The 72,089-nt window shown below is 34.6% G+C and overlaps 1 protein-coding gene across 1 annotated transcript; it reads left to right on the top strand.

Moving 5' to 3' along the window:
• Positions 1–23,593: 23,593 nt before the first annotated feature.
• On the top strand, positions 23,594–61,839 carry LOC129802569 (protein suppressor 2 of zeste). The gene is made up of 5 exons (XM_055848497.1): positions 23,594–23,779; positions 53,369–53,540; positions 53,615–53,963; positions 57,585–57,825; positions 58,206–61,839. Exons 1-5 carry the CDS (start codon positions 23,777–23,779, stop codon positions 61,305–61,307), a joined length of 3,867 nt encoding a protein of 1,288 aa, XP_055704472.1. The 5' UTR covers positions 23,594–23,776; the 3' UTR covers positions 61,308–61,839.
• Positions 61,840–72,089: the final 10,250 nt, after the last annotated feature.

The raw sequence follows: 72,089 nt of genomic DNA, 5'->3' as shown, positions 1-72,089 counted from the left end.
ATCGACTATGTCGGTGGAGAGTCAAGACCCAGGCCGAAAGTCTCATCCACCACTCAATGGGGCAAATGCTTCATCCAAGGGTGGTTGGGGAGATCGGCATCCTGACTTACCTCACACCATTATCGAAATCTTCCACGGGGCATGAGAGTGACTGCTCTGGCACAGCGGATGAAAACAAATGCACGGATCACCGAATGTTCAGTGAATCGCAGACGAAAAGAAGAACCTTTGAGATTTACATCACTCACTTCTTAGTCCTTATCACCCCACACTCCGTTGACAGAACAAATCGGTTTTATCCAGAGAAAGGGCGGCACTTCTTAGGGTTGCGGAATGTGGACAAGCCAATTGAGTTTTCTGAGAAAACTAGTGGCTGTCTGGTCATCCCAATTTGTGTCGCTAGAGTCTCAGAGGGCCTCCAGACATGTTTAGGGGTGGAAAGCCTTGAGACTCTCATGATCCATCAGCTTGAATTATCCAGGGTTGCATGAGAAGGTTCCTAATGTCGCCCGGGAACATCCCAGCATCTCACACCCTCTAGAAGCCTCATGGTAGATTACCACAGCAGGGATGACGATGTAATTCTCGGAGTTGACAGAAGTTCTCTTAAGCTGTGGAAGAACATTCCAGGAAGCAGACAAGGGGAGTCAATTGACATCTGCATCAGTGTCCTCCCCTGGACATTCAGCAGCTTCTCGGTCGCCAGCACTGGGTGCTTTAATCCTGCCGGCTGCGCCAATTGTTACGAATATGGGTAGAGGAGCCCCCACCCTTGTAACAAATGCACCCTGGCGGACCGACTACCCCCTAGGGGGTAAAGAAACCCATCCGTGGCCTCCATGGAGTAAAAAGATCGTGGCTTTCCTTAGTGATAATTTATTTCCCAACTTATAATCTTATAATCCGTGAATTCCCATCTTGGGGCCGCTGTAGACGTAGTTAGGGGTTGATGTGGCTTCAGGGTGGTTGATGGAAAGCCTCACAGGCGACTCGCCCGAATCGATATCCCAAACTCCGACGATTCCACTGCCGTGTAGAACTCTCTCTATTGCTGCCGGCGGTCATTGGGGCATCTTCAGTGTCCTCAGTGTTTAAGGGGTGGTCCTCAGGTTACATCCCCTTATGGAAGAGGGTCTGCATCTCAACTTCTGCTGATCCCCAAGGCGACTCGCCTGGCTAAATTCTCTCACGGCAGGCGGATTCAACCTGAACCGTGGAATCGTCGAGACTCCATTCACAGGAACAAGGGGATGCGCGTGTCTGGTAAGGGTTGACACGGCTATTGCAACCCCAGGAGCTTCCCCATTCACACAGCCGGCGACTCACCACGCTGTGATTGATACCACAGGCAAATTGCCTGGGTCATAAAGGGGTAATTTAAAACTCCCTCCTTCTCTGTCTTCTCCACAGACATTGCTTTCAATGTCTTGCAAAGACATGAACGTTGCCCTCCCGAAGTATAGGCTTAAGTGTAAAAATCGTACTTAAGCAGATATACTGGAATTTTCGCCCCAAAACGGATGTTTGGGGCTGTGAGGGACCCAAAGGCGTATTGTGGAGATAGGGGGGGGGGTTGTCTTGAATATTTCACAACCCCTAGCCATTTTAAAGGCAAATTCGTCACAATACTTTGCCTAGGAACTGTTAACACTTGGAGACTCGACTATAATTTCAAGTGGTATTGATCTCCATATGAAACAAAACTATGTGCGGTGCATTTTCATCGTTTACCATTCAGTGTTAAAATTGTAATTCAAATCTTTGCGCGCATGATGAGTAGAATTGTCTGTTGTGAGTGAATCGCACATTCAACACTTTACTTCATCTGTGAAATTTTTTACTGTCTAGACCTGAAGAAGAAATTAGAGCAGATTTTGCAGAGGGGTTTTGCATTGATTATGACGTCGATGATCATACGGAACAATCAGAATGAAAACGTAAGTATGAGTATAAACCACATACTCCCACACGTCATCGATTGTATCTCTCCTCGACCTGGAGAAATGTTGGAGAACACCACTTTGGAGGATCAATTGTAATTTTGCTCGAACTAGACAGATGTTGAAAAAATTTCTTTGTCCGAGCCTTCAAAATGTTAATAGTTGTAAAATCCACTATACTCTTTAATCTATATCAACAACATTATAAAATAAAATTATAGAATGACTCTTTTTCCTCATTTCCCATATAGTGGTAAATTGGTAATTTAAATGTTTGTGTGCACGATGTGTAGAATTGTTTGGTGTGAGTATGTCTCATAGCCCAACATTTTTTCTCCCTGTGAAATATTTTCTTGATGGGTGAGAGTGAAGAAATTAGAGCCAACATTGCAGTGGAATATTGCACTGAATATGACGTCAGTGATCATATGGAATCCCTTGAATGAAAACATGAGTATAAGTACAAATCTCATACTCCCACAAGGCGTCGATTGTATCTCTCCACGATATGGAGAAATGTTTGGTGAACACCACTTTACGTCATCGATTGTAGATCTGATCGAGCTAAACATGTGTTAGTAAATTTAATTTTTCGACTCAATAAACTATTTAAAAGACTAATATAAAATCATATCGATCATTAAAATATGCATGCAGATTCTTTCATCAAAATTATGCGAAGAGAAGAATTTATGTGAAATGAAATAACATTTTTGCTTTTAATTCTCTCGAGGGATCGTGAGGACGACCGAAGAATATCACTTTTCCCACCTGATCTTCCTTGAATTCAACAGGCAGAATGAATAATGCCACAGCGCATAAAAATTGCACTCGTTGACAAATTCTCCCAACTCCACCTTAAACTCTCTCACTCTTTTCCACACTTACACGTCCCTCATTAGAGGCAAACATTTTTACGATAAGTAGTCAGGAGTATTCATATTAGGCACTATCAGTCAAGTATACCCCCACCCTTCTAATATCTCCGGCCAAGCATGATTGATCATCAAACATAAGCAACAGGGATTCATACCAACTACACGGAAAATCTTTATGCATACATTATAAGAAAAATGACTTCAGAGAAAGAGAAGCATGCAAATTAAAATAGATAGAACATTCGCGAAAATCTTTTACATTTTACATTTTACATAATAGGTGATAGTCGGTCATTAAAAACGGCCATAGGAATTTCAATTCAGAAATCTACACACAAACACACACATCAGCATTAAATTATTGCATCAACAATAATGTCGCTTCATGTTTCAAGAGGGATGGAGGTGACAACATATTTAATATATCGTCAATCTAAGGTTATGGACCCCACGGTAATGACGTCATGATAAGAACCTGCTCGTCAGTTTGTATTAGTTCCATGCACACACCATAATACGTCACCGATTGTAAATTTTCGGAGCCGTGACGCCAGAGCAGGGTTTATGTGTGTGAGTGCCTCACTAACACTACTACACACACTTATTGTATTCAACCTCGATTTACACTACTAACGAGCTCTACACTCCTCAAAATCACAGAAAGCTAATTCCCAACCCTCACTCCCTCTACCAGAACTTCAGTCACTCCCTCTTCACGAATATATCTCGACTGCTCTCTCCGTTTCCAAAATGTAAAAAATGACAGCTGATTTTCAAATCCTGACTATTGCTTTTTTGGGATTGCTCAAAAACACGTTGTGAGATTTTTTTCATTTTTGGGTATGTTTTAGACCCAAACGGACATTTCGTCCAAAGGATTTTTTTTTTCATTTTTGGATGTGTTTTAAGTATTACACAAGGCGGACATTTCGTCCTTATATGAAAATACCGTTGAATCATTTCACGGTTTTCAATATCTAAAAAAAAAGGCTCGGCAGAACCCATTTATCAACCGATTGGTATAATGTTTGGAATTGTAAATCGATCCATAACCGATAAGTAATTTTTATCCGAAACTCAATTGTATTATTTTGTGCGATACTTCAAGTGATTCAATTTGTTCAATAAATTGATTATAAATCGGTAAACGGTAAATAATGCGAAAGTACTTTTAAAGTATATCGTCTATGTCACGAGTTCGAATATTGTGCAAAGCCTGGAATGCAATCAACACAATTTCAATTAATCTGAAACATGGATTTTTTCGAAACTGTCTACGAGAACGAGCCATATGACTAGATGTAGACTTCATTCACTCTTATTAAATTAAAAAAAAAAAACATTTTTAGAAGCAAAAATTATTGTGTACTGCATAATAAATATTTCTTTTTAGAAAAATTGTAAAAAAAAATTCATCTGTTCTTTATTTAGAAATTTTATGAGCAAGGAAAACCGTGAATATGTTTTGACAAACAGAAAATAAAGTGCATTTCTTTTCCACTTATTTTACTTACTAAAAAATAAAAAATAAGTGGATTATTTATGTTTTTCTAATAAGTTCTTGTATTTTACTTATCAAAACTTATTCTTTCTAATCAAGTTTAGTATTTCAGTGAAAAACTTTGAATATGTATTGAACTTTTTCGTCCTTATACGAAAACCCCGTTGAAATTTAAATGATCCTTATAACGGGTTTTCAAAGTAAAATGTTTATAAGGCTCCAGAGAGCCCATCTCTCAACCAAATAGTATCATGTTTGGGCTCGTTGGAAAGGTCTTGGAATTGGCTAATTCCATAACTGATTGGAATTGGTTTGCGCCAGTTCCAATCAGTTGTGAACTGGTGTTGAACCGGTTCATATAATTGAAATTTAATTTTTATCCAAAATTCAATTATATTATTTCTAATGTATTTTAAGCAATTTTTGTCCGAAAATCAGTTTTATTACTTTTAATATTTTAGGGATCTTTTGAGTAATTTATGAATCGGTTCAAATTGGTTCAAATCGGTCGAAAATCGGTAAACGGTAAATGATGCGAAAATATATTTGAGGTATAGCATCTAATTTTATTTTACAAGTTTCTTAATTTTACTTTGCAAATTTTATATTTTATTTACCTATATAATTCTGCAAAAGTTACCATACCTTTAAAATGTATTTCGTTCCTTTTTTATTTACCGCACAAAATAATGCTTTAAAAGAATTAAAGAAAAATAGGTATATTTTCATAAAATTTGCCTTTTATATGAATGCTTTTTCCTATTGACGCTTCAAAATTTTACAAAAGTGAAAACCGCTTGATTATTCTGTATACCTTCGTCATATCCAGTAATCCTTTTGCTATTTTAACTCTGTATGTTGTTATATCTAATTTAATTGTGATTCTGAAATTTTATAAAAATGATTCATTGTATTGAACAAAATGATTTTGGGGTATTTGGTATATGAAATAGAGTCGAGGGAACATTTGTTCGCCAGGGAACACTTATTGGCAATATCGTCAATAAATTTAAATTTATATAGGGGAGACCGGGGCAGACTTGCCACGTATAGTATTAGATAGTGGTATCTTATAGTTTGCGAAGGAATATTAGGGAAATCACTCTTTATTCTAAATACACACTTCCCTAATACGGGCTTCAGACCTAAGACTTAGCCATCTGGCTTAACTCTTCTAACTCCTTATCAGGCACGGTTATTTTAGGAAAGTGTTCTTTAGAATTGGATATTAAGGGCGAATGATCTTTTGGATTTTGAAAAATGAATAGAATTGCTTGTTATTTAGATTTTTGAGACCTTCGGGAACTGGGCTAAACCTCCAGTCTGAAGCCGGCATTACTATTCATTGAAATATTTATCAGCCTCGTACATACATTTTTTGTACTAATTCTACGCAACTGCAAATCGCATTTGGTGGCTAATTCTACCCCGGTCTCCCCTAATGTATCTAAATAAAATGCAAGTAATATGACGCTTTTTCTTTATGTTTTCTTAAGTCGTGATTCGATTTCTTAAAATGTCAATAGGTGTGCTGTCGACTCTACGGAACTTAAACATTTAGTTTAATCTTTACGCTTTTATTTACAGTTGGGCTTATAGAGCACTTTTCGATTTATTAGTAAAGTAAAATATAGAGGGAAGATTTAGTAAAATCAATTTGATATATGGATAACTTTTAGCTAACTTTTGTAGTAATAAAATCTCCTTTCACCGCTTTTACCCAAAATATTACCCAGGATTTTTACTTATAAACGACCATAAATTTTATCATTTACTTTATATTCAAAGAAGATATCTTGTGTTTGTATCAATGCTTTTCTGGAATATTTATTCAATTTTCACGTAATATCCGTAATATCCCATAAATATGCGGTTTGATTTATTTTATTATGTAAATGTTTCTTTCGTGCAAGACATCGCGAGGGTAACTTTTCACCCTGTTTTAGCAACAATACCACGTATGAGAGCGAATGTGAATAATTGCCACTCGCTTTTGTAGTTTTTGGGTGCAAATTGAGAGGGTGATGTGTTGTTCGGCAGTAGGTGGAGCAATGTTCTTTTTTCCCCTTTTATTCTCAAAACTAAACCCATAGCATTGAAATATGCTGAAGAGGTTCTTGCAAAATTCACCAACAAGAATTTCCTTTCAAATTGGGGGGAGATAGTCCAGGGAAAAAGTTTATTCCCGGATGGAATTGTAAATTTATGTAATTGTGCCCGAAAGGGAAACTTTTTTCCTGGGTGGCTCATTACAAAATCAGAAAGAGCTATGGGGTGGCACTCTGGGTGGCCCCTGTGAAGTTTTTTAATTAACAACCGAGAGAGATGAATTAAAATGTTGTACAAGAGAAAAACGAATTAATCAACTAATTGATGGGGATCACAGGGGCTTTCGTTCACTCTGGGAAATTCTTTCCAACTTTTGCTACTTAATTAAAAAATCTTCTATGCAAAATTGCTGCTTGGAAAAAAAATCAATACAATCACGGTACAATTCTCGAATTTTCAATATATTCTGGGTTGATTAATATCCTGCCTCTGTGAATTTGATGCCATCCCTCGGTACACTCCCTGAGGACTCTGTCAGGCAAATCCATTTCGTCTCATCCCATCTACTTCGCCCCTTTCAATGGTGTTGCGTGGGTGAAAGAAATTTTTACTGAATTCCACAGAGTCGGAAAATTTCCTAGAATTTTGTTCCATTCACCTGAAATACATAAAAAAAATCTAGATAAATAGAAGAAAATCCCATCTTCAAACTAAATCCATTTACCCTGAATATAAAATCAATTTTCCACGTCAAGCTTTTATGCCAAAATCTTATTAAATATTTCCAACACACTTATAGCTGCATTAAAATTCATTCTCATGATCGTAATTACACACTATGGCATGTCAGTGAATCACTCCCTTCAATTATTATGATTCTGAATGTGCGAGATTTATGTTTAAAATCATATTTTGTCTCGTCGCATCATCCTTATTTGGCGAAAGAGACGAGAACATAACGAAGTTATACAGCACAGCATGATGTTGGAAGAATGGGGGAACTTGGGAGTGAATTTTATGCTCAACAACCTGTTACCATGCCCCTTTTTCCACCAACGTCAATGCAGCTCGGTTGTATCTATTATTTAGCATCTCATTTACATACACCACGAAAATTCCATTCAATTCCCCAAGGGATCCCAAAAGTCCGAATGAGCCGGAACATTTGGGGAACGTGCCGTGAAAGCATAACAATGATGTGCCCTTTTACAGACTGTTTCTCCCCTTTGTTATCACATTGAAAGGTAAACAATATCGAAAAGTGTAGACAAAGTTTTCGGAAAACCAAGAAATATTTACCATACTATGACAGGCTGTTTGGTGGTTTTGTAGTACAAAATTTTCGAAAATACTTTGTGTATGCAGAGTCACGGTACAGTTCACTAAAATATGCCCTTATTTTTGACAACATAAATAAATTTTGATTAATGAATTTCTTAATCCTTTCTTACTGTTGAAAAAGTTGTTTTGGGTACAATTTTAGTTTTGTGTGTAAGAATTTTTGCTATTTAAAAATCTAATATCAGTATAATGGCATAACGTAGTTGTAAACGTTATACAATTAAACGTTATAAAGTTGTTGAGGATAGGGGAGACCGAGGTAGAATTAGTCAGAGGTAAAATTAGTCAGTGGGGTGTTATACTTTGCCTTAAAATCAATATTGAGCAATCAATATTTATTCAGAGTAATGCTCAACGCACAATAACTTTTGTTTGTAAACATGTTTTTGACATTTCAATGAGAGTGAATGATACAGAGATCTAGTTATCTCGTTTTCTGAACGAAAGAAATGGGCTAGAATCCCTAGCTCTTTCAAGTTAAGAGATCGGGAACTTAAGTTCAGCATTAGCTGGAAAATGAGAAATGTCTATAAATTTGCAAATTGCAACTAAAACTAAATGATCAAGGATTTTGAATTAGGGCATTGGCATTCATTGGATGAGATTTGAAATTAAATTCCTAGGTGTTTCTGTTTGAGAATTTTCTATTTTTCTGTGTGTACCACTTGACCCGTTGTTTGCCCGTACTTGAGGCTCATAGTACGCTAAAATGAAAAATTGTGTGAATTAGGAAAGGTAGTTACTAATGTAGCCGGTAGGATATTTTTTCGTTCTAAGATAAATACTCATCGTACTCGTAGCTTGGTAAGCTCGTAATTTGGGACACTTTGAGACCAAAATTGAACAAATGCAAATAAATTGATTAAAAATTTCCCGTGGGTCCGCAAGAAAATTTTTGGGTATTGAGCTTTGCAGTGCTTAATTACACAGGGCATGACATTGAACAACCTTATCCCTATGTTACAAAACTAAATAATAAATACATTTAGAAACCTATAAAAGTCTACTTATTCTACGGGAAGCTGTGCTATCATTATTATTATTATTTTTCTCTGTACCATGCATCCTTTACCAGCTTATCGTCAGTAATTAGTTTCTGAAGGTTATTTTTTAGTAGGTTAGGTATGTTTTGTAAACTTTGCAAATATTTTCACAGTTCGGTTAAGTGTTTGGTAGATCACTCCATAAGATGTTTTATTCAGTTTCCACATCATTATCGGATTCTCGTCCAATGAATAAGGAAATGTTCGTGCATGCAGTAGGTCTAATTGAATAGGATGTTTGAGGCTGGTAATGTGAAAAATCTTATACATAACTAATGCATTTGTTAAACATATGCAGTCCTTACTTAATGGATATTAGACTTCCATTCCTTTCATTTCATACTCCATTCTTGTTTCAGTTCTTGTTCTCTCTTGTTCTTTGTTTTTATTTTTATTTACTACAGTTTTCCGTGTAGACTTTGTGGCAGAATGTTACAAAATCGGCTCATCACTGCGGAACAAATTGGAGTGAGGGGAGATATTGTTCCCCAAGGAAGTATTTTCCATTTGGAGGAGTTTCCCACATTCAGGTGCATTTATGCATATTTGGACGAATCAATTTCACTTGAAAAAAACTTTATGAGGCATCAACTTTGAAACCTGAAACGGTAGCTTGATGACTTTCTAATGTTTTCGCGTGCGTTCATCTGCCTAGTTTTTCTCTAAAACTTGCGTTCAATCACTCTATGAAATTGTTGTAATTTTATCTCCAATTTATGAGCTATGAAAAGATTTTTACATTTTATTGCAAAGTGCTTCTCATCGTCTTCCCTCTCATTTGCACGACTCACCTTGGTCACCTTTCCCACTTGTATTGCAGAGTCTTTCGGGGAGAAGAGCCAAATTGTGAAAATTACAAGTCTGTGGTATAGGAAAGAAGAAAAAAATTAATGGTGTATTTCGTATGGGGAGATGTTGAGGAGAAGAAACAAAATTGTGTACTTACTTTTTAGTGTATGGCATTTGCCCATTTGGATTTCTTGTTCCCCTTGAAACTGGTTGTTCTGTTTCTTTTTCCTCCGTGACGACGATATATATTGTGTTTTGTCACTCTGTCCAGATATACGCAGAGTGTACAGAAAACGCGCCAAGAAACTACTGGACGACGCAAAGATCGAAAGAAATTATCATAATTGCTCCGGACCATTGAGAGTGGAGAGCACTTTGGAAGTTTTGGCGGGAAACGCATACCCGAAAATTAATCCTCCTACGCTTATACTTAAGTGACTTTTCTTCCTCTGCAATTAATGGGCAATTTTATCCTTGAGCAATTTATCAATGTGGCTTTTAACATGCCTCATTATTCACTCAAATTACACCACTTAAATACCTCTCAAATGACACTCCACGAGCCAAAATAAAATAACCCACAATTTCAGCCTCAAAACTGTCGTCAAAACCTAAACCCCAAATTAAGTACGAAAACCCAGGGAAGAAAACGAGTTCAAATTGTAAGAAGTGTTTTATTTGCAGATTAACCTCAAAACTTACGCATAAAGTCAATTTATTCGACAAAAAAAAGTCATGTAACGAATCAATTTTATCGATGGATACTGTAGACACTATATCGTTTTTATGGACATTTTGCTGAATCCATTTTTTTTTTGCTTAAGCATAATACGAAAATCATATACTTTGAGCTTATGAAATATTTCTGCCATACACTGAAAGCGCATTTAAAAAAAAAAGCGAAGTAAATTTATGCTCGAAAGATTTTGCTGCAGATACGGATGCATTTTAAGCCGATAATTTAAGCCAATTTCTTTTGCAATATTTCTTCTGTCGAACTCAGTAAAGTGCTTCATGTTTTACAAACTCATTCATTCTGGGCTTCAAAATTTTGTAATGCTAAAGATAACAAATAGCATTTCTATTCCACGAACTGCGATAAAGTTGTAAATTTAATTTTACTTGAGAATTTCTTAATGGAAATGTTTTGCCACCGTAAAGAACATTAATCTAAGGATTACTGTGTTTATTTTATTACTTTTCTAGATAACACATTATAAATAGAAGAACATTTCGTGCTAAAATGGTTGATGATTCGTAAAAGTTCCAGTTGTTAACATTGAATCGGTGAGCTTGGAGAGAATTGAGAGATGTATCGCGGTGGAATATTTTAAGAAAGGATTTGTAACATGGACAAATATCGATCTCTCAGAATAAGAAACGAATAACTCGCAGTAAGCAAGGTTTTTGAGATTTAAAATCTCTATAACTTTGAAAATAATTAACTTTCAAGTCTAATATTATCAGGGGACGTAGAGGGTATAAAGAAGTATTCAAAAAGCGAATAAAACGATTTTCGTAAAAATCGAGTTGTTCGACTTATATTCTGAATCGTCGAAATACACTCGTCTAGCTATAAAGTGTCAAAATCTTCAAAGCCGATATAGGGTCAAGGGAACACCTACTGACATTTTGAGAAATTGTATAATGATCTATCGGCACCTTACTCTGTACCATTTCGGATATGAAATTTGAATATCTATCCTTATAGTAAATTTTAGAATAATTAAAAAACATCATATTATTTGTTTTTTATCAGATACATTAAGTAAATTTAAATATTTTGTCTAAATTAACAATATGTATTCCCTGCCGAACTGGTGATCCTTTGACCATAAATCGCCTTCATGTTAACTCTTTCTAAATTTACTTGAAAAGAAGTTCACTCCCGATGAAACTGATATTTTTTTTTAATTTTTAGTTTTGTTTAAGGTAACTGAAGAGGTTAATTTTTAACTTTTAAGCTAATCACAATTTTAAATATTTTTAATGGAAAAATTTACAAAAGAAATCTATTGGATTACATCTTAAATTTGTTTTTCTTTTTTTTTTTTAAGAATCTGGGGAAAACATGTTACAGGTGTGAAGATTTCTTATTTCGAAATACGAAAAAGTTCGATACAACTTCTTAAGTCTTGCATGCTTAATAGCTAATCTTTAGTGCTTAAAAAATAACAATATAAATTTTAACTCCTCGAGAATCACTGTTCAATTGTATTAGAATTTAACAGAAAATGAATTTACCTTTAAAACGTTTTACCAAAAATTTATTTTCAAAAAACTCTGAGACATTTTAAAGATAGTGTGCAAAAAAAATTGTATTCGAAGTATTCGAGTCATTTGAGGCTTAGAAGTTTTAATAAATTTTAATGTAAACAGATGATAAAGCGTCTCAGCTTTGCGGAGTGTTCGAACTTGCATGCTTTTTGGGTGTATACTGATTTGCTACCGGTTACATTGATTAATAAATTCAAAAACAAACTATTCCAAAATAATACAATAAATTGCACAAGAAAAGCACATTTTAGAATATTTTAGCATGACGGACATATTTTATCATAAGGACAAATAGAAATGTAAATCTGAGAAAGATATGTCATTTACAGATGGTTTACAGATTAAGTTCAATGCAGACAGACGAGTTGAAAATTTCAAAATATTAAAAAAAATCCAAATTTAAGCAAATCAGTTGAAAAATAAGTCCTCGAAAGTGGTAAAACTTTGACCTTCGAAAATTCGTTATCTAAACATATTTGAACATAGGTGCCTAAAGCTTTTAAAACTAAGGCTACTTTCAAAACATATTCGAAAATGAAAAAAAATGCTATGAGCCGACTTCGAAATATACAAAAAAAAACATGGTTTCGGAGGGGGAGGAGGGGGGATTAGGAAAAAAAGGAAAAAGTCTATCCTAGATATGTTGACTTATGGGGGGGGGGGGGGGGTCGTCGAAAAACGGAAGTCAATAGCTCTTACCTTTTGGCTTCTAGTGGATTATTGGATTATTGGATTAGTGGATTTGAGTTTGAGCAGTAATATGAAAGAAATCCATGGCTTTAAAGAAGTATCGTTTTAATTTTCTAAAGAAAGAGTTTTATTGAAACTTATATATAGGTATTTAACAATTCTTTTTTTAATTTGCCAAATTTTAGAGAGTAAAGTTAGTCCTCTCTGTATGATCCTTTTTCTCAACCGATTTGAACATTTCGGTAATAAATCGGTAAATTAACCGTAATTGATTTATTTTTCTCAAATTCATGCTATGGGAAGGTTTTGCAGGTTCGTAATGTTGTAGCTGAGTAGAAGTTGAATTTTTTCCAAGTTACTTAATAAATTTCGTCCATGGTCATACATTCTAATAGGTAGTCCAACATCTTACATTTCCTGACAAACTTGGGAATCTAGGCCTTTTTCCCTGGGTCACAAAAAGCAAAAAAGAAATGGGCCTTAACCCTTTACGGTCGATTGGGTCCCCCGTGATCCAAAAATGACATTTTTCCTACGGCCTTCTCAAGCTGTATTTTGCTATTAAAAGTTAGGAAAAATGTTTTTTTCTGACCCTCGATTTTTGACCTTCTCGTCCTTAAAGGGTTAAATTACAATTTTGATGTGTAATATGTTATGCATTTTGTCATACATCAAGTGTCTTTTGGAAAAAACAACTACTACAAGATTATAGAGGGTATATCAGGGTTAATATTTACCCTGAAAATCTTTAGGTCGAAATAAGTCGTTTTTGTTGAAGGAAGAAAATTCACAGAGATTAGCACCTTGGCAGAATAGGAAAATTGAACTTAGCACCATTGCGAAAACATCAATCAAAATTATTGGCCACCGATTTTAAGATTTCCTTTCTGTTTTGGGTCACACTGCGCACGCCGTTCTGGAATATTTAACCCATTCAGGGATTCCATTGAATAAGTTCAAAAGAAAATTGGATATTAAAAAATTCTCATGAAAATCTCGAAGAAAAACATGCATCCCCATTAAAATCTCATGTTTTAGTTTTACTTCTGTCAAATCAAACATTAAGCCTTAATCTGCTTATGGTAGGTGTGATTCCTTAATTGCCACTTCGGTGTATTTTGAGGATTTCTCATTAAATTTTCCTTGTTTTAAAGTGGAACTTTCCACATTTCATTTTAAAAATTGATCATTGGTTATTTTCGAAATCATAGATGTCCGTAATATGTTGTGTAAGACAGTCCGTATGTGTTTCAGAAATTCTCAGGATTACAATATGATTACGAGAGCATAACACTTAAATTGACTTTTTGAATGCAGAGAAAAAATGGTTTCCAAATGTTACAAAAAATGTGTTAGAAAAATAACATAAAATTGATTTTAAAACGGATGATACGTCCTGCAAACAATTAAAGCAAGTAGATGAGAGTTCCATCTAAACAGTGATGTGCAAAATTTTGTGTCCAGTTCAAAGTTTCCGGGGAAAATCAAGCCTACATGGATGGACAAAATTTTGTACGCAGCTAAGCAAACCATCGATCCATCCATCTAACAGATGCAAATACATCGATACTATCGAATCGATAGTATCGATAAATTTGTATCTGTTAGATTAAATATATGACGACATTTCACGCATTGTTAGGTCATTTATTGTAACATTCTGATTAATACTTTTATTAGCTGCAAAAAGTACAGCTATCGTTTCAATTTTTTAGAATCAACAGTCGATACTGTCGAAAAAGAATTATCTATGTCACCCCAGGGCAACTTCGTAAAATTTTCATTTTCCTCTAGAGGAAAATCCAAGGATTTCTAGGAATTTTGTTAGGTGGAATTATGAACTTAATAAGAGGAGATTATTGACATAGTGGTATTAGGTGAGATTCTTAACAATCTTACATTTTATATTTGGCTTTTAATAGAGAGAGGTGGGGCTATATTGAGTAGAAGCTACATCGACAACACTATTTCGTAAAGAAGCTGGGCTTTACCGTAATGTAATTTAGATAGACAAAACAATTAGGGATCTAAATTAAATTATGGTTACGTTCAACTTCCTTTGGAAATATGTTAGAAAAGATCGTTTTCATTGCAGCCCCACCTCTTCCTACAATTTTCTAATAAGATTCGTTCTTAGACAACTCCAGTACAGTAGAGCCCCGCTACAGGCTATATTTGGTTCCATATTTGACACTTGAGGCGCACTATAGTCCATGTCATTTTTTTAAAATTATCAACGACTTTTAGTATTGAAATTGCTCGATCGTTTCCTCTTTCTTTGCGATTGTGGTACTTGTCCTCGCTCTCTTCATTATGGATCACAATTATTACAACTAAATAAAATTTGCCAAAAATATTAAAATAATTATGACAACAGTTCATGCCGCGTACTAAAAAGCATAACCTAACTTAAAATCAGTGTTTTGAAATCAACGGTCGATAAATTGTGGACTGTAGTATAAACGTTCTTTACGTTTTTGAGAGTCACACTGTATAGCAATTTTTAAAAATTCCACCATTCGATCTTATTGGTTAGTCGTCTTAAATACCATTCTTAAAAATGCTTCTCATTTCACCAGGGCAATAATATTTGCATATAAATTGGCGATTAAACTATCCATTGCCATTAATTTAGGATTCTGGCCAATTTATGGAATTTGCTGTGAGCTTAAACCCAAAAAATCGAGTAAACGGCTCTTTCCATAAACGAAAAGTAATTTATAGAGTTGGTTTCATGGATTTACCTAAGAATAGACGTTTGCGTGGTATGGTGAGAAGATTCAAATATTGATGTCATATTTGGGACTCTTGAAGCCCCAACACACAATGGGTGACCATCGGGTTAAACGACAGAGATGCTGCCGGATTAGACACAGTATTTTTCAATATATACATATATACCCATAAACATTCCCACATATCCTTGGGTGGGCATTTGTTTGCCATCCAAAAGGCAGCTGACGAATAATGGGCACAGACTGGGGCAAGAAAGAAGATTTCTGTTTGAGATACAGCATCCAGAGAATTATTCTCATTCGCCGACCGTGTTCTTTTGAAAAGATGCTATAGAGATGTTTGGGTGTCGGGAAAATCTGTTGCGTGTTTTCCTCAGGGCTGCGGTTTTTGTGAAGTAAGTTGTGGTTTGAGGCTTGCGGAATGTGGAGGTTGTTTGAAAATTTTCGCCGAGTTTCCCCGATGTCTCCTTATCTCACAAGTCTTGTTCTCAAATTCCATGGCAAAAAGCCTTGTGTATTCCATATAAATAGCGACTGTATATCTTGTTAGTAGCTTCACTTTGAGCTGGACTTTTCAGTAGATGTTGGTGTTGTTGCTTTGTCGATTTGTTCAGTCTGTTCTGTCCCGCGCGCATGACAAGCACCTACGGTTGTGTTTGTGACTGATTATATGTTTCGCCTTTGGTAGCATTACCCCCTATGTTTGTAGTGGTTCAGTACACATCTTCCCAGTACAGTGAACGTAAATAGGCAGTGAATTGATCAGAGGGTGTCTATGATAGTTTTGAGGTTTATTTCAAATATGTAGTTTTATTCTGATAGGTTTAGGGATCTAGGTTCGCTGCTAGGAAGCTTACGTTAACTAGTAGGAAGCGTAGGTTAAGTAATTCGTATTGGCGAATTTTTGAATTTAAACAGTTTTCAAGACTGCTGAACCATCCTATGCTATCCACTTTAATGTTTTCCACTCCACTTTCATAAATTTGCTTTGCTTGGCATCATACCAATACCAACATAGGTGGTAGCGACGTTGCAGAGGGAGAGACAGAATTAGAGACTGAATGTATACATCGGATACCCGATTATATTTTGGTTGAATGCACACACACCATCGTCAAAGTCAAATACAGACACAGTTTTCGACGTGTCCAGATAGGAATTGTACACCCAATTGAATGAGATATTATACTTAAATCCAGGGGATTGCGTTGTTGGCCGCGATACGAAATGAGGAGATGTATAAGAATTATGCTATGAATTATACATCATCCAAGGGTAACCATACCATCATACAGTTCCCTTTTACCATGCCTTTTAATTCTCCTCCACTATTCCCATCATTTATTACTTGGGTGTAAATTTTTACTCTTCACTTTTACAAGTCTTAAATGCTTTTGTTTTTTTTTCGTATCGTTTATACTAGATTTTTTCATGTGGCAGTTGATGTACGAGAAAAACGCAAAATCAGTGTCTATTTTCCCATATTTCTGTGATCTCCGTCTCTCTCTCTAATATGCGAAAGTTTGCCTGTACAATGTGAAAATATTTCACCGTCTAGTTTTTAGTTCCATTGTTTGCACGTCCAACACAGCAATTTTTCGTGTACTAGAGACGAGAGAGAGAGATCTACTTAATTAAGTGCGGGAAAGTGTACGGTACAGCAAAGTCTCATATATTCTAAACTTTCCAAGCCAACAAATCACATAATAATAGAGAACCTCATACACTGAATTTACTCGAGCAAATCTCTCTTATTCAAAAACATTAGAATTTTCTATGTTGTAAGCAGATTTTGCAAGAGTTGAAGCTGAAATATTAAAACTGGAAATATTAAGGGTACAGGTTTACCCCCTATTCATTTCTGCCGTAATCCAAAATTATTTAGACATTGCGACACAAGGGGTGCATGAGGGATTCACTTGTGCCGGATGAAATTTTCAAGTTGGAAAACTTTGTTCTGTATTGGGAACATTTTGTCGAATTTCCATAGCAAGCCGCTATAGTTCCCACTGCATTCCTCATCCTTAATTCATTCCTGTTCACTGAATCTTTCAAATTCGATTTTGTGCAAATGAGGCCTTTTGGGAAGTAGTGCTTCTTCCAGATCTGAGAGTCAGCCTAGGAAAGGTTTAATATCTAAGTACTAATCCTCTCGTTCAGTAATAACCGTACAGATTTAAGGGCTCTCTCCGGTCTAGGTTGTATCTTTACCGATTCGAAAATATATCAGAGAGAGTTTACCTAAAAACCCGTTGGAAGTTCGATCGTTTAAATCGACGAGATACACAAAACCGAGCAAGTGCATAAGAAGGACATTTATTTTAATGAAATTTCAAGTTAAACATTTTGCCATCCTGAATTTTTACAAAACTACACAAAAATTCACTTTTTGCAGCAAACGTTTACACACTGTTGTTGATATTGTTGACAATTGAGGGATCAAGAATACCGAAATTCTAAATGACAGAACAATCAGCGCTAAAGCGGAGCACATGAGCTTGAACTTTAGGCTACCGGTAGATTTTCGAATAGGTTTGGCTTGGCTTTGGAGCGGCTTTGTCTCTGGTGTCTATACATTGGAGCTGATTTCATCAAAAATTATTTCAAGAATTGTCGAAAGAAAAATTCCTATTTTTGAAGGAATTTTAGAAGAAAACTGCCTCCACATTTGGTTTTATTTTCCATCAAAAATTCTTGACAGATTGCTATCATTCCCAAGTCTCTTGCTCTTGTAATTGCTTTTCATGAAAATTTGTTATTTATCTTTTGAAAAAAAGCGAGAAAAATGTTTATGGAAGTTCCTTGGGATAGTATTTAGTGAATTAATGTGGAAAATTTCCCAAAAATGCGGAGGAGGAGTGTTTTTGTGGAAATGTCGATCCCGGTGGAATCCAACCCAGCCTTTGAAGGAACATTTCCTCTGATTTTTCTCTAGATATTGACGGAAATCATTGCAACTGTGTATTCCTGAGGTGTTCTTCGGTACAGTGCAGTGGCTTTGTACACTGATGCATTAACTTCTGGCAATTTTGTAGAGAAATATTAGAGGAAATGTTCCTTCAAATCGGATTCCACTCGGAACAACATCTCCAAAAAAAAAAAACACTCTTCTTTTGCATTTTTGGAAAATTTGCCATACAAATTCACTAAATACTATCCCAAGGAACTTCACCACACGCTTTTCTCACTATTCCGTCAGAAAACAACAAATTTTCATGAGAAACAGTCTTGAATTGTAATGGTTTCCTTAAAGAATTCTGTCAAAAATGACTTTGATGAAATTAGTTTCAATGTGTAGAGGGTAATTTCCTTCAAAAATTTTTGTTGGAAATTACTTTGAATTGGATATGATTTTTGAAAGAAATTGCCTACACGTTAGACAAATTTTCTTCAAAAACTCATCTTTTTGTCAAACATTCATACCAATATGTAGGCAAATTTTTTGATGCACGCTTCTTGAAGTTCTTTTTTGACAGAAATTTCTCATAATGTGTAGACACCTTTAGAAAGGTTATTGTAAGGTGGGGTAACTGGATCGTTTTCCGTAGAGTGCTACTTAAACGCTTGTTTTTGGACTGATGAAATTCTTTTTTACTTCTTCTAAATCCACAGAATTATTCACCCTTTCATTCAGAAACATAATAAAAAAAAATATCAAAAATACTAAAAGGAAATTTATAAAATAATGATAATACTGAAATAAGTCAGCATGCACTAACTGGGTCGCCTTTTCGCTAATTCACTTTTAATTAAACCTCTGCATTTAAAATACTTTTTTTTCACAAGGAAAAAACAATAAATATTTTCAATCAACCAGTTGTCATTAGCGAAAATATCACTGACTAGAAAATTTTTAGTGAAGAACCCAGCTGGTACAAGATTGAAATGAGTCGATTACACTCACTTATTTAATGGATAAAAATATTATTTTTGCTTTTTCTCAAACTTGAATAGTTATATTATGTTGCTGTAGTGAATATATTACGGAAATAAAAATAAAAATATTTTTTAAGTGGATTAGTCATAAACGATCCAGATAGCGAAGCGCCCGGATTAGCACACTTGACTATGTTACTGAACGGAGCCAATATTGTAAATAGATTTAGCTATCAGTACGTTTATTACTGCTTTTAAACGGTCTTTAGTCTCAGAATAGAAAAAATGGAGTGTAGCAGAAACTATTTTTAACGACTAAATTTTAGTAGTTCCGACTAATTGACTTTAGTATAGAATACGTCACTCTTTCTACTTTCCATTTACAACCGAAGTTATAAAAGATCTCTCCAACGATACCGATTTTAAGCACAATAAAATATTGGCAATGTTGGCAATGTGTAGCTTGGCAAGCCAAAAATACATAATTTTTCAATCTTGCCAAAATAATGTGGAGAAAGGAGCGTAGGTGTAAGTGGGACACCTTAGTATTGGGGTACCTTTCGAATTGGACTTTTTTCTCCTATTTATAAAAGGAATTGAGGCTTATAATGTAATGTAGCTTAAAAAATGGCTTATGAGGCTAAAACTAATGTTCAGTTCTATTTCAAAATAGAAGAAAAATTTCCAATTTTGAAGCTGTCCCAATTCAAAGGTGCCTCACTTCCCCGTATCTTGAACAAAAAAACCTTTGTTGGCAGTTCCGTCAAAATATTGAAATTTTTTTAATGTTTCTTATAAAATACAAATAATGTGACGTGATTTCTACAATCTACCCCTTCATTATAAGGAGAAGGAGAGATGTTCAAATTTCAGATACTAAATGGTACTGAAACTGTCAATTGGTATGTCATTTATGGTAAGAGAAACACATATCGACCGTGCAACTCGGATCACCCGATTTGCAATACGGATTTTTTTTTTATTACTAACTACGTATACCAATTATCTTGTACAAAATGTGCTGCATTTATTCATATTCAATCTATAGAATTAATTTTCTCGTCGGCTTTTTACAGATATTGTAACTATTCATTTAATTTATTGAACTTCTATTTATTATTTATTCACTCCCGGACGATCCGTTCTTTATTTCATTTAATATAGACTTTTCTTAACTGAGCGATTCCTCTTTCCTTACGCCCAAAATAAACACAGGGATCGGCTTAAGGATCAATAAAAATCATGGTTTGAAAAATGAAGATTGGTGTTAATACACTAAAAGGGATCAGCACAAAATTTTTGTGATCAGGCTGAGTTTCTAAATTCATGAGGTGTAGTGAAATTTACGAGGATTAACGTCATCAGTGCCAGTGGCAAAAATATAAAACTTCACTTTGGGTGTTTTGGGTACTTTTCGAAATGTCAACTTGGTGTAAAACCATGGAGAGTAAAGCGGTCTTCAGAGGTTTAGTACACTTCCCGAAAGTCTCAAAATTTTAAATAGCGAGAAATTTTATTGCTTTTTGAGAACACTTTCTTTCAATTAGAACAGTTAAGCTATACGGCTAAGTCTTAGGTCTGAAGCAAGTATAGGGGAAACTAAGGGCCTTGACAGACCTGAGGATTAGCCGAGAGACGGCTTAGCGTAATTATATTGGAAATAATGGTTAAACTACATTTCCATCATTTTCCACTAAGTCGTCTCTCGGCTTAAGTCGTAAGTGTGTCTAAGGCATAAGGCACCACCAAACACGTGGTAGCACCAAACACTATTTTTTATCTCTAAACTACTTAGACTATCTCGATCATTTCTTCAATGGACAAGCATCCCTGTAATGCCTATAAATTTCTATAAGTCTTGTGCTCTAAAGTCAAATATGTGATTAAAAAATCGCAGTGTTTGGTGCTACCCCGTGTTTGGTGGTGCCCTAGTTTCCCCTAATGGGACGCAATGTCGCAAAATCTTAAAATGCATTAAGATTCAAGTAATGGGAAGGTCGGTCAGAGTGCTCCTATCTGTACGAAAAATCCATTGATATTGCACTGAAAAAGTCTCTCAGCAAACAAAGTGAGCACGTTTAATAGAAATTTGCGCTGAGACTCTAATCCTTGATCCTAAATCCTCAGTGTAGGATAGTTTGAGCTGATCTTTTACCGCCAAATTTTTCGAGCTGAGTATTCTGAAGAATCAGCCTGTGTCTATTTTCGGTATCAAATTGCAAATATTGTCAATACTTCTCCTGATGCGCAAATCCATTGAATTATATTCTACTTGAAAAGTGTTGAAAATTCAAATTCGAGTTTGAATTTATCGAATATCAACAATATTTTGTAAAAATAGACACCCATTTACCTTTTCCTAAGACATTATTGGAGAAACAGACTCCAACTGTGAATGGGCAGATTAAAGTATTTACAAGTGGTTAAAGTCACCGTGTTTAAAGAGATTTCGACTTAAGGCTGCAGAATTAAAGCAATTATTTCGTGAATTATGTCGTAATTGTTATACCATTACATTTTTAATTCTTAATACCAAATTACGTATTTCGGAAATTAAACTACAAAACTGTAAAAATCTGGAAGAAGAAAATATCTGTTATTATAGGGGACGGTGGGGCAATTTAACGCAGCTGAGAGCTTTTTCAGGGCTCATTTGTTAAAAGAATATAAACCCTATCCAAAATAACTATGTTCCGTAAGATTCTCTTGAATATTGACTATCTGAAAATATACAGGACAACTCCTAAATAATTATTTTTCATCCTAAAAATCTTATTTATTGCGAAAATAATACATGTGAATCTACTCCACCCTCTCCTACATTTATTACGTATTTCATGCCACTAAACCTAAATCCCTAAAATGTAGAACCTCCGGATGATTTCTGTCAAGGGAGCAGATGCAAAGAAAATTGATAATGCGGTAATGATTTTTGCAGGGGCCCATCAAGCCTAATAAAAAGTGAAGATATTTTTCACTTTTCCTTGTAAAAATTTTGCAGATATTGCATCGCGGCTTAAACAAATTTGCTCGTAGTTCTTGTATTATTTCGGCGAACATAATGAAATATCTATTTTTAGATAGCTTTTAATGCACGATTTCGAAATATATCAGACTGATAAGTCAATTCTCTTTAGGAAAAAATTTGCCAATAGTCTTCAGTGCCTCTATGCAAAAATGTATGAAAAGTGAAATGTCGAGAGGCTCCTGGATTTTTACCTTTTTGCATTATCTCATAACGAATTGTATTTCGAAAGAGTTTTCCTACTTCCTCTGGCATGAATTTTTCTGGATTAACCATCCGGTATGTAGACGGTTTTATCTTATGATTTATGAGAGGCATAGCACACAAATAGTACATCATCTAGAATTTCCCGTGGTGATACTCAGTGTTATGTGGCCGAGAGAATGTACAAACAATCTCTAAGATGGATTGTGTTTGCCAAAATTTAATTGACGCCATCAATCAGTTAATTGCTTAAGCCATATTGAGAGAAAGGCGCATTACTCAATCCGATTCTACGTTTCCTTTCGCCGATAACTGAAGCGTCTAATAAATTGGAACTGGATGATGCAATGGAATCTGCTGGTGATAATTAATATCTCTGTTTAAAAGGGGAACTGCATTCCTGCTGATCTTGATGCCTATTATAGCAAATTGGATTCTCGTAGCTTGATTCATCCGAATTGGGTAGATGATTTCTTTAGTACTTTGTTAGTTGTACTTGGGTCTTTTACCAAGATTGGGGTTAATGAATCCAGCAGTTAACATGTGTCGACTTTAGAATGCGGCCTCTGAAGGTTAGTACGAGACTATGTGGAACGAATTCCATTTAGGGCATCCCCTATTGACACCTTTGATTGCTGAAGCTTATCCCTTAGCAACGGCCTGGTTCGAGTCAAGTGCACGGCTATAAATCGAGACTAAACAAAGGATTAAAATTAGATCATCGCGGGATATTTCACGAGATGTTGCAACGTGATATCACACGTTTTTGCCATGTATCTGACATTGACATCTATCTGGTTGGGAAAAAGACCCCCTTTGTCGTTACGTATGTAGTAAATGTGTACCAGCAATTTGTTTTAGGGGGGGATATGTGGTGAAAAATAGATGAAAGTCCCCAAAGAAAAGACACAGATGAATTGGTTGGCACGATGCAATATCCGACGGACAGGAGGGTATGGGAAGAGAGCTTGTTGGATGCTGGGACAGAAAAGAAAGAAGAGAAAAAAAGTGGATGGAATAAAATGAGAGTTGGGAGCAGCGTTTTGAATGAAGAGTGGAATAAATGCGGGGAATACTTACTCTCTATCGGAACAAAATGGTTAGCGTCGGGGTATTCGGTAGCTATCGGGCTGTTTCGGGTGTGACGTCAGTGCGAAATGGAATACGGATTGGCGCACGAGAATGGAGGCGCGGTTACTTAGGCGGGGTCGATAATTCGCTTTTCACTCACAAACTACACGAACAGTCGAGTGCTGGATTCCGAAGAAAGCGGTGGTGCTGTGTACACAGTGTTTGTACACGAAATTTTTGACAAGTTCATTTGTCAGTCAATTTTATCTACCGACATAGTGTTACTATTCATTGCAATCTATCTCATTCAGTGAAGTATTGTTGTCATTTTGAGGCTGTCTTTCCTGAAGCATTTCGATGGTGAGTTGTCATAGAATATATTTTCCCAATTTTCATATATTACGGAAAATTTTTTCCCATCCTGCCACGAAAGTTTTTTCCCTTCTAACCACAACATTGTGGAACAAGAAGAGAAATTGAGAATCTGCTGCGACATAGCATTTCACATATCAATACTAAAGCTATGTAGTGTACATGCGAAGACACTCGGTTCAGCCGAAGCATAGCCGAACGGGGTGTTCGGCACTTGCGATGATTTCGGTAAATTGACACACAACACCAACACACCCTTACCGTGCAGAGAGTAGAGTACGTGGGCCAGGATGGGTGTATGGGTATTTTTCATAAAGTCACTTCTCTCTCTACATGGGATTTACGGCGTGTGTTGGTTTCATCGGCGTTCAACGCGGCTCATGATAATAATAAATTGATGTTTAATGAAAATCTAAATCATCGTGCACCATTCGGGTCATCTTCGTTCCACTTCGGTCGCGATTTTACTATTTGCTGCTACTTCGCCTCGAATCGAACGCGATATATCTGAAGACGTGCCACAAGTCGTGGCGAGTGAAATAATAACAAATATTTATTATTATTGCTATTGCTCTCGCTATTGCCCATTTGGGACTTACATTATGCTTGAATTACCAATTTAATCTTCTCCAATATTTTTTTTTACAATTTCCATTATATATTTGGCGCTCTTTTACCACTCGACTGCTCTCACTTTGACGCAATGAAAGGGATATACATATGTATGGAAAATATGTAACACCAAAATTGTAGAGATAATGCAAATAATTAAATGTTTATGGCTGTGTATTATGCCCTAAAGTCCTACCCCCGCATTCATTAATTCACAAACAACACGATGAATATCATTTTAGGGGGAGGTGAATTCATGTGACAAATAATTTACCATTCCAATCACATGTAGCTGTTGTTTACCCCCAAAATACTCCCCATTTCATTGCAAAACATCAGAGTGGATAATTTGACTGAACTCCAGAAATAGCCAAAAGAGTTAAAAGTTCAAATGTTGAATAACACATTTTTTTTCTCTGGCCAATGTTGTATTTGGAAAAGACAGAATATTCAAATTAATGTCACTGTTTTTTTTTTACACCATTTGTATGCATATGAATGACGATTTTATTGGATATTTGAGAGAGTGAGATTATGGTAGATTGACACACAGACGAATTGTTTATTTCACAGAATGATTGAAGAGATGAGGGAATGGAAGGTCTGTTAAAATAAGATCAGGAGAGAAAAAAAAAAACGGAAAAACGAAATCAATTGATGATTGACAAAGTTGACATTCTCAGCTGGAACTCATTTATCGAGGTTGTTTGAGATGGAATTGATTAAAAACAGAATTTCGTGTTAATTGTAAAGATTAGGTTCACATTTCTCAGTCTTTGATCTTATTTGGTGCCCAGTGCGTAGTCTTCGGATTCGGATTCATTGATCAATGACATTATAATAGGTCTTAAAAATTTGTAGTATTGAAAATAAAATACTAAACGATAAAAACAAGTAATTTGGTCGAATTCTGAAATTTTCAAATTTAAAAAAAGTCAGATTGCTTTCACATAAGACAATAGAGATTAAAAGATATTAAATAAAGGCTTCCTATCGTCGATGACCCCTGGTAGATATTCTCTTGAATTGTTTTTTTTTCCTTTTAAGAAAAATTCCTTGCATTTAATTTTGCCTGACTCATTTATTAAGAACAGTGCTTGTACTTATGGTCACGTATGATGTAATTCTCTTTGGGATAATATGACATCAATAATAAATTTACTTTTCAAAAACATCCGTTGTCAATAAAAATTCAGGAAGAAATTGAAAAATTAGTTTTTAGAATTCTCAATTAAAAACAATTTTTCAAAATATTATTTTTTAAAATCGAAAAGTTTAACCCTTTAACGACGAGACAGTTTTCGCTGACCGAAAATCAGCAATAAAAATGAAACCAAATGTGAAACTTCTTACATCTAACCTTCTAAAAGCCAACAGAGTCTGATTTGGTATATTTTTTTGTCTCTATGAACGATAGGGACGAAAATAGCTCAAAAATTTAAGTATTTTTTCTGACGATACCAATAACAGATAATTTTCACTCTAATAAAAAATATGTTTGAGTATTGTAGTTTTTATTCCCAAGACGGGTTTGCTTAAAAAAATTGAAAGTTTAAAAAAGAATTAAAATCAATTTTCAATATAAGAATTAGAAAATTCCTTATTTTTTAGCTTAAAAATTTAGCTTTTAAATTTTTTTAAAAATACTCATAACTGCTCGAGGAAATAATATAAGAATTACGAGCAAATTTGTTTAAGTCGTGGTGAAATATCTGCAAAATTCTTACAAGGAAAACTGAAAAATAGCTTCACTTTTAATTAAGCTTGATGGGCCCCTGGTTTTAAGTATCTTTAGGGAAATTTGAAGACAAAACTTTTTCCAGTAATTTAGTAATATATTCTACTTTGTGAGATTAAAATAACAAATTATGAAACATATTATGTTTTTTAACTTGTCAAAAATTTCAAAATCCTAATTTTTAGCTTTTAAAGGATGTTTTTTGGTAAGGAAAGGCCCATAATTTCGACTTTTATATTCCATATTCTTTATTCTGATTCATTGTAGGGTGTAGTGTACACTTATGGATGTTGTATCCTTGTGGACAGCTTGGAAAAATCTTAAGTTATTGCATAAAACTGATTTCGAAAATCACAAAAATTTGTTAATCACATCATAAAGTAATATTTTTATGACTTTTCGAAATCTGTTTTAGGCAAGAACTTAAGATTTTTGCACGTTTTTCATAAGTGTATAACATTCATAAATGTGGACTCCGTCCTCTGCTTAAGGTCATATAAGTTTTAAGCATTGATTCTCTTTTAATCTTCGAGAATATAAAATTTTGACATTTTCAAGATTCAATATTTCGCTCCAGGCTTCACCTACTGTATTTGGAATATTAAAAGCAGTAAAAGAAAAACATTAGTTCCAAATAAATAAAAAAAATATTATTACAGTAGTTAATAAGAGAGAAGGCAAAGCGTCCCAGCTCTGCGGAATGCTTGAACTCACGAGATAGAGCTCTCCGTGAATTAGTTTTTCGGATGATCTTTTGATGTTTACTGGTCTACAAGAGATCCAATTGATTCATAAATCACAAAACTATTTGGAAATCAAAAAAATGGTACTTAACCGATTTATTATCAATGAAGAGCGATGTAGCCAGGTTCGAAATTTCAATACTTATCCAAAAAATCCAAATTTAACCAAATCGGTTGAAAAATGGGCCCTCCAAAGTGATTGACCTTTGACTTGCAATAATTCATAATGGGGAATTTTCCGGTCATAGGTATGTTTGGACGAAATGTTCTTCTGGACTATCTTTAAAACATATCCGAAAATCATTGGAAAAGCTTGGATCAATTTTCAGAAAAACTATAAAAAAAACAGTTTTGTTGAGGATGGAAGGGGGTGGGGTTAGGGATTGGAAAAAGACGTCAAGAGATATTGTTTTTTTTTTATTGGGGGCCATCGAACACCGCAAGTCGATGTCTCTTACCGTTTAAGTTCTAGGACGGTGACACGTTAAAAAAGAACGATTTATATAAATGCTCTCTCGTTCAGTTCGAGCAGTAAAAATTAGACAAATTTAGATTAAAAGATCAAAATTATAACAAAATATATTTTTTATGGGTTAAGATTTTTTTTTAAATTACCAAATTTTATGTTTTTTGCATATTGGTGGAATGTATCTTCAAACATTTTTATTAAATATTTAAAAATTGAGAATGTAAACGGTTAGTAGCATAATAACCGTCTAGTATGATTTTTTATTTCTGGGCTTAAAGTCTGTGTTAAAAACGTTTTTTAAAAAACATTGCACTAAGCTAAATTTCGTAAATGTTGATACGTTTAAGAGCTTTACTTTTCTTTTTTACCTCCATAAAATATGAATTTGTATAAAGGAATTCCAATAATATTTGAGAAAACTCTCTCTAAATATTTTTGCAGTCTTTGTTCTTCTCTAAAAATGCCTATCTAAAGTAGAAAATGAAAAAAATATTTGCTCTACATTGTAGGCTGAATACATGGTCAAAAGATTAAAATTTCACCAAAAGTGCTCTGTTTTGTCAGATTAAATTTGCATTTTACCAATGATTGAACTCAATAAAAGTCTCATATGTTAGAGTTTTATCAATTTGTGCGGATAAATTTTGGGACGACGCACATTTTAATATGTATAATGGTTGTTTGGTTGATGACCTCAAAAGCCATGCCAAATGACTTCCAATAAACAAACTTTTCACGCAGCTATTTGGACACTATTCTCGAAAAGATACGCATGTGAGGATATCTTTCACGGTGGCCGAATATTTCACGAATTTAGCAAGAGCCAAGTGCAAATTGGTGAGCAAATAGACGCTTGGCCTTAAGTTCCCGCGCTTTTTCTCTGCCGCCAAAAAAAATCACTTGACGCTGCTAGTGAGATGCGAATGAAAGGCGATCAATGTGCGATGAATTGAGAAATTGCAGAAATGTTGCATGATGGTCAATGTTGGCATGAAGTAAACGGAGCATTAAAAAGTTTACTAAATTGGTAATTATTTAATTAGCTGATAAAGCAGGAGATTAGATGTATCTCAGGGTGTATTTACCATCGTGAAATTCATCCGACAATGAGAACTGAAGCGATTTACTCTAAACATGCGGTCTTCTCACATCGCAGAATAAACTAATAACTGGTGTTGACGGCAATAATCTAAATAATAGTTGGCATTTAAGTTCTTTGAACGAGAGTTTGAGATGTGAAAATTGGTGCTAAATGACGTCGTCACTGACTTATGCTGCGCCGCAATTTTTGTCATGATGCCAATTTTCAACCACATAAATCGCGTAGAGAAGTTCAATCATTTTGTGTACATTTACTTAGATTATAAAGTGCACTAACTCTCGTCACTTCATTAAAACACAGATAAATACATAAGTTTACAATGTCATCTAACTCATAATCTGTTAAAAGTTATTCAGTCAACAAAATTCTTTTTGAACTATATCACTCGCCAAATTTTATTTATGAAATATTAATTTATCGTAGAACTTAATTTATGGTCCAATATTCGTGAAGCAGAAATTATTACACAAAAAATAAAAATATTTTCAACTATTTCTTTGGTAAATTGTATTTTTAACATAAGGTATGTATTTCAATTCAACTTTTCATGCTGATTGATTTATATTAGTTCTGCCAGTACAATGAAACTTTTTCACAGAAACCTGTGCGAGAAGTAGGCACAATAAAGAAATGTCTTGTGCTTAGAAAAGTAGTTCATGTCGATAACCTGATATTTTAAACTTCAACAATAAGTTTGTCAACCCAGGATATGAGCCATATTGTATTCCTTTACTCAAATACTAAGAATTATGTAATAATAGTTTGTTAGAAATATCTAAAATATGAGACTTATTTTTTTTAAATTAAGGAATTAGGGTAGAGTCAGCCTATTTTGCCATGTAAGCACTTTTGAGCCATTTAAGATAAAACGATCAATTTAAGGCATTTAAGAGTAAGTAATACTTCAAAATTCATATAGTAAGGTGGGGTAACTGGATCGCTTTCCGTAGAGTGCTACTTAAACGCTGGTTTTTGGACTGATGAAATTCTTTTTTACTTCTTCAAAATCCATAGAATTATTCACTGCTTCATTCAGAAACATAATAAAAAAATAATTATCAAAAATATAAAAGAAAACTTATAAAATAATGATAATACTGAAATAAGTCAGCGTGCACTAAGTGGATCACGTTTTCGCTAATTCACTTTTAATTAAACCTTTGCATTTAAAATACTTTTTAAAGAACCCAGCTGGCACAAGATTGAAATGAGTCGATTACACTCACTTATTTAATGGATCAAAATATTATTTTTGCTTTTTCTCAAACTTGAATAGTTATATAATGTTACTGTAGTGACTATATTACGGAAATAAAAATAAAAATATTATTTTTTTAGTGGATTATCTAGTTAGCTTAGTCACAAACGATCTAGGCGATCCAGATAGCGAAGCGCCCGGAATAGCACACTTGACTATAATATATTTTATTCTAATATTCTAACGTGTTATTACACCGAGAAAAATTTGGATGGTATTTTCTACAAATCGTGTCTTTAAATTCTACTGCCTCAAAAGATAGTAGAAAATACCATCCTCCATAGAAACTTTCCTTTAGAATCTACCATCTTGACATTTTAAAATTTACTATCCTATGGATAGTAAATTCTAACAGCCGGATGGTAAAATCTACTATCCTCATTTAGATTTTACCTTGACCTCTCTTAGATTCTAATTTCCGGGTAGTAAATTTTACTGGCCGCATATTAGATGCTAGAATTTTACTGGAAGACAGTAAATTTTAACGGAGGATAGTAATTTGGATTGAAATTACTATCCAAGCCAGTAAAATTTGCCATCCTGCTGTTAGAATGTCATTTTGGAATATCGTGGGTGCCGATGCAACGGTTCCCGATATGCTTTGAATACATTATAGCAATTCGTGGCGCAGCTGGAAGATGCTGGACTGTCATCACAAAGGTCGCGTGTTCAAATCTCGGCGCAGTCGTCAATTTTCACGCATCAAAATGGCTTGAAATACAGAGAATGTCATCCAAGAAGGGCCCCAAGCCTTCAAACAATGGCCAAAAATCAATTAAAATAAGGAAAAATAAATTTTTCCGACATTTTTCGTTCTAATATCCGGCTAGTAAAATTTACTATCCTACCAGTAAAATTTACCATCCTGCTAGTAAAATCTAATATCCGGGGATATTAGAATTTACCATCCGGCTATTAGAATTTACTATCCATGCAATAGATTCTACAATTTTTGACAGTCCAATTTAATATCGCGTTTGCTGGGTGACTTTTTTACTATCCGGCCATTAGAATTTTGTATGGAGGATGGTAAATTTTACCATCCACATTTTTCTCGGTGTACGCATATTAATTATTTAAAATTCATTTTAAAACAAGTGGCGAAAAGTACTGAAATGTGTATAATTGGGTAAAATGTACATTTTCAATGAGATTTACTAAAGTCCTTGAGACGTGTCTTACATATATAGATAAATATTGCTTCAAGTTATTTTTATACAGTAGAGCCTCGCTGTAGTCCATATATGGTTCCAGATTTGACATTTGGGTCGCACTATAGTCCATGTCATTTTTTAAAATTACAAACGATTTTTAGTATTGAAATTGCTCGATGGCTCCCACTTTCTTTGCGATTGTGGTACTTGTCCTCGCTCTCTTCATTATGGATCATAATTATCACAACTACTCAATTAAGTTTGCCAAAAATATTAAAATAATTATGATAATTGCATATCGCGTACTAAAAAACATAACCTAACTTAAAATCAGTGTTTTGAAATCAACGGTCGATAAATTGTGGACTATAGAGCGATGGATTATAGCGGGGCTCTACTGTAAAACAATTAATTTTAGTCTGACAAAAAATTTAACACCCTACGAGGACATTAAAGCTTAAGGGTGGCCAAAAGTTTTTACTCTACCCTAACAATAAAAAATGTAATTTAACAATAAATTAGAAAGTCAATCAATAAAAAGACATTGGTCAATAAAAAACTTCAAATACTCAGTAGAACATTTATTAATGTAATGTAGTAATCTATCAATATTTCTTGCTACCCTATGTTTACTACTGTCCCAGTCTCCCCCTATAGCTAGTAGTGAGACTAGAGATACTAGTTACGACTAGAAGCACTTTAGAATGGCATTCACAAATTTATTAAAATCAAAGTTAGTTGAAATTGTTCATAATTTCTTAACTATTTCTTTGACGAGAAAATTTTATAATTTTTAAGCAATTAAATTTTATGAATTCTGTTTTAATTATCTACTCAGTACTCTTTTTTTTTACTAAAACATCGCTCTATATGCTTTAGCTTTTAATCATCTCTGATTGTAAAAACTTTTATTAATATCTTTATTACTTTTGTTATTAGTTATTACGTTAATTTGTTTAGGAGTTTTTCACATTTATCAAATTTATATTGCAAGATTAAAAAAAAATAAAAAGCTTTCTAAAATGACTTCCAGCCTGCTTCTAGTCTCATTTTATTATCCCACGGTTGTTTTCGGTTTAACAAACTATAGGACTGAGACCCTTATAACTTTCTCAAACTGTGTTTTAATTACAATTTATTGATGTACAGTGTAAATCTTAAAAATGAGTTTTAGTTATTCCAATCAAAAACTGTCTGATACCGCGAAATCAAATTTGTAATGAAAGGATCACACTTACCTTTTGTGCTGAACAGGCCTACCGCTTAAGCCGAGACTACGCACTAAGCCGTTACCTACTTAAGTGGCTCTTACGTCCCTTTAAGGGACCGTGCCTCTCGCACTAACCTCCTTCAGTCCTGGTGACTCTCCGACATCTCCCTCCAGCACCTTAGCACCCCCGGCTGTTTAAAGACATTGTCCACTATACTTCCTTTCATCGTATTTTGGGGCGTGAAACCGTCTATCGGCTTAAGCTATAAGTTTGTCTAGAGTTTAGGGCATTAAGCTCTCGCAAGCTTGTCACTACTCGCTTTTCTGTTACTTTTCATTGAGTACTAACTTCATAACTTTCGAAAACTGAAAATTACATTAATGTTGTTTTGTATTACAAACAATATGTAATAATGATAAAGGGGTAGCAAAGCGTCCCAGGCTTATATCTTAATTTATATATCTTAAGTAAAAAGTATATATCCTATATATCTTAAAAGTAATAAAATTGATTTTCGGACAAAAAACAGTTATTGGTTTCTAACTGGTTTACAACCAATTTGAACCGATAAAAAAACGTAAAAAATCCTTGCCCAAAATACATTAGGAGTAATATAAATGAAATTCGGATAGAAAATGAGGAGCCTGTTAAAGTCCCAGGCTCGATTTCTGGAATGGCCCCCGAAGGTACCAAGTCTCTATCTCTAACCGTTTGGCCTTTAGGCGTGGTAACGGCCGAACAGACATATGATCGGACAGACAGGCAAAAAGCGTGACTTCAAAAAACTCAAAACTTAATATTTCAAAATTTTATTAACATACGACCCCAAGTGGTAAAGAGTTGAAGTAGATATCGTCGGTTGCGGCTACCTCTGTCGTATCTGCATTTGTTTTGTATTTGCATTCGGAGCAACTACAATACAGACGTTCCCTCTTGCGTGAAATGCTGACACAAAAGAAATGCAGATATGACAATATAGGTTTATGGGGGCGGGGGTCGTCGGAGACATCAAGTTGGTATCTCTTGTCAATAGGGTTGTTTAGAGAGAATCTCAGTTCGGATGCTTCAACACAATTGGTGAACTTTGCAATCGAAAATCAAAAATTGAACTCTTCTCCAGAGCTTTCTTCACAGTAATTGGGGAAGAAGTTTTTATTTAAAATCATGTTTTTTGAGAATTTTTTTTAATAATCTTTTAATAATTTTTTAATGTTATGACTGTATTCGTATTAACAAGACTACATTCCTTGATTAAACTAAACTGTGTACATCTGGGGCATACTCAATCAAGAATTAAATTTAGTGGTAAAATCGATACTATGGCAATATCATAAGGCTGTCTCTGTTCTAAATTCAATGCAAAACTGATAATAATAAATCTAAGTTCTAATGGCAATCGTTATTTACTGAACTACAATTTTGTATTGCATTTGTATTTATTTTGTGCAGTTTACTTTATAGAAAGATAAAAAAAAAATCAAAACATTTATTTTCTTTAAATTGTCTTAATCACCGAGGCTTTAAATATATTCCAAGATTCGTAGCATTCTTATCGAATTTTTTAAAATGTTTTAATTGTGAAGTCATTCGGTATTTGAATTATTTTTATTATCCCTTCAAAATTTTTGTCAATGGAAAAATTGCCTTGGGAGTAAATTGTTTGCTTTAGAATAAATTAAAGTATTAACATAAATACACAATGTTTGAAGGAATATTCTTATTCAAGCAGAGACAAACACTTTAATCGTCTTTTTGACGATTTTCGAGCGTGATCGAGTGTTGTCTTGTTTGTCTTGCAAGACGATTGAAGCATTTTAAAGATCCTATATAAGCCATTATATCAGCTCACAGCTAATTATACGATCTGTTGGTCTGGTGGAACATTTCTGGTGCCGGCCGATTGTTTATCCTGATGGTTGTTTTGCACCAAATGTCTCCAATAGTGCAAAAATGGAGAGATAAATGGTTTATTTGCAGTTAAGTCACGTAGTCGTTATAGGCTAGAATGGTTCGCTTTTTTTTCCTCATTTTCTTTTGCCTTCATTTTCAAACATTTATCGCACATGAACAAGCACTCCCGATAATGATAATGAATGATAAAGAGAAAAACGCGAAAACAATTGCTGAGGTGCCGGCGAAACTGAAAGAAAAAGAATCTGTTGAGCGCAACTTGCAGTTTGTCTCTATCTCAATATGGTCAAGACAGTCTCACTTCGCAAAATGATCAAGTTGGTGGATTATTTACTGACAATTGACTGTCTTTTTCTTTAGCAATTTTGCCTCATTTGCACTCACACTCTCCATTCTCCTTAATGCTTAATTATCAATTTTTCTTGCGACTGAAAGCAAAATCGAGAGATCGACTGACTTGTTGAAGCATCATATTTGCTTCAGCATGGAGATTATTTTAAAATCAAAGGTCATCAAAATATTAGCATTTGCATAAGACCTCGCTTGATTTGCCATCAATTTTTCCTCGCGATATTTTTGCAAAAGTGAGCAAACTCTCAGAGGAGTGTGTGTTGGAAGATTTTGATTGAATCGCAAGCTGGGGAGTTCAATTTAGGGGAAATTTGCTGTACGCTTCAGGCAATTTTCCACTCTTGATTAACTCAATTTCTTTTGCGTCTTATTCTGCCGGAGTGTGTCCTTAACTGACAAGCACTCTGCAGCTATTTCAACCCCTTTCAGCACGAATATCCTGACAGGCAGGCACTTTTGTTGACCTAAAAGACATCGTCCTTAGATGTATGATTCATGGAAAGGCAATGTTGAATTCGTTACATTCTAATTTTGAAATTTGTGGGCCAGAGCCTCTAGCGGCAAACACATGAAATAATATTCCTAATACGAAAACACGTATTTCTATTTTATTCTTGTCAAATAGAACATATACAGTATCTCATGAAGGAACCAGGCCTTCTCGCAAGCGACACTTTTAAATTTCTTTTACAAGGATTATGCATACTTTTTACATAATTTTTACAGAATAAAATACAGGCAAGTAGTGGTTTCCTCTATATTCCTTCTAAGGCAGGCATTATAACATCCTACTATCTAATGCCATGCGTGGCTAATTCTACCCCGGTCTCCCCTATAGTTTAAGATTCAAGCGACGATATGTAAAATCCTGAGAATTGCTGAAAATTTTAATTTTTTTTGAAAATACCGAATTTTTGAATATTTTTTTTAATAGGATTTGATGACTTTAGTAACCATTAGTTACAAAGATACACACGCAAGTAAGCATATTCAGACAATTAGTATAATATATTTAATGTCAAGACAAATCTTTAATGCACATATCCGAATGATCACAATGATTTCAAAATCATGGAAAAATAAATTAAAAAATAAATATGTTGAAAAAAATTGTTTTGTAAAATATTAAATTTAGTTCAGTAAAATATTATATCTCTACAAGAAATTAGTCTGATTTATAATTATATAGTATAAAAATGTTTGCAAATTTTCTTTTCCCTTTAAGGAGGCAGACTGAATTAGAATGTCAAAACTTAGAAGTTTTTCGTTTTCTTTTTCTTTTTTTTTTGAAAGAGAAGGAAAAGACCAAGTTTAATTAAATTTTCGGCATAACTTTGTACATATTTCAAGTCTTTAAATTATTTTTTTCAGAAGAAAAATCTTAGGTACAGTAGACTCTCTCTCAATCGGGAATATGGGGCGAAATGTCATCCGGTTTAACGATAGAATTGGGGGTCAAAGCCTTTGTAAATTCCACAAAATGCGCTCAATTATAGAGAATCACGATAAAATAGGAAGAACTACAGCGAATTTAAGCGAATTAGCTTTATAATTAAGCGTGAAAATTGTAAACAAAATTTTTCGCCCGATTGAAAAAGAGCCGATTGAGTGAGAGTCTACTGTACATCAATATTTTAGTGATTTTTATGCTTTTTGCACCCTTTTTAGGTCTAGCAAATTTTATGAAATCTAAATTTACATCCTTTTCCTTCTTAAACGTTTTCAAGATATTTAAGAAATGGATTGAACTAAATTTAGTTTGGTATGACGCTGAAAAGATAGAAAGAGTTTGATTGTTATATGCAGAACTTTTATGAATGGAAATTATGTGAATTTTGAGTTTATGAAATTTTCTTGATTTGTTGTGATTCGGTCAACAACTTTTTTTTCTATGTTTTTAATAGATTTTCCCAACGGTTTTTTTTTTGGGAAATTTGAGGCATTGGACAATAGCTATTGAAGTATTATTATCAAATTGGTCAAATTGATTAAAAACATAGTGGAAAAATGAATTGTTCGAAGCTTAATTTATCCGTACTTTTCTCTGTCATAACCATTTATATTTTTCAAATTTAGTACCGTAGTCCGTAGATGCAGGTGACTTTACTTACACCACTGCTTTTTGTAAGCTTTTCTTTGATTTTAGCACTTAAGGCTGATTTTGAACTTTGAAGTAAATTAAAGTAAATTCCTTGAATTTACTTGAATTAAAGAAAAGCAGAGGTGCAAAAGCACCTCCGGAGTGCAAAGTCTATCAAAGTTTAAAACAAAAATGCTAAAATTATTATATAACTTAATCAACATTGTTACTTAACAGTAAAAGTAAATTTAAAAAGTATTATTTTGTAAAAATCGTCTTAACTTCCTCAGGGTGACGCGAGGATATCGTGACATGTGACTGCACAAATATACGAAGAAGGTTACATCTGATGTCATATTCTCTAACACTACCAATCACAACAGGTTACTGCCTATTTCGTTTGTCGATTGACTGAGTAATCGAAAATTTAGCTATGGCCGAAACCAATTATCTCGTACAACACTCTATTTTGTAGTTATCCGAGACACTTTTCCTTCCTTAAAGCAGTAAAACAAAAATATCTTTATAAAATATAGTTATTGAGTCAAAAACTTATGTGGTTTGTGCTTCCGAATTTGTAAAATCTTTTAAATTTTGAAATCTTCGTCTTTTGATAACCACTTGTATCGATTTCGACTTTGCAACCCTACATTCGTAATTTTCATAAAACAAAAACAGAAGATACATAACGAATAAAAATTTCGACTCTATTGAGATAAACCTCCTTGATACCACCCATTGTGAGCCTTAAGCACTAAAAATGTTCAGAACGACCGATGAACGAGGAAATTGTGCCAAATTCTCCAGAATTTATCAATTTAGCCATGTTACATTTATTGCTTCCAGTAATGCTCTCTGAAATAAATTGCGCGATACTTCTTTTTCAGCTTTGCTCCATCTTTCTCAGGCGTTTTGCCTTAAAAAAATGCCTCAAGTGCGAATGTATTTGTTATTACGTTTGATCGCGAACACGTTTTGTATTTCGATTAAACACGACAGATATTTTTTATTCACTTCTTCGCTCCAACATTTAATTCATTCGCGACATCACTTTTTATTTTCCTGCCTTGTTCTTTTTTTTTGCTCTTCTTCACCTCTTTTCATCTCCTTGTGCGCGACTCTTGTGGCCGCATTGAGGAAATATTGCGCTGGTTTGCCTTCGTTTTTCGGCACAAAAGAGAGGGATGTGGACTGTGGTGGTAGTTGATGTTGAGTGTACAGGAAAAGGTTGCCAACATACTAATATATCACGTAGACCACAATAGAAGAAAATTGAGGTTGATGGGAAAATTACAAAGTTAGCAGTGTTCTAGAAAACACTGATTTTCATTGGGACAACTCACTGTTGATTGTTTTTAGAAGTTATGTGGTTTGAGGAACAATTCTTCTTGTATTCACATTAATTATTCTATAAAAGAATCAATTGAAAACATGACATTTTAGCAACATAAGGGATTTGAAGTGATTGCACAAATATAATATGCTTTTTTTTTGTAAACGAAAGTACAGGAGTACAGGAGATCAACTCAATCTTAGTAATTTATCAGGGAACAGCATCAAAGAATTAATTTGTTATGAATAATCATTATGTGGTTCTTACCTTTAAAAAATGTGATTTTTCTGAAAAACCTAAAAAATTGATCTTATAAGAAGCGCAAATCTAAATAAGATTGACAGAGGAGATCAACTTGTATCTCTTATTTAGTAAAAATACTAACAGTTAAATATTTCGTGCTCCTTTACCCTAAACCTACAATATACAAAGTGCACCATATTTATATGATTAAAATAAATGTATTTCAAGAATTAAAAGTCAGTTAATCTATTTAAAATTTTTTTCTAATGTAATTTTGATGAATTTTCTTAAATTTTGCAAATTGAAATATTAAGTTCAAAAAAATGTGAACTTATGATAAAAAAGATAATTTCTGTTTTAAATATATGGACTGATACAGCTAATTACACTGATTTCGATTACAATGATCTAAAATTTATAGCGTGAGCGTTTTATTTATTTTATTTACCGTAGATACGAGTAACTTTGCCCCCTGTTGTTCGTAAAATTTTCTTTAATTTGATTTACGATCTTCACTGATCTGATGTTCTCCTATTGGCCAAGACAGAATGATCTGATTAGAAATCTCTAAGGTTTTCTGGGAGCTTGTGAACAATAGAAAATATCCGTTTTATCACATTTTCTTCCATGTTTCTCTTAGATTGATAAAATAAGTGCATTTGATATTTTGTTATTGAACATTAATAATGTGAAGGTAAACATATTTAGGAGACTAGAGCCAATTTTAGTTCTATAGGGAAAGGCTTTAAGGCTTCGCATAGACTATCGCTTCGTACACTTCATATTTTTCCCATATTCCTTTAATGAATTTGAACTGTTCTTTTTTAATGAAACGTGTAACATAAGACTATTGAAAAATATTGTCATGGGTCTAATTCATAAAAAGATTATGAAGAAAATATGAATTATCCGAAGGCAGAGTCTGTGCGAATCTTGAAAACCTTCCCTATAAAGTTTTTAATTTAAAGGAAGTAAAGTAGAAATTGTTTTTAATTTTAGCTTTTAAAGGTCAAAGTGTCCACCCCTTATGGTCTGACAAAACGTTGTGAATTCAATATAGTTAACGTAAAGTTAGTTTCATCTGTTTCCCAAATTTATTGCACTTTTAATGATATGTATTACCCAGAGGAAAGGGATTTATGAACATAATTGGGTACACAACAGCCGTTAATCAGCCTTTATAAATTGCAGCCTAAAGCTCGAAAATTTAGCAACTAAATAAAATATAATAATTGCATGTGAGGAATAAAGTATTACGAAAGTATTCGATAAGTTATTAGGGCATTTAATTTTTCTTATGAAATGACCTATCGAATATTCGATACGATATCAATTCATTAATCCCTTGTGAAGAGTTTAACTGAAAATCGAGTGATAAGGTACTTCATGTGGTGAAATTAAGTGGAAAAATTTATTCTATCTCATTTACCCTCTACCTCTATAGAAGATAACAATATTAAATGACAAAATTTTATTTGATAATTCGTAAAATATTGATTCGTGTATAGTAATAAAGCATACTAGAACGGTAAAAGCACTTAAATATTACAAATTTATAAACAATTTTAAATTTTTTCAGTCAAAATTTTATAAATACCATTAGGGAATTTTTAATAGGCAATAAAATTCTAAGATATATACATAAATCAATTCAATCCAAGCTTTAATAGTAATTGCTAATCACTGCTAATGAATCTTAATTGCTACCAGAAGTAATCACGCAGATTAAATGTCCATAATTAACCTTATTATATTACTAACTATTCTACTGTAAAATATCTTGATGATTCTTTTTTATTTTGTTAAAGACTTGTCATATTTGATTTATTATTTCATACATGAGCAAATTTAAGGAGAATATAAAGTAGAAAATATTTTTCCAACTACTTTAATGACCATGTCACATATAAGATTAATACTTTCTAAACTGCGAGAATGGCAAAAAAGATAGCAAGTGTCTTATCTTGCCTCTCTCTCGCGTTTTGCTCGAAAACTGACCGAATCACAGTTGGCACGCATGGAAAATTGCTCGAATTGCCTGTAATACGATTCAGAAAACAATTAACCCATTCCTTACCATTGTATTATACATCATACGCAAACGGAGTGATTTTTGATGATTTATTTCTGGGAAATTTTTATCTTAATTGCTGTCGGGAATGGATTTTTAGTAACTTTAGTTCTTTAATTACTTGAGAAAAATAATCCGACAGAGATGAAAATACATTTTGATATTATTTTCTTGCTTCGAGGATGGTCATGCAAAATTTTTGCTCAAAATGGCGGACGGAAAATACGACATCCCGTCGAATTTGTTAAAATTGGCCTCTTTCCTCTTTCCTGATTTGAATTCTAGTTGCCAATTTTTATGTTCTTGGATAGTTACTATATTTAAATCAATAGAGTTTGTAATGAATTAATGCACAGAATTTAAATTCAGTGACCGTTAAGACGTGTGTTTGACAGAGGCTGCCCGCGCCCCCATATAAGATAAAAAAAATTTCTTTTCAAAAAATTCATCTACTAATCTGTAGGAAACTAATCCCAAAAATATGAACATTCTATCTCAAGTATTTCTGATACATTGACTGAATGGGTTAAATACGAATAATATTATCTTACTTATCGTGTTACTTCACTAGAGTGTACTCTTTCTTACCCACGTTATTTTCCACTTGAAATTTTATATAATATACACCTCTCTTACCAACTTTTGTTACTATTAGTATTAATCTTATATGTGACACCACGGTAAGACTTTCCAATTCCAATTTCAGGGAAAACTGGGGCACCACCGAACATAAGGTAGCACTGAACACTGCGATTTTTAATTAGATATTAAACTTCAGTGGATAAAACCTGTATGAATTCATAAATAATATAGGACTGCTTGTCCACTGAAGAAGTGTTCGTCATAGTCAAAGTAAAATTAGAAATAAAAATCAGTGTTCGGTGCTACCCCATGTTTGGTGCGGCTCCAGTTTCTTGCAAGTAAATTTGGCTCATTTCTTTTGTGCATATAGAGTGTACTAACAAAAAATTAATATTCTAATGGAAATTTAAAAAAATTACAATCTTCATTGCATATTAAGTTAAGTTCATATCCTTGGAGTCATTAAATCAACTGACTACTTTTCTGAATCACAAAAGGAATATTTAATAAAGAATGACCCGTTCTTAAATAATACAAAATAGTGTTTTTAGAGAAAGACGTTTAAAGTAAATGTCCCCGATTAACTATAGCTCTGTATTGAAGTGGAATTTTCAAAGATTCTATCTCCCAAAATCTTATACCGATGGACTTGAAATTTTGCAAGAGTACTCTCTAAATTTAATTTAATACAATTAAAAGCAATAGGATTTTTAAAATTTTGACACCTACTTAATTTTGCAACCTTTCAAGGAGCAGTGGATCCCGGTGACCCTACATAGAAAAAAGTATTCGTAAAATTATTTGTAGGGTAAGTGTACCAAATTCCGGCCAGTTTGCAATTTCGACTACTTTTTTGTTCCTCGAATTTCCATGATTTTTTCTCTCTTTGCATACTCAGAAATGATGTGGAAAAGATTTTGAAAAATTCCGTAAGGGCAAGGAAATAAGAATGAAGGTGACCGAAATAGGCACCAAAGCTATGTCTACATTTTTACTCATTTGAAAATGTATTGAGAATAATTTTAGAGAAAATAAATACAATAAATTGTCTACAAGGTTCCAAGCAACACTCCTTATAAAGAAGTAACAAAAAAAAAAATCAATTTGTATTAAAAATATTACATTTCAAACTTGGGACTTTGGCGCTTGCATGCAACTATGTCAAAATTTGGCACATTTACCCCAATTGTTTGTGAATTCCCATTGGGGACTTACGAAATGTTTGTAAATTGTATAACCCAATAAAAAGTTTGTAAATATTGTGCTTTTTTCACAAACATTGTTCATAACATGATTATTTGACGAGCATTCTTTGTTATTTTACAAATATTTGTTTGTAAATGTTCGTAAAAACACAAAAACTGTTCGTAAAATTTTGTCATTTGTTGGTAAAGTTTTGCCAGACAAACAAAAATATAGGAACAAATGTTTGGAAAAGAACAAACACACAACAAATAGGGTAAAGGCTCATAATTTTGTCCAGTCTGCTTGTAAGCATCGATGTTCCAAGTTTGAAGTGCGATATTTTCAATACTAATTGTCTTTTTATAATATTTTTCTTTTCAGAATGGTTGTTTAGAAACTTGGCAAGGGTTTATTGTCTTTGTTTTACTAAAAAATTAGTCTTAATACGTTAAAAAATGAATTGATGTGTAGAGGTGAATTTGACTCTTATTTTGGACAACTTGGTTATTAATTTGGACAACTTGGCTGTAAATTTGGACAGCTAATCCGCCTCAAAAGGATGCCCATTGTTCTTCATTTCATGAACCAATCTTACCAAGTCCTCTTCCTGTTCATGTAAGGGAAATGTAGAATGTCGCAAGAAGCCCGGAAACTTTCCATATCATTCACTAAGTGAGTTGACTTCGGTAATTCAAGTACGTGCGGATTCGCTCATACCCTGGCCTTTCCGGGGGCCTTGCAAGGCATTTCTCGCTACATCTCTTTCGTAGAGATGATGCTCCTTTGTTTCTCCAGGCATTTGTCCAAACCTAGTCATCACAAAAGCTAAAACTTCACGAAATTTCGTGAGAAAAACACCTGTTCAAAATAAGGAGTATCAGCTCACTGGTGAATGTCTTAGAAAATTTCCCATTTTTCACATGAAAAATCTAATTCACAGGGCAAATCTCACTTCAGATCAAATGTACAAATCACCACTAACGTGAATCAATACAATATTCAATGAATATTTAATAATATCACTCAAAAAAGGGAATAAACATTGTTAGTACTTCACCACAGCTAAATAAGACTGCAGTAAATACGAAGATCTGTCATATTTCTCGTAAGCAAGCGCCTGGCAAGTTGGCCTTATTATATAGAGCTAGTTGAAGCCAATTCCTAAATTGATCTCGGACTCAGCTTACAGTGTACCGAGGAAAAAATGTATTTAAACAAAAAATTAGTATATTTATCCCTCTATACGGAAAGGTATCTTATAATACGGAAAAATTTCTCACCTTTTAGATATTTAGCGTAACGGTCGCGAGTGCAAAAAAATTCCTATATAAATTTAAATCGAAATATGAGAAAGGGGCTTCAAATTTCAGACAACTTACCAGGGGGTTGCTCGTAAGCAATTGCTCACACTGAATTTTCAACAAAGCAATTGTAACTCAAATCATATTCAAAATTTAACGTATTTAGTGTTAAAATCATCCAAAAAGACCAAATATTTAGATAGAATTCATTATTCATCAAATATTGGAATAAAAATCCATAATTTTAATCAATTTATTTTTAGTGTCCAATTTTATTCTCAAAGTGTCCAAAATAAGAAATTGGACAAAATTATGAGCTTTTCCCCTATTTGTGAAAAAGTACAAACTTTTGCAAATGTTTTTACGAGCGGCGTATTTACGAGCATTTCGTAAGTCCCTAATATGAACTCGCAAACATTTGCGAACGATTTTATGATTTTTTTTCTGTGTATAGTCCTTAAAGGACTAAGTGAATTATCCAGTAGAATTTTCCTATGCATTTTGTGTTACCTTTCGGTATTTTATAATTTTGATTAGTGAGACGTTTCGTAGGAGAATCGAACCCAAAACGTTTGCGTCATAGAATCAGTGCCTTGTTCATCTGCATGAAGATCGTATAAAAAGTAAAATGTGTATTTCAATCCAAATACCAGAAAAATCGCTTAGGGAAACTTTTACAATGCCTTTTAAAAAGAATTACTGCAAATGAGTTGTGAAATTTCCCACGGTGCAAAGTGTCCTGATTTTGATATCCTTCTGGTGTATGTGCAAAAAGTGCTATTGCTCTGTTGCTGGGCACTTTAGTGCTCGTCACATTTGACGTAGGAAAGGCAGAAAAAGCGCGCGGAATGGGAATGACGAAGAGACGCCTTTTGCGCAATCTCCCGCCTCAATTGTGAAGCGAGAATTGCGATGGTATGAGGAGATTAAATTCGATGCTACCGTCACATGGGATGAGTGTTTGTGGGTATGAGGAAGAGGAAGGAGCTGGGCAGAAGAACACGAGGGGGATTGATGGTTTGATGAAAAGTGTATCACGCGGAGTAGAAATGCTTCTGGTATACAAGGCTTCGTTCGTTTTTTTTTTTCGGTCGAGAAGGTGTTTTGCATACAAGTGCGAATTAATTTATATTTATACCTCAGTTGTGGGCTCAGAATTTATTAGCTGGTGGAATGGGTACTTTTGTGAGCATGCGAAAGTCAATATTTAACGACTCATGAAATTGATTTTAATTGCTACTAATCGTCTAATGAAGCCAACACTTTCCACTGGAGTCTGCGGATTGAATAAGATTGCGGCGTAAATTGGTGGTGAAATTGCACGGTTTTAGGTTTTTAAAGACCTTTTTGGGTGGCCCATTGATGATGGTATATGACATTATTTTATGCCTCTTTTTATTCCCTTGAATAATTAATGACATGCCCAGCGGAAGCATGCTTTCTATTCACGATGCCTCATATCGATTTTCACTGTGTCAAGGATCATCCAAAAGTGTGAGTGGAGAGTTTCCGCTTCCTCATTACGTCAAATTGCACTACAGTACACAAAAGAAGGATTCCGGAGTGCTTTCAAATCCGAGGACTATTCGAATTTTCAAGCAAACAACATGGACTCAATTGTGACTAAATTGAATTGGAATAGTTCCCAAGAGGCTCTTGTAAAAAGCATTTTCTCTGCAGTGGAAATTTCAAGCGGAATTTACTCTTTTCCTGGCACGATTTAAGTTCACTTTATCACCCACTATTGAGCTAATTTTGTGTTTTGACCAAAAAAATCGTGGGCGTGTTTGCGTTTAGAGGAGTTTATTGTATGTATCATGAAACAGGACTGTATTTCACAATTTAATGGAATATTTCAAAGCATGACACGTAATTGCACATTAAATTTGTGGTTATTCAATTAAAATTGGAATATTTCATATGGATTTTCGAAAATTTACTACGGTAATAAATTATCTTAAGTGCTATTTCCATTGAATAACTTTATTAGTGTTTCTTTTTAATCCATCAAATCATGTTTCGTCCAATAGAAGGACCAAGACTTGTATAGAACTTATGCATCGTGTGACTAAAGTATAAATAAGAGGCTCACCTGGTTCGGTTGGTAAGTGTGTTTGGCCCCTGGGTGATGAGAATCCTGACTTGCGACTTTTTTCTTATGTTGGTTCCGGTCGCGATTGTTTTTCCAAGTGTCGTGTTCCAAAACCTCAAATAGTCAGAAACCAATACAAATAAAAGTCGATAATGCAGAATCACCTAAGATCAGTCATGTACTAAAAAAGATGTTCAGGAAAACGATTTCCCCTGATGTTTTTTTAGCACTTCACTGTTCTCAAGTGCTTCTACATAATCGACTTAAGTCGAACACAAAGAAAATTTTCTTTGTGTTGGTTCCTGTTACGACTGTTTGTTGGTTTTAGAACATGGCGAGGATTGGGGAAACTATTACAAAAAAGTCAATAATTCAGACGCACTTAAGATCAGTCATGTACTAAAAAAGATGTTCAGGAGTACGATTTCCCCTGATGTTTTTTAGCACTTCACTGTTCTCAAGTGCTTCTACATAATCGACTTTTCTTTGTGTTGGTTCCTGTTACGACTGTTTGTTGCTTTTAGAACACGGCAAGGACTAGGGAAACTATTACAAAGAAAAATCGATAATGCAGAAGCATATAAGATCAGTTATGTACTAAAAAATATGTTTAGGAGTACGATTTCCCCTGATGTTTTTTTAGCACTTCAGTGTTGTCAAGTGCTTCTACATAATCGACTTTTCTTTGTGTTGGTTCCTGTTACGATTGTTTATTGGTTTTAGAACACGACGAGGAGTGGGGAAACTATTAAAAAGAAAAGTCAATAATGCAGAATTTTTCTAAACGATGATCCTAAGCCCATAGTGTATGATAGTTTAGGATAAATCTTTGCTACTGTGAAATCAAAATAACGGAGGGCATGGAAAGCAGGCACATCAGCACAATTTGTGGTAGTGGATCGATAAGATTACTCTTGTTAAGGATGTATTGATGTACTTGTAGTTCAGGATCAACTGGTGGTCCTATTGATAGCGCACCATAGTAAGGCTTATAAGTTCTCTGTTTAAAGTCTCATGCTTATCGGAAGGCATGCTCACTGATAGGCATGTCAAAGATGCACAGCACATCCTTTACCTCCACTCAGAAGGCTAACCACTGTAGTAAGGCACATTTTGCACTCTTTGGGGGTTCATAATAATGGCTGCGCGGAATCGATTTATCTTTCACTACTAAATTTTACACATTGAACATTATCGAGGGCCAGTCTGAGACTATTTAGGCTCTAAGGGCTTTGACAGACCTACGGTTTAAGCCGAGAGACTAGTTAAAGTAATTATAGGGTCGGAGGAACGTCTGTTCGACAGGGAACCCCTATTGACACTTTTGTCAAAATGATGAAAGTTATTTAATGTATCTAGTAAAATATAAGTAACTTAACGTTTTTTCTGTAATATACCCTTTACTATAAACAGAGATATTCAAATTTCGTATCCCAAATGGTACAGAGTAGGGTGTCAATATAGGTGCTGACACGAGTTCTTAAAGTGTCAATAAACGTTTCTTTCACCCTATTAAAAATAATTGTTAGCCTACATTCTCATTAGTTTTTGGTCAGTGAGAAACTGATGGAAAGGACATTGGGCAAAAATGTATGAGTGTTGGTCTATGTGGCGACCACAGATGGGACTACGCGCATTTTATAGGTAATGGTGTAGGATGAAAAACTACGGAGATCCAGGACGATATTCGCCGGGAGTACTTGTAAAAACGCCTTTATCCTTTCGAAAAAAGACTATTTTGACATCAAATTACTCAACATCAGCTAAAGGGATCTTCATGAAATTAGGTATGGAGTCAATGTATGACTTGAACTATTTATCCATGGATATTACACTCTCCCCCCACCCCTCGTTTCAGCAGCCCCTATACAAAATATGGACATTTTTCATTATAACTTTCCTCTGAGAAGAAGTAGAAAGCTGAAACTTGGTATGGGATTAAGGTTTATGAAAGGTTCCTTAATCATGTATATAGGCTCCTCCCCCCTCCACTTCTTCTTGTAGAAATCAAAAACTTGGTATAGGATCAAGGGCAATGGAAGGCTCTTTAACCGTGTATATATAAGTTTTCCCCCGCCACTCATTCCAGCAGTCCCCACACAGAATGAGAACTTTTTTCACTATAACTCCTTTCTGAGAAAAGGTAGAAGGCTGAAACTCGGCATGGGAACAAGGTTTATGGAACGCTATCCAGTCATATAAAATCTTATTAGGGTTTTAAAAGAAAATAAATAAATAAATAAATCATAGCTAGAAAAATAAGTCAAAATACGTAATGATTCTACTGAAATCGATGAAAACAATGATGCCATATCCCTCTCTATAACACATTAAAAGTATCAGATATACATATTATAAGCCAATTAAAATCGGTTAAATAGTTTCCAAGCATAACACATTTCTTGTTAATTGGAAACTTTGATAACCTGGACGCCCCTTGCGGTCGACTTGTGAACTTATCTATATCGTCATTTTGTAGGATTTTTCGAGACCTTTCTATTGAGTATTCACTGATTAAATTCGATTCATAAATCTCTGAGATATAAGGTTTAAAGTTTTGACTTTGACCCAATATTTTTCAACCCATTCAGTCAATGTACTAGAAATACTTGAGATAGAATATTCATATTTTGCAATTATATTCTTACTGATTAATAAATGAATTTTTTGAAAAGAAAAAAAAAATCTATTATAAGGGCGCGGGGAGCCCCTGTCAAACGCACGTCTTAACGGTGACTGAATTTAAATTCTGTGCATTGACTCACTACAAACTCTATTGATTTAGATAGAGTAACTATCCAAGAAAACAAATTGGCAACTAGAATTCAAAACAAGAAAGGGGAAAGAGGCCAATTTTAACAAATTCGTCGGGATGTAGAATTTTCTGTTCGCCATTTTGAGCAAAAATTTTGCATGAACTTCCGCGAAGCGAGAAAAGAACAACAAAATGTATTTCCATCTCTGTCGGGCTATTTTTTCCCAGTACTTGAAGGACTAAAGTAACTAAAGATCCATTCCCGACAGAAATTCGAATATCAATTGCCCTGGAATAAATCATCTAAAATCACTCAATTTGCGTATGATGTATAATACCATGGTAAGGAATGGGTTAATGTCCTGCTACGCATGTTATGCATTGTAAAGACATTTGCTTTTATGTCCATTTCAAGAATATACAGTCATTTAATACATTTTATGTTGAAATTTATGTATTTCCTTAAAGAAGGCAGTATAAATACGAACATTTTTTTATAAGAGATTATTTTTCTTCTACGAAAACCGTTTTTATGCTCTAGAACTTTTTCCCCGTGGTTTAGAACTTTAGTCCCGGAACAAAAGTTGTTACCTATACAATGGCCTATTCAATGATATAGGTCTCATTGATGGTCGCACCATAGACCACTTTTGCCCATTGTCCTTTGTTCTAATAATTATTTTGATTATAATTACGTTAAGCCGTCTTTAGACTTGAGTCGTAAATGTGTCTAGGACATAAGGCTTTCCCTATGGCTTAACTGCTCTAATTTGTTATCAGTCCAGATTTATTGAAAAATCCTGTCTAAAATTAGATTCATTCATTAGATTCTGGAAAAAGAATAAAGTCGGTTACTGTATAGGATTTTTAAACCTTCGGGAACAGGGTTAAACTTTTAGTCTGAAGAGCCCTTCATTCTTCTCCAGTTTGCCTTATCTGTTTTCTATGATTCATCGAGGCTTTACTTTCAAGAGTAGCTTTTCACAAATGATTCGACAACTACATTTATCGAAAATACAATATGCAATTAATATTTGTTAAACGATTTTTATATGTAATTTCTATGAAAAATAGACTGATTTGTATGTGCATTCTATAGATAACAAAACTTGGTACACTTGCTCAATTTTATGCGTTTTTTCTTAATATTTTAAATAAGCCTTAATTGAAATCATCTAAAATATTTTGTTTAAATATTGTGAAGTTGGTATGTGTAATTAGTAAATTATCTTTTCACTACCATAAGAAGGCATTTCTCAGAAAATGCTGACTAATTTGTTTACATTTAAAATTCAGTGTTATAAACAAAGGCAATTCATGAGAAATCGACTGATTAGACTTAAGGAAAAATCTGGAAATATTTCATTATTTAAAAATGCTCCAATATAAATAATTTATGAATAATTTATTCCAGACATTTATACCCTGTTTTAAACATGTTTGTTCTTATCAATTGGAGTTTTTATGGGATTTTAGTTCTGCCTCTTCCAATCGTCAAAGTAAATTGAAACGAATGGATATTTGAAAAACTTCCTGTTCCTTTGACTTTTATTGAAAAATATGTTTTTCTACCATTGGCACATTGACAAAAACACCTTTCAAAACTATGCAAAAAATGTCCAAACAAAAGCCCAAGCTGATCAAACAAATGCGGAAGCAATGTTTTAATACCACAGTGGAGCTCATTTTGAAATTTATGAAAATATTAAATGTACGAGAAATATTTGCCATAAAAATATTACTTGTAATTTGCATTTCAATAGAATTTCATGGAGTGAGAAGTTATCTCTTACGATGGTAATTTATGGTAAAATCGTTGAGGTATTGAATTTCCTAGAAAAAAAAATTGCATCTGCATTGTTGGAAAGGAAATGGCTCGTGAACTTTTGAATTTTTTGTTTTTTAGTCTTCTTTATCGCATATAGGAAAGACAATAATTCCTGGGGATGTATTGCAAAAAATAATCCGATGGTATTTAAGTGAGAGATTACCAAATGATTAATAGAGAGTTGGCATCTGGAACAAATCATGACTTTCCAATTGTATCTAATGCTTTAATCGAAAAAGACCTTTGCGGGAACATTTCGTTTTATTAAGTGGATTAGCTGTCTTTTGCGATAGTGATCCCATGCGGACAAAGGAAGATTAATTTTGCGATAAAGTGCAAAAGAACTTGGATTATTTTTTTCAATTCAATCAATTGTTGATTAAGTGTGTGGGAAATTAAATATTTCTTGAGCAAATATTGATGAGAGGCGGCTACTTTTTGCGATCAAAGAAATTTCTCTTGATATTTCACACAATCTAAATGAAATTGCGCCAAGTGCTGGATTTTTTACACATTCTATTGATTTTATTTCGCAAGTTCTCATAATAATTAACCTGTGGTAGGAGCGAGTAGGGCAGTTCAGACATTATGATTTTTCTTGTGGATCTTTTAGTACATTAGCTAGATACTTTATATAGGGTAAAGGCTCATAATTTTGTCCAGTCTGCTTATAAGCATCGATGTTCCAAGTTTGAAGTGCGATATTTTCAATACCAATTGACTTTTTTTGTTACTCTCTTTTCAGAAGGGTTGTTTAGAAACTTGGCAAGGATTCATCGTCTTATTTTTTACTAAAATTAATTTTAATACGTTTAAAAATGAATTGATATCTAGAGGTAAATTTGACTCGAATTTTGGACAACTTGGTTATTAATTTGGACAACTTGGCTGCAAATTTGGACAGCTAATCCTCCTCAACAGGACATCCATTGGTTTTCATTTCATGAAGCAATCTTACCAAGTCCTCTTCCTGCTCTTGTAAGGGAAACATAGAATGTCACAAGAAGCCCGGAAACTTTTCATATCATTCATTAAAGTGAGTTGATTTCGGTACTCCAAGTACGTGCGGATTCGCTCATTCCATAGCCTTTCCGGGAGCCTTTTAAGGCTTTTCTAACTACATCTCTTTCGTAGAGATGATGCTCCTTTGTTTCTCCAGGCATTTGTCCAACCTAGTCATCTCAAAAGCTAAAACTTCACGAAATTTCGTGAGAAAAACACCTGTTCAAAATAAGGAGTATCACCTTACTGATGAATGTCTTAGAAAATTTCCCATTTTTCACACGAAAAATCTAATTCACAAGGCAAATCTCACTTCAGGTCAAATGTACAAAACACCACTAACGTGAATAAACACAATATTCGATGAATATTCAATATCACTCAAAAAAGGGAAGACACATTGTTAGTACTTCACTACAGCTAAATAAGACTGAAAATTAATACAAATAAGACTAAAAATTAAGACACTAAGCTAGTTAACCCATTCCTTACCATAGTATTATACATCATACGCAAATTGAGCGATTTTAGATGATTTATTCCTGGGCAATTTTTATCCGAATTGCTGTCGTGAATGGATTTTTAGTAACTTTAATTCTTCAATTACTTGGGAAAAATAGTCAGACAGAGATAGAAATGCATTTTATTGTTCTTTTCTCGCTTCGCGGAAGGTCATGCAAAATTTTAGCTCAAAATGGCGGACGAAAAATACGACATCCCGTCGAATTTGTTAAAATTGGCCTCTTTCGTCTTTCCTGATTTAAATTCTATTTGTCAATTTATTTTCTTGGATAGTTACTCTATCTAAAGCAATAGAGTTTGTAATGAATTAATGCACAGAATTTAAATTCAGTGACCGTTAAGACGTGTGTTTGATAGGTGCTCCCCGCGCCCCCTTAATAGGTAAATTTTTTTTCTTTTATTTCTGGTACATTGACTGAATGGGTTAAGACTGAAACAAAGTTCTGTCATATTTCTCGTAAGCAATTGCTCACAGTGAATTTTCAACAAAGCAATTTCAACTCAAATCATATTCTAAATTTAACATTTTTAGTTTTAAAATCTTCCAAAAAGAACAAATATTTAGATAGAATTCATTATTCATCAAAATTGGAATAAAAATCCGTAATTTTAATCAATTAATTTTTGTGTCCAATTTTATCCTCAAAGTGTCCAAAATAAGAAACTAGACAAAATTATGAGCTTTTACCCTATATAAGATTTTTTAAAATTGTAAAAAAAAGTTAAATAAGGGAAAAGTACCCCGGATCGGAATGTTAATAGACATGTTCGATATTTAATTGAAAATATAAGCCTCAAAATACTATTTGGTATTTTTCTGTATGCTAATCGGTATATTAGTGATCCATTTAACTATCTCTGACGTTTGAACGTTGAAATTTTACAACAAATTAATAAAAAAATATATGTAATTGCTATTGTGTACTCTGTACCTCGGATCGTCACGAATTTAATCAGATGTCTCACAGAAAATTGGTTTTATAAATTAAATTTCCACTAAGGCACTGCATTCTTGTGAGAATTCAATGGTAAAAAGTAGCTAATAATTTCTAAAAGTTCTTTTTAATTGGTGCAATAATATGACAATAACTTGACGATCCGAGGAACACTGCCGATCGCTGGTGCTCTTCCCTTATTAGCTGAGATTCTTTACAATCTCAGGTTTTGTGCTCACAGGGGAAATTCGACCTCGTCAGATAAGACCCAAATTTTGGATTTATACGTTTTGACATTCATAGATCACGAATATCAGAGTGGTCTCCTTTGTATACATTTCCTTACTAAAACGGTCCACTTTTGCTCTGAGCGTCTCATATGCGCTAAAAATCGATTTTTGTGGATGGCCGTCCCGTGCCGTCCATCGTATAACCATTTTCAGAGAGTGAACCAAGAGAGATATCAACAAAAACATTTTTTTTAGACTACCGATTGTAGGGGCTATCATGATCATTTTGATCGTCCGTACTACTGTAGAGGGAGAAAATTTTATTATTCGATCAAACGCATTTTTTTGAAATTTGTTCCATATAGAGGCCTTATTGATAAGAGCCTTAGGACTATTTATATTTAAATGTATAATATTTATAAGTCGTCCATTTAGTGTGATACATTAAAGTGCTTTTATCCTCTTTTAACTGTTCGAAACTGCCCTATTTGCACTTCTTGATTAGCGTGATTTTTGTTTGATCTATTAATTGAAGTTGATGAGCAATATTATTTCTTTTAATGTTTTATTCAAATTAAGAAGTAATAGCTCCCTGTTTGAAGCCCAAGGCATCCAAGCAAATCAAGTTTGACAGGCTATTACTATTGACCAGTCATGGGAGGGGCTTTCATTTAAGAATTCATGACTCATCAAGAACTTCATCTATCTTACAAAAACCTTTAATATTTTGTCCTAGTAGCTTTTTCTCTAAATGAGGTTTATAGATTACCTTTAAAGATATACTGTTCTATTTAAACAAAATCCCTTATGAATAAAATAAAGCACAAAAGTGGAAATCGATGAGACAGAATCTTGATCTCTTTTTTCAGCCTCAAAAGGCATCAAAAGCCACAAACATTGAAATGACGTCAACGACTGCTGTTGGCTCAAATGTGCCACATCCCCGGCGCAAAGTGAGGGACTTCAACAGCTTAATCACCTGTTCAGTCTGTCAGGGATACATCATAGAGGCTACCACAATCACTGACTGTCTGCACACATGTGAGTTCTGCAGATCGATTGTGTGGGAGAATGTTATGTCATTTTTCCTTTTGGGTTTCCTTTCTCTTTTCCAGTTTGTCGTTCTTGCATCCTCAAACACCTCGAGAGGAGCAATTTTTGTCCCACATGCTCTGCTAAACCTGTCACAGTGTCAAATTTGCGTCCTGATCGGATTCTCAAGACACTGATTTATAAACTTGTCCCTGGCCTCTATCAATCTGAGAGTCAGAGGGTGGCGGAATTCCATGGGGGAGCCCTGAGCAAATTGTCTTCCGGTAGGAGACGATTCAGTGGCTTAGTGGGTATTCCGTCGCCTGAGGGCAAGGAATCTCTCGATGATGACATTAATCACAACATAAGCAAGAAAAATGAGTCAGAACATGCAGATGATGCTGACTTCTTTCATCCTGAAGAACCTATCAGGTAGGTGACACTATATTTAAAAACTATTCTATTGAATGGAAGATTTTTATAAGCAAGAACTTTTCCCAAAGGCCAAGCGGGCCAAGTGAATACAGACAAAAGATCAAATTACATAGTCTTTTCAGCATTATTAGCGAAAACTAAATAAAATTTACACAAGAAAGTTATCCAGCCAATGGAAAATTATTAATTTTAATATGGCGGATGTTCTCTTGTTTCCTATTGGTCGAGAGGCAGTATTTTTTCGAATTTACAATATTTAACCTTTTCTTCAATTTTATTATTTGGTCCTATTCTGATATTCAGATTCAATCCTTAAATAAATTTTTAACAATTATTTTAATTAATTTTGTTCCAAATTACATTAAATTACATTATTCTACCTCTGACATGTCTTTTATACCAGAATAATGAGGCCATTTACACCGCCGCATTGGATTCAGATTGAATTGTCCCAAAATCGGTTTTTGGGACAATCTGAATCTAATGCGACAGTCTAAATGACCTCCAAGGAAGCCGTTTAGATCGCGGCCTTAGATTGAGACTTAATGATCCGAAATCCGATTTTGGAACAACTCAATCCGAATCTAATGCAGCGGTGTAAATAGCCTCAATGTCATAAAACTTTCATACTCAGACACATTGCACATTTATGTTTCCAATATTTCGTTATACTTTATTTATTAAACAAGAACTTCACAAGGTAATTCATTTTCATTAGTGAACAGACATGCATACATAACCTCAAAAATATTTTATATGTAACCGTCGAGAACTCGTCCGAATTACGCCGATCCGGATTAGAGACTGGGCACTGTAATTTTGTGCAAAGCCACGGGAGTGTAACTGATCTTAGTGTTCTTTAAATTTTGAAAGATATAATTCTAACCTTAAAAAAAACACAATAGATTATGGCCATTTAATCTGAAGAATTTCAAAAAATTCGAAATAAAGTTTACGAATAAGAATGATTTTGGATATTTTTTATTATTAGATGAACCTTTTCCTATAGTTTAGATTTAACATAACCGAACCTGAGGGTACCACCGAACACTGATTTTTACTTCTAAACTACTTCTTAGACTATGATGACCATTTCTTCAGTCGATAAGCATACCTATAGTAGGGGAGACTGGGGTAAAAAGTTACAAAACGGATATTTTACTTTTCTACAAGCTACTCGAGCGCTTCAAAAATTTCTAATTAGCGCAGTTTTATAGGAAATTTTGGTTGAATTTCCTATAAAATTCCTATTCCTATAAATTTCCTATTCCGCTAATTCAAAAGTTGTAAATTTTGGTTGGAAAGTTGTAAAATTACTATCACAACTTTGTGATAGTAATTTTCCTCTATTTTGTAAGGAAATACGTTTCCTCAAAAATTTTCTCAAAAATTATGGGGCAAATAGTATCAGACATGGGGTATTATTATATTTTGCTTCGCTTCATTATAGGCTTCCGTAAATTTGAAAAAAATACCTAGAGTACATATTTTCATAGAAAATTTATTCATCTACATCATTGTAAAACACCGTTTTCTCTGCGAGAAAAGTGAGAAAACGAGAAAAGTGCTTTTCAATCTATTTTAGAAAAACAAACACAAAAGACTGCAAATCGTTTGACCAATGCGAACAACAAGCGGCGAGACATGATAATGACGTTTCTTTTCGCCGTGAGACATCAGAAATTGCTTCGCTTTTTTGTTACTTTTTGCTCTATACCTTTTGTTACTTTTTACCCCAAGTGGCTATTTTTAATAAAGGATTTCTGGAGAAAGGAACTTTTATGAAATTCTAAAATAGATAGGGGATTCGTATTCAAAAAATCCAAATTATTTAGAAAATATTCACCATTGCATCAATATTGGAAAATAAGTATGTAATTATTGTTATCTTCTGCAAGGAAAATATTTCAAAAATAGGGCTAAAAATTTCGATATTTTTTACTTTCTAAATTCCTTGTTCGAATTCTATGAAACTTACAATATTGAAGGTCTATGGAGGCTATCTATAGAAAAAAAATTGAGCCGCTATCTTTTTTACCCTGGAAGATATTGAATTTTGAATTTTTCGATTTGTGACTTTTTGCCCCAGTTTCCCCTAAACTGAGAGAAGGTTGAGTTACCAGGACACGAAATGAGTGTTGTCACAACTAAAATCCAACACTCGAATCAACCAACCCTCATATGAGGCTTGGTATTACGCTTGAGGCTTCTTCCAACACTCATGAATGAGAAATTCAAGCCTCATCGAGTGTGAGAACTTTCCAGTGGCTTCAATTAGTGTTGCTCTTTCACTCACTCAGAATTGTCAAATGACATACAAAATATTAATTCACAGTGCAATTATTTTGCGAAGTGGTGATAGTTTTCGCGTATTTTTCAATAATTATAATAGTGGAAATTGGGAGGAAAAGCTCCTCCGGTAAACACTTGTGTTTTGATCCGAAAAAAGACAGTGCCGACAGAAATAAGTTGAAATTAAGGAGTGTTTTGCATGAAAATTGAACGAACTATATTTTTGGAAAATTGAGTTTTGTGGTTTAGAGGGCTTGCTTAAAGGCATCTACACATTGGGAGCAATTTTCGTCTAAAATTGCGTTTTTGACAGAAATTTGACGTTTCCCACTACAACGCTGCAGTGAATTTCCTTCAAAAAAGCATTTTTTGACAAAAATTTCTCCCAATCTGTAGAGGCTATAAGTCTCTGGAGTGTTGTGTGATAAATATTTTGTATGGAAAGGAGCTGAATAGTGAAATGTTTAAAAGATTTGTTTACGATGCTGCATCCCAATAAAAAAAAATTTAGCATGTCGGACGTATCACTCAACAATAGTCGGACGGCTAAAATTCTTGAGAAAGTGTGTGTTGTGAAAGGTAAAAATCGACAAAATTTGCTAAGAAATAAGAAAATAATAGCAAGTGAAAAGAATTTATTGTGAAAAAAGCTTGTACGGTGGTAGTGACGTTAAAATTATTAAGTGAAACTGACTTCTTTATTAGAATTCGAGTACGTCGATTTTGTGTCTATACGGCACACATTCACGAGTGTTCATGAAACACTCGATGAACACTTATTTTAGCGTTGGCGTTAGTCTCATCATAGAAATATAAGGTTTGTACCAACACTAATACGCTCAAGCATGATGAGAGTTTAACCAAGCCTTAGTGCGACTTGTTACAGCACTCATTTAAAAAAAATTACCTTTAATTCAACACTCAATGTAAGGAATGTGTGTATTATCAAGTCTCATTTTGGGCGGAGTTATTTCAACACTCATTTTCACACTTATTTATTTGAAGACCTTCTCTCAGTGTATCTATTAATTCATGCAGGTCTTATGTCTCATCCTCTGAAGTCTTCATATGTAATTGAATCGCAGTATTCGGTGCTACCTTGTGTTCCCTGTGTTCGGTAGTGCCCCAGTTTCACCTACTTCTATAAAAAGGTTTACGCCAAAGACTAAGTCCTACATAACACGACTCGTCTAACTCAAGTGCTGAATGTGGCTATCTTAGGATCTTTGTATTATTTATTACGGTTTAAGAAAAGAAGTTTTTCAGTTCCTTGATACACTGAACCTTCAAGCAATCTTAGGATTTCTCTCAATAATTTCCAAATAGCTTATCAATGGAGTACCATCCTGAGGTGGTGACAAGTCTCAGCAGCCAAAAATCCTCCATCCCGCCAATCAGATACCTCCAATGCCCTGCAGCAGTCACAATGTGGCATCTTCAGCGCTTTATCTCCACCAAATTCGACCTAAATCCCAATACAATGATTGTAGAAATCATCTACGAAGATGAAGTTTTGCCACGAGATTTCAGCTTGATGGATGTTGCCTATTGCTACAATTGGAAGAGGGTGAGTTGGGGATTAGGTTAACCCTCTTTTGACCATTCAGGGTTGGGCATGACTTGAATATTTGCGGGAAAAAAAAGCAACTTGAAAGTATTTTGACCATTTCTCCACCCACAGACATTTTTTTTCCACACAGAATTTTATGGGTTTAGGAATTCTTTTTTTTTCGTAAGCCATGTTTACATTCTGAGTCTGTGGAAATATTTATTTTTTCTTGAAGAAAACCATGAAATTATTTTTGCTCACGATTTTTTTTTTGCTCATGGATGTCTCGACATTGAACAAATGGTTATTTGAAGAAATTGATATTTGAGGGGGAATAAAATATGGCAAGTTTGGGAAGGCCCTATTCTAATGAGATACAAACATATAAACCCCTGCAGGTGGCCCCAATGCGATTTTACTATCGTATTTTTATGCAAACACCCGAGAAGTGTGGGACAACAGATAAAAATAGAAATTATATGACGAAGGCGGATGAGAAGAAGGAAGTGAAGGCTGAAAAGATGAGTGTGGAGAAGAAGATTGAAGACATGAAGAAGTGCAGAGAGGCCACAAGTGGTGGAGTCATGAAAACATTTCTTGCCACCACTGAGACAAAGGCACGGGATGAATTTGAATTTGTGGATGAGACACCGGTGAAGAGTGAGAATTCCCAGTACAATTCAATTGCACGTCGTGCATCCACAAATGCACCCATACGGGATAATTTGCCAAATGTGCGCATTGAGAAGATGAAGTTGGAAGATGGTGTAAAAACGGTGAAGTTGACGATGATCAGTCCAAAGACAGAGGCAAATTCTAAGCCCAAGTTCAAGATTGAATCCACACAGGTGAATGACTTTAAGCGACTGAGGAGCAATGATAGTGAATTTGGTGATTTTAAGCCACCAAGTGGCATCGTTCCGGACACTAAGTCAAAGGCCAAAAATTCAGTCAACGCTCACTCGAGCGTGAAACCCTCGGTTTCATCTAAGGAGGAAAATGTGCGGCATAAGAAGGGCTCATCGGAAGCCAAGAAGAAGACTGTGGACGATGATAGTCCGGATGAGTTGTCTTGCTCAAAGAGCAGCACCAAAAAATGTTACATTAATAGAAACAAGAAGTCTCATGGAGAACTCGAGAATGGTACAAAACCCAATTTGCCAACACTCAAAGTTGACCTGACAAATCTCAAGACCAAGATCTCTCTGCCAAAGGTGGACAAGATGCCTCTGGTTCAGGCAAAGTCCCCTCCGCCACGAGAGAGAACACATATTGAAGAGACCAGTCCTAACAAATATGAATATGCGAAAAACATCGGGCTACTTCCTGTTGGTGATGTCCTAGAGGCTAAGCGACCAAAGCCCGAAGAGCCCATTCCGCCAATTAAGGAGAAGAAACGAAAGAAGATGAAGCATTCAAAGGAACCAAGTGAGAAGCGTCCAAAAATCCATGCTGAAATGATCCCTAATGAGAAAGAACCTATTAAACTCAAACTCAAATTCACCAATAGCAAACCATCTAAGAATGACAAGAAGACACCAAACGGAACCCAAGAGACTCCTCAAATCTCCATTCCAGTCCCACAGAAAACTTCTTCAAAAGATACAGTGGCGGAGATGAGAAAGGTTAGACACAAATCTCACTCGTCCGTTAATAGTGCTCTCAACAGGACGCTTTCGGAACAGTCAATAGCGATATCATCCCTTGTTCGACGAATGAGTGTTGAATTGCCGCAACTCCCTTACCATATTACCCAAAACCCAATTAAGACTCAACCTCAGGCTCCTGCAAAAAGCCCTCCAAAGACTCCCCCGCAGAATCCTATCAAAGCCCCTCAAAACTCAACCAGTAGTCCACCTAAAAACCAACCAACGAGCCCTCCTCAGATCCCTAAGCATGTTCCACAGCAAACCACAAAACCAAGTCCACCACAGAGTCCTAAACCAAGTCATCAGAACAATAAAGTCAACTCATCTCAGGTCAACTCTCAGAATAAGCATCAGCCTCCAAAAGCCTATCCTGGATTAATGTCGCCGAAAGCTACGGATCGCGGAACCAAGTTCGGTTTTCCAATGGCTTCACCAACGTACAACGCTCGTCCAGCATCGTTTCCACCATATCCAATGCCGATGCCGAGACCCCTACCTCCGCCAAAGACAGTTACATCAACCTATACTTCTTCATCCAGTACAAAACCCTTGGTTAGCGTTCTGAAGAGATCTTCAAGTTTGGATACTTGTCCAGTATCCACTAAGCAAGCGCGAACTGAGGATACTTATCCGAAGACTCAAGGTACAGCTATACCACCACTAAATCGTACAACTTCATCTCCAGCTAGAGTTTCACCGCCAAAATCCCCAGCTAGTGGAACAGGAGACAAAGTACCCTACTACACTTCATCGATGGGAGCAACGTACACCCATGAGAATAATGTCAAGAAACCCCTACCAATGCTTTTGCCGCCATCGTCAATCAGCGTTACTAAAATGAGTGATAATCCGGTTTCAGTAGCGTCAATTATCAATGATAAAAGACCTGCTGTGGAGATTGTCAGGATCAACTCCAATACACCGGCTATAGATCAACAGCAAAAAGTACCAAATCAGAAGACAACACGACCACCCCCGGCAACAATTCCTCTGGTAAAGATTAAGAAAACAGCAGCTAATGCTCCAACAATGACTTCAAAACCTGTATCTACAACACCAACTGTTCCAACTACGTCGCTTGCGGTCAACAACAACAAGGTTCCACCTTTAAATATATCCTTAAGCAACGCTAAAGGTCAGACAAGTCAGGACAAAGTGGGAGATAGCCCAAGTACTCCAGTTTGTGACAATATTGGAGCATTGGATCTTTCTGGAAAGTCCAGTAGAAGTCCGAGCTTGGAGAAGAGTCCTACAGCTCTTTCAGTGGAGAAATCTTCAATAAGTCCTATTAAACCAAGTGTGGACAAGAAAAGTGAAGGTGAATCTAAGGATACCAAAGTGACAGTGGCAAATAAGAATTGCCAACTTCCAGTTCCCAAACTCAATGAGATCAGCAAAGTTCGACCTGCAACCAGTACAACTTCTCTGATGCGTCAGCAGAACCCTTCAGTTCGGAGCATTCCCAATCCTTCGGCTCTGGCTTTTAGGAACCAAGTTCTACCTGTACCTACGGTTGACAGCAAAGGCTCGAAGGATGACAAGACGACTGTTGGATCTTCACAAGCTACCTCTGCAAGCAGCATCTCTGCGACTACTGCTCCATCTGTGGCAAGTGTACTGTCATCGGAAAAGATCAGAGAGGGCGCTGATAGGTCAAAAGTGACATTTTTGAGCACAAAACTCGATTCAGTTGTCAGTACCAAGACACCAATTGTCAGCCATAAGCCCTCGGTATCCAAGACAGATACGGACAGTGTGGTAAGTACCAAGAAGAATACCATTGAACAGGTTGCTGCAACTCTGAGAGCTGCTGCAGGGGATACATCCACTAAGATAACCAAACTCAATTAGAGGTAAAATTGATATACACATCCCCATAAACAAATTAAACATTCTAAACAAATTCTATACTCCCAGAGTTTCTTGATATTGCAAATTATCCCTATTGGATATTAGTTGTGAAGTTAACATCAAATGGAATTCTTTCTTTTTTTTGTTTTCTTTTCCAAGAGCATGCTACAATTTGTAGATGAAACAAATATAATAATGATTGTAGATGATAAAGTAACATTTAAGGAAAAAACTTAGAACAATATTAGAAATATTTATTAAAAAACAAAAACAAAAAAATATTGATATAATCAAACACAGACCTCAGTAATTAAGTGAATTGTAATGAAACTTTGCTATCAAATGAGAGTTTTTTGAGCACTGTAGCGCTTGGAAGAGTTGGAGGTGAAGTTTTTCAGAAAAAGAAAAAAAATGAAAAAAAGAAGAAGTGGAGAAAGAAGTTGTACATAATCACTAAATTATTGGCTATTGTATTTTAATTTGAGACAGCAAAATGAAGAAGAAGAAGGGGACGTAATCACGAAAAAGAAAAGAAATGTGGAAAAAAGGTGTGCAAGTTGAATTATATATGAGTTCATCATGGAAGTAATTAGGGTTAGTGTATGCGGTATCAGTAGAGGTGTTAAGTTGATGCTTCTGAATTTATAAATACCTGTCCCAATTGGACATTGCTGGCTAATTATACATCATGTATCTATTTGCTATTTACAACATTGGGCCAAAGTATCTAATGTACAAGAGTCCCCCATAGTGACTCCACATAAGTGTGGTTCGAAAATTATATACAGAAAACCCGCAGAGTTGCTCGTTCGTGTCGCTCTGTGTGTCAATTTAAGCGGGACACTCGGAGTGAAATGTCGTCGTTGTATGTCAACACGTAATGAATGAATTCAATTCACCGTCATACGGTTTGTGCTAAATTTAATTTTACATTATATATCACTCCTCCATGTACTTTGAAAACCTCAACAAAAGCTCCGTACATAGCATTGCCCTGAAATGATGATTTTTTTTCCTCTGACCGCAGGCGCACGATCTCGATTCTGCAAAATGTGTAATGTACATAACATCTCAATTAATTCTACCTTATCACCATCAATTAATTGGACATTTTACTTTTTTGAGAATTTGTGACGATGTTTTTTTTTCTTGTAGAATGAGGCTAAGCACTACGTTGTTTTTTTTTTATTTTTTTCCTTTATTTATTAACCCTCCACTTTTAGTGCAATATCAGGAAAAAAATACACTTTCATGGATTTAGCATTATAAATGCATAAACTCCGTGGTTAGATTAGAGAATGATGATTGTCTCCTACACTCTTGGAATTCTCTGTGCAAAAGAAAACAAAAAAAAACAAAAATACTAATTCAGGAAGTTGCGAGAAATTTCGAAAATGTCACTCTATTGCGGGTTTTTCAGCAAATGACACGCACTTAATGAGTTGGAAACTGTCGAGGAATATAGCACTGTGTGAAAAATTATGAATTCGTATGGCAATTTTGCGAAATTACACTTTCGTCTCTTTTAGTTGATATTTTTGTGAGATTTTACAGACACGCTACATGAGTTTGTTCCATTTTTTTGTTAAATTACTTTTGGATCAAGTAACGGTTGGTGAATGACAGTTAATTTGAAATCAAATTGACAGATAAACTTGCTGCTGAAAATGGCGAATTGGTTGAAACCCTCCGATCAGGGGGATGTGACAACTGTCATAAGAGAACTATTATTTAGAATAGGTCCGAAAACACAAATAAAAAACTTAACTAAGATGCTTGACGTTAGCAAACACATCTAGATCGTTTTTTCATAAAGAACTTATGTAGAAAACAATTACGTAATTATGTAATGAAGAATATTTAGTGGGGCTATATCTGCAGGACACTGGGAAATAGGCTTCCCAGTTAAGAGTGAAAATGAGGAACGATTTAGAACAGGGGTGAGAAGAACCGTTTGAAACCAAATAAACGTCAAAATAAGTTTATCCAATAGCATGTTAACTGACGTACAATTTTGACGTTTGTTCAGTTTCAAACGGTTCTTGCTCACCTCTGATTTAGAATGTATTCTTCCGGGACTCTGATGTAAGACTCTGGATTTTACCTGTTGAAGGTGATAATGATTTGTTCGGGTTACAGAAATTTTTTTTTTAAATTCACAGGATTTATTAATTAGAAATCTCTAACAATTCCTACGCGTGGCTTTAACTCAGACTTGATGGAATAAAAGAAGAAAAAAATGGTTCCCAAGATGACGAAAAGTGAATGGCATGAAATTAGCTCTAGTTCCGATATTTGAACTTCGTATCAGTCGGAGTCTGGAGTTGTTGAACAAACTGTTCTAAGTTCATTTTCTAGGTTCAAAGTTAATTAAGTTAGAACTCTTTCATTTTGAAGAATCCGCATTTGAAATGATTTAAGCGGTTCCGGTCAAAATCCCGAAAGCCAAAATCGCGAAAGCCAAAATCTCGAAAACCAAAATCCCGAAAGCCAAAATCCCGAAAACCAAAATACCGAAAGCCAAAATACCGAGAAGCCAAAATCCCGAATTTTTAAAAGTGTCACAGCCACTCCCACGATTTCACCCGCGCTTACTGGAGGCAAGGGAAATCTTCTGTGTCTTGGGAAATTATTCTAAACATTTTCCTCCATATAATTTCATCACTTTGTGGATTTTGATCATTCGGGATTTTGGCTGCCACCGGATTTAAGAGCTTTATTTTAAGAATTTTAATATCTTTCTGATACTTATTGGAATTACAATCAAGGAATTCTTTTAAAAGAATTTCTTACGCATTCTAAAAGAGGTTATCTCTACAACTTCCTAAATTTACGAACGTCAGTACTCACGTCAAAATGGCTGATCAATATAATTAGTTCATTAAATTAATAGCCAACGTCAAACTGCCGAACGTATATGTTTACATTTTGGATGTTGGACGTTAAAATAATTTAACTTTCCGTATTTCGGTGAGAACCTTTGAAAAACCGTGACACTTCTATGAATTTTAGGTTATAAATCAGTCTGTCGTTCATATTCGTTTTCAGTACACTCTTTCTATAATACAAAGGGACTGTTTTAAATATAGTCAAAACATCTCTTTCTTATGTTGCCTACGGATTGTTTAATGTTTGAAATCAAATTAAATCAAGCCAAATCATCCAACATTTGAAAGGAATGTCAATCGATATGCGTTATAGAAGGCGGTATCAAGCTGAAACATTTTCTCCGTCAAAATTTTAACGATTTTAAGGTCGAAAACGATTGGATTTTTACTAAACTAAAACGGTTAGCTGAGACACAGACCACTAAACACATTCGGTGACCCATCTCTTCGGGCACAAATTGCTTGAGCCTTGGTATTACGAATATCGCAGCTGAAAGATCAATTCAAACCCAATTTGGCTTTGTTTTTGGTTTTTTTGGTTTTGGTCCAAAGGGTCCAAAGTGAGCAGATATGTCAGCCATCGCTCTAAGAACTTCTTCATACCCAAAAAATATCATGTAGTATGTTGAAAATACGGTCATACGACATCCTTATAATCTCAAATAACTTACTTATTTAATTTTTAGGTCGTTCAGCACAATATCATTGATTTTTCGACGCTTTCTCAAATGTTAATAACTTTTGGGCGTCCAGATAATTGAATGCCATTTTTGTTTGTGCTGCCACACCTAAAAGCCGAAAACCAAATCAGAAATCCATGAGTTATTCACGTGAGAATTTCACGACTTTTCGATCATTTTTTGTAAGTGTTTCGTGAAGCTTTCACAAAAAAATGTTATGTGAAACACTTGCAGCATCTGAGAACTCATTTTTGCGAAAATGTCACCAAACGGTTACTAAAGGCAATCTCAGAGCAGTGAGTTTCTCACGTGACTAACTCACTGTCTTAGAATTTATACCCAGGATTGGCTTTCAATTTTTCTCAAAGCGGTTTTCGGGCTAGACTCTAATACAGAAGGTTCCAAAAACAAGAACTAATAATTGAAGTAATTTTTCGAAATCTGATAGATCAGTTACAGTTTGAACAGTAGGTCTTAATCTGACCGTGGTGTCACATATAAGATTAATATTAATATTAAGAAAAGCTGGAAAGAGAGCTATATAGTTTTCGAAATTCAAATGGAATATCACGTGTGTTAGAAAGAGTACAATCTAGTGAATTAATACGATGAGTAAGATATTACTGTTCGTTTTAATAGTTTTCTGAATCGTCTGAAACATATTAATTCTAGCACTTCGTGCACTTATCGATTGTCTATGGTCTTGGTGTTATGCAAAACAGAGTGCAATGGATGATGATATAACCTCCACTTGAACAGACACTGCTATATTTAGGGAAATTTGTCACTAAAATTTTTGATATTCTCTCCAGTTCCTTTCTGGCTAGGTTTAAATTCTTTTTTCCCTTGGACTTGCAGTTCCACAGATGTGGACTGTTGCGGAATTCTTCAATCACCATCTTCTTCATTTCAATAGTCCACGCTACTTTTTCCATTTTTGTTTGACAGATTACTTGGAGAAAAAACCTACACGTGCCAACTGTGATTCGGTCAGTTTTCGAGCTATGTAGTGCTGCCAACTTTGTACGCAGAGGGGAAATGCGAGAGAGAGGCAAGATAAAACAATTGCTATCTTTTTTTGCCATTCTCGCAGTTCAGAAAGTATTAATCTTAATATTAATCTTATATGTGACATGGCCATGAAGATCGTTGAAGTCAGCATTACAATAATTTCATGACCATGTCACATATAAGATTAATATTAAGATTAATACTTTCTGAACTGCGAGAATGTCAAAAAAAGATAGCAAGTGTTTTATTTTACCTCTCTCTCGTATTTCACTCGAAAACTAACCGAATGACAGTTGGTACTCATGGAAAATTTCTGGAATTGCCTGTAATACGATTCAGAAAACAATTAATACGAACAGTAATATCTTACTCATCGTATTACTCCACTAGAGCGTACTCTTTCTAACACATGTGATTTTTCATTTGAAATTTTGCATACTATATACCTCTCCTTCCGGCTTTTCTTAATATTAATATTAATCTTACATGTGACACTACGTTGAAACAACGCGCTAAGTCGGTGATGGATAAAAGAAAAGGGAGAACTTACAAAATTGAAAATGCAATAAAACTGAATTGATATTAATTACCGTAGATGCGGGTGACTTTGCCCCCCCCCCTGTTTCTAAGCTTTCCTTTAATTGTAATCTTTAAGAACGGTACTTACCGATCAGACATGTTACATCGGTAAAGACCGTCAAAGGACAAAGTCACCCGCATCTACGGTATTCACGAATGATCGGTATTGTGTCTTCGCTAATCTATCTCTCATATTAATTCCGTGAATATTTTATCACGTAAAATGAATGCTGAAACTTAAAAAAAACATTCGAAGTTGGTCCCCATGATACAGCGCAAATCTAAATATAATTTGTCATTTCTTGACGCTCTGGTAGTCACTGTAACTTTATTTTAAATAACAAAATTACTCTGTTATACAAGAAGAACTGTTACTGTACGTTGAATAACCTCATGAGTTAATAATTGCCGCGTTCGTCAAATTAACTACCGTTTTCAATAAAAATCGTTAGTTGCTACAACACGATACTTCCCAAAAAACCATTGATTTTCACTTAAGTAGTTTGGAGAACCACCAAAAATTATCTTAATTGAAATTCAACTATTTTCCGAACACGATGTTTTGAATTTCTCTTGATGACTTTTTAAAAATTCTTCGGCATTCCCGCGGGGAAAATGGAAAGAATGTCATTGTTTTCGCGTCTCTGGGCGTTCTTCAAAAAACATTTCACGGTCTCTCATTTTGGTGGTTTATCCATGGGCATAAAAACAGATAAAATAAACATCTCATCCACCTCTTTGGCGATACGTCGGTGCTCGAAAGGAAGATGTAAGCTATTTCAATTTGTGGAGAAGAATGACGAAGGGCAATTAAGGCGAATGACGGTCTAACACCCATTCTTTGGGGTTTTCTATTCCACTGGCTTTTGCTTCAGGAAGTAACGTGGGATCCGAACGCGTGTTTGTGAGGGTGGAAAAAGGGGCGAGAAAATGATAGGAAAATGGGAAATAGGAAATGGGAAATGTTTTTGGGATTGAGAGTTGGGGGTGGATTCTGAAGTTACTCGTTGACTTCGAACAGATTTCGCCAATTTCGCACATTCGAGAACGTTTTGAACGATTGGTTTGGTCCCTTTTCCCCCACCCCTTCCCCATAAGCACGTTGCAACGTATCGATGGTGGTGAAATATCAAATGGTGAAAATCGCATCAGCCCCTTTTTTATTGATTTTATTCGGCACATCAATAATTTATTCCACCCGTGGCGTTTCACTTTAATAATTATGGATATAAATGCGATGTGGAGAGGGAGAGGAGAAGAGGAGAAAAAAAAAGAGGGCGAGAGAGAGACATGGAGAGAAACGAAAAATGATAAATTATTATACCTTCTCTTCCACCGAACACGCCACACACATTCACATGGGCGCAATTTTATCGGTTTCGTGACCAACTCGGCTTCTCAATCATAAATCTCTGGAACTTCTCTCTCACTATACATCCACACACCAAGAGCGAAAACAGTGAAGGATGAAGGGGAAGAGGAAGAGGAAGGTGGAAAAGATAATGATGTCCGGAGAGAATGGGGAGAACAAAAGGAAGAAGAAAAAAAAATGTTGGAATCATGCCTCACAATAGGATTCGTATGATTCTGAGGGGTTTATGGAGAAGGAACTGAAAGGGAAAAAAAAGAGATCATTTCGTGGGTGTCGGCATTTTCAGTGTGAGGCGGAAGATTGCTTTATGTGTCTGTCCTCTGACATTTCTCCCGCTTTTCTTCAGCACCGTCTTGGTCCCAAGACATGACGAGGCATTCTTATTGTAGCCACCCCACACACTGATTCTATATACCTTCCCCGTAGCGCCGTCAATTTTCTTTCACTCCAATCACAAAAATTCAATCAATTAATTCAAAAGTATGGTGATTTAGAGGTTAGGAGGGCGGTAGATCAGAAATTGGGACATTATTTATCATGAATTTCAAATATTCCTTCTATAAATTCTTAAGATACTGAAGACATCGAAATAGCTTTAAAAGTTTTTTTTTCTGAAAAAAAAAGGGTTTGCCACTTGTTTGTTCAATGTTTGTCTAAAGGATTTTTTCATTAAAGTTTTGTCAAATAGTATAAAAACATCCCTTAACAAACTTTTAAAAAGATTCAGAGCACTCTGTGGCACGGACAACTCTTAAAAAAAATTTTGTTAAAAGTTTGTCAAAAGTTTGTTATTTCCAAATTAACAGAAAAGTGACAAACTATTTATTCTAATTGGACATTATCTAAACATGCCAGTGTATACAACTCAAAATAGGGGCATGACGTTTCCTATGTTTCCCATATGTTTCTAGCACGCCGAAAAAACTTTGAAGTTTATTCGGTGTTTTCTGTCATTGTAGAACGAATTAGAAAAAAAAATACAAATACAAAATAAAAGTCAATTTAATATGGAATGGGCAACCGAAAACCCCAAATTGGCAACCTACATAGTTTCGGAGATATCTCGTGAAATGTGTACAAAAACAGGAAAAAATGTACACTAAAATTGGTCGCATTTTTCAGAGCTAATGTCACCCCCCTGACTCAAAACGTTAGAACGCTTTCAATTTTTCATCAGAATCAGTTTTCGTCAGAAGGTATAACTTATTCAGGACAGAAAAGAAACAGAACTTCTTTTGCTAGAACTTTCGGCGCTTCAAAGAATTTCTATCTTTCCCTTTTTTTATTCTTTTAACGTCGAGCAGGACATCGATGTCCTAAAACAAAAAGTTAGGAACAGTGATGTTCCAGTATCAACAAGCATTTTTTCTGACTGATTAGGGGACAAACTAACTTTTTACAGTCCAAAAAGTATATTTTGTTCTAGGGCTTCGATGCCAAACTCGTCCTTAACCCTTTACGGACAATAAGGACACCGGTGTCCCAAAAGAAAAATTTCCTACGACATTCTAAAGTTATGTTTTGCTCTAAGAAGTCATAAAAGGTAATGTTTTCTGACTCCCAATTTTTGACCCTCTCTTCCTTAAATAGTTATAGGATTAATGGGTAAAATCTTCCATAACGCCCAAAATTCACGGCTTTTTTTAATGACTTTTTGCATTTTTTTCTAGTGAATCGATCAATATCAAATTTTCATTGTTTATTAGACATGTCTTGAGGAAAACTAAGATGATTTTTATATCAATGTTCTTGGAAATGTAATGCTTCCGTAAAGACTTATGACTTTACGGCTAAGTACTGAGAGCTTTATTATTTATAAAATTTTTAGAGCTTCGCCAGTTTTCACTCTTTTTTACAATCTTTTTCTCGATAAACTTCGAAATAAAAACGATAATACAGCTGATTCACTAACACTGACAACCATTTCCTCCATAAGGAGGCACTGTTTTCTCTCGTGTGTGATGCTAGTAACTGTACCTAATTCGAATTCTCAAACTTGAAATCGTAAAGTTTGCCCTTAAGTCTTCAAATGAAACAAATATCCTTCTTATCAATAGACTGTAAGACATTATCTACATGGAATTAAATTTTGAATTCGTAAAATATTTGAGTCTTATCCCGTTATTTGATTGGTTGTATCTTGAAGGTATTCGGAGTCGCTGAAAAGTTTCAGTCAATAATTCAACGCGATTTAAGTGAAATATTTATGAGAACTAAATTTTCAAAATTTCCAAAAATAAAAAGTTATTGAGAAAACCAAACCCTAAAGAAACTTGGGTAACAAAACCTGTTTTCTAAAGCATCTTGCCAGATTATGTCAAAAGTAAAGTGAATTTCTTTGATTTATTTTTTTATTATTGTTTATAGAAACGGGTTGATAGTAGAAACAGATAAAGATCGATTTTAAAAAGTGGAAGTCAACCTGCTTATTTTCGGAAAGTATACTAAAGATGTAAGATATTTAAAGAGAATTTCAAAGAGCATCGAAGCGCACAATATGCAAGACATGTTGTGAATTCGAACGGTCTTTTAAAGTAATTTCGAATGGTCAGGCAACTATTAATTGATACTTATAAATACTAAGAGCCTTAATCCTAAAAAAGTATCGACTTTTATACCATTAGATGATCAAAATGAAAAAAAGCAAGTTAAAAGAGGCCTGACAAGAAGTTGAATTTCAACAACAGATATAGAAAAGAAATTTGTAAAATAACTAAAAACAGAATCAACTGCCAAAATGTCGGATATTCGAAAATCTAAAATGGCTCCGTTAACCCTTTAAGGACGAGAAGGTCAAAAATTGGGGGTCAGAAAAAATCAGTTTTTCTGACTTTATAGAGTAAAATACAGCTTTGGAAGGCTGTAGTAAAAAATTCATTTTTGGGTCACGGGTGACCCAATCGTCCTTAAAGGGTTAAGTAATAACCTTCCAGAGACAAAGCTTCCAAAGCCAAGAGAGAACATATTCGAAAATATACCGAAAGTCTAAAGTGCAGGTTCACATACTCCTCGCGCTTTAGCGCTGATTGTTCTACCATTTAGAATTTTGGTATTCTTGACATTTTAATCGTCAAGAATGTCAACAACAGGGTCCAAACGTTTGCTGCAAAAAGAGAATTTTTATGTAGTTTTGTAAAATTTAATGAACTGTCGTATAACTCGTCGGTTTAAACGTTCGAACATCCAACGAATCTTTAGGGAAGTTCTCTCTGATATACCTTCAAAACCGTAAAGAAAAAACTTCAACCAGAGAGTGCTCTCAAATAGCGAAGGTTATTACTTAATGAGAGGAATCAGAGCTTCAGCGGAAGTTACGTAAATTTAAATTCAGCTTTTCAATCAATCTTTTAGTAGAATTTCAAAGGTTTAAGAAACACGCAATTTTGACAATCGATTTGACGGATAATTATTTTTCGCTTATTCGAATTCGAAATCTTGTAGAACAGGCCAGCGAACAGTTAATGCTAAGATATAGCGAAAATTTTGCTAATATTTGGAAAAATTTAAAGCTATTTAAAATGTCTGGGATATTTTTGGGAATTCCTTCATCTGCTTTTTCTCACCGGTTTTGTGAACTAATTTCGAATATCGAATAAGCCTTTCGATATTCAGTTTGCCTTGGAATTTGAATTTTATTTTTATTCTTTTCAATGAAACGAGTTAAGAAACTAAATTCGAAACTTGATAACTGACCTTTTATATTTTAGAAGAAGTCTTAAGAATATAAGAAATTCGTCATTTAATAGAATTGAACAAAATATGAATGGGATGAAGTGTTAGTGGGTGGACTCATAAAGTAAACGTTAGCCTTTCACTGCTCGCTATATTCCTCTGAAAATGCTGAAGAACTTTTCATATTAAAGTTTATTTATATAAGAAAATCCGCAAAGATATTTCTCTCAACTTTGGGATAATTTCCTTATGGTGTCTTTGTCCCCAAAAACCGTATGATAGAATGTGTCGTGGAGAATTTCCACCGAGTAAAGAGACAAAGAGTGAAGTTATGATAAATTTCTTGTGTAATTACCCACGCATGTGAAACTGAGAAATGATTAACAATAGCTTTGACATTTGCGGAATGGAGAGAAGAAGTAATAAGTAAATATTGTATTTGTCACAACAGTTAAAATGATAATTAAAATAGGCGATATTTGTGTTGAAATAAATGTATATGAAGGAATGCAAAATTTAATGGTTTTTCACTTTATTGAAAATTGGCATCGTCTGCAAAATGGCGCAAAAGGTCAATGGG

The sequence above is a fragment of the Phlebotomus papatasi genome, chromosome 2 (assembly GCF_024763615.1).
Source record: "Phlebotomus papatasi isolate M1 chromosome 2, Ppap_2.1, whole genome shotgun sequence".
Taxonomy (NCBI): Eukaryota; Metazoa; Arthropoda; class Insecta; order Diptera; family Psychodidae; genus Phlebotomus; species Phlebotomus papatasi.
The sequence above is the reverse complement of the archived record's forward strand: the minus strand, read 5'-3'. Positions and strand labels throughout refer to the sequence as shown.

Coding starts and splice junctions, on each gene's coding strand:
- LOC129802569 (XM_055848497.1), top strand. Junction 53,541..53,614: donor CACTGACTGTCTGCACACAT/GTGAGTTCTGCA, acceptor TCTCTTTTCCAG/TTTGTCGTTCTTGCATCCTC. Junction 57,826..58,205: donor ATTGCTACAATTGGAAGAGG/GTGAGTTGGGGA, acceptor AAACCCCTGCAG/GTGGCCCCAATGCGATTTTA.